Source organism: Corylus avellana, chromosome 5 (genome assembly GCF_965113065.1).
Source record: "Corylus avellana chromosome 5, dhCorAvel1.hap1.2, whole genome shotgun sequence".
Classification (NCBI taxonomy): domain Eukaryota; kingdom Viridiplantae; phylum Streptophyta; class Magnoliopsida; order Fagales; family Betulaceae; genus Corylus; species Corylus avellana.
In genome coordinates this window covers 12,517,016-12,577,963 of record NC_142494.1, presented here as the reverse complement: position 1 = coordinate 12,577,963, position 60,948 = coordinate 12,517,016, and the positions used below count along the sequence as shown (strand labels likewise).

Here is a 60,948-nt window from a genome sequence, read left to right as displayed (position 1 = left end):
CCTTTGGTTTGCCAGATGGTGGAACCAATTTGGTTTGATCCCTGATATATATATATATATATATATATATATATATATATATATATATATATATATATATATATATATATATAATACTAAGTTACTAACAAGATAAGAAATTAATGATATTATTCACCTTTTGTCAAGATAGTTTTGCTCTAGGTACTTGGGATCGCCGAATAGTTATGGAGCTTCAACTTAAAGTATTAGAAGAAGCACTATACTCCATAAAAAGGTCTTTTATTTTCCCACAAACATTCTCGAACTATATAGAATCCATAACTCCATAGATCTTCGTATAGTAATAATTTACAAAGTGAAGCTTGTAACGAGGATCTAATATAAATGCTATAGCCAACACTGCACTGAATTCTAACCAATATTTCTCAAACTTAGAGATCATTTGAGTTGCCATTAATCTCTTATGCTCATCTTCACTCACAAGGTCTTCCTTCAAGGATACATAATTCATGGCAACAACGGGAAAGTATAAGTTGGCAGTGGGATACTTAGTACCAGAAAAAACACATGTAGCTTCGTAAAAGCAAGCTAAGTAACTATTGATATCACTCACCTTTTTCCACTCAAGTGCAGTAGGACAATGCATCTTATAGTTTGAATCAATCATCTCCAAATAACTAAAAGCACTCCTATAATGAATAGCACTCTCAAGCATAAGATAGGTAGAATTTCATCTGGTTGACACATCTTGTTTTAACCCCTTATGACTGTCCAATGACATTTGATTTACCACATGAAGAAATTTTTGTTTTCTCCCTTGTGATCCCTTAACATACTTCATGCTATCTCGAATCTTCTCGATAGCATCATCAATTTCTTTTAATCTATCTTGCACAATTAAATTAAGAATATGGGCACAACAACGCATATGAAAGAACTCACATTCACAAAGAAGGGCTTTCTTAATGTTCAGTGTTTGCTTTAATAAGTCAACACAACGATCATTGGCAGAAGCATTGTCCAATGTTATAGTGAAAATTTTGTTCTCAATCCCCCACTCTTATAGCAAATCATATATCTTCTCTTTTAAATAAACACCATCATGTGGTGGGAGCATAAATGAAAAGTTTAACACCCTTTTAGTTAATACCCAATCTTTGTTAATAAAATGTGCAGGAAGGCACATATACCCATCAGTTGTCAAAGAAGTCAACATATCAGATGTTAAACAAATCCTCTTAGGACAAGCATGCAACATAGATTTAATCCTTTCTTTCTCCCTAATATGCATATTAACCAAATCTGCCTTAGCAGTATTTCTAGATATAGATGGTACATCACCACGCAAGTACTGATGTAATTGTCTTACACCATCATATTCAACAAATGAAAAAAGCAAATCATGCTTAATAATCAAAGCAACCAACAATTCTCTATATATTTTGGGATCAAATTTAGAGTCACTAACTAACATAGATCTTGCTTTCCCAGTTAAGAGCATCTGCCCAACATCACGAGTGTTTGCCCCCCCCCCCCCCCCCCCCCCGCGCAAACTTGAATATGTTTTCTCAAATTCCGAGTTCCATATGAACTTCGAGCCTTGTATTTATTACCACATGTCTTGTATTTTGCCCATACCTCCGGGTCATTTGGATCAGCATTAGGAATGACATCATAAAATTGCCAAACAGTTGAGGTCTTCCTCCGCTTCTTTCCCTTTTTGTTACTCCCAGTCCCCACAGAAACAAAATCATCTTGTAGTGAATGTAATTCAACCACATCGTCGTCAATGTCAAATGCATCTTCAACAAATTCTCCAATATTCATCTACACACATAATCATTAGTTAAAGTATATGACTATATGCTATATAACTATAAATTGAATATTTAAGAATAAATTAAAAGCCATATATAGCTAAGTGAAATAAAATAATCCAAAACAAACAAATTCTCTATATGCCCACTTATGCAAATTCTAAGTGAAATAAATTCCAAGTGAAATAAAATTCTCTGTATGCCCACTTATACAAACAAATTCTCATAGACGCTGTGTCTAGAAGTTTACTTGTTAAACATATGTACATATTCCAATAATTCCTCTTAAATCCTAATAAATTATAGTAACGCATCCCCTTGTTATCACAAGCACTAGGAATGCCCAAAACATAGATGTTTGTACTAGCTATGTGAGAATTTATATATAAACATGTCCTTCATGCAGATCATGAGAGTGCATCCTCTCCAAATATGATTCAAAAATATAGTAATTAAGTACAGAAAAAGAATATGTACAAAAAACAGGTGTCGAAAAATAACCCCACACAGAACTTAATTAAGGGATAAACACGATGACTACCTATTTGGGCATTTTCACAAACACCTTCCTGGTGCATTTAACTCCACCAACCAACATAACCCATGGATAAAGCCAGACCAAGGCTTGGGGGGGGAGCAAACTAAACGAACTAGTTCGCAATAGAATCAAGTAAGGCCTGAGCATCTTTCACGAAATTCATCAAAAACAAAGAAACAAAAGCTAAGTATTTCAATAATACAGCTTGGCAGTTACAAACATCTTACCTTAAAGACAACACTTGCATCCAATTACATAGATAGAGACTAGAGAGAGTAAGAGACATACCGCCAGACCAGAGACAGAGAGGCGAGGCTGATGGCGAGGAGGCGTGGATGACGGCGAAGGTAACTCAATGAGGACGGCGCGGAGGCGACGGTGAGGATGCCTTGGCCTTTGCTAACGCTTAACGGCGACTGTGAGGAGGGAGACCCAAGAGAGCCGAGACTCGAGAGGGAGAGTCGGGAGATGGAGGGAGAGTGAGAGACCGAGACTGTCACTTGAGAGAGCAAGCTGAGAGACTGAGAGAGTGACCGGTGAGTCGGTGATGAGTGAGAGAGGACCGAGAGGCAGAGCCTTTAGGTTAGGTTGAGTTACTTTACTGAATGACGAGTGACGGAGTGAGAGAGGAGAGGCAGAGTGACTCTGCCTTATCACAAAATTATATAAAAAAAAAAAAAAAAAAAAAAAAAACCAGGCCTGGCAGGTCGACCCGCCAGACACAAAATTACCGGGTCTTAATCAGGTAGACCCGATTACGACCCGAACCCGATAAGTCCAAACCCAATACCTGTTTTTTCTTGTCGTGTTCGTGTCGAGTTTGCGGGTCGTGTCAAAATTGCCTGCCCTACTCTCACTCTCCCTCTCGAGTCTTGGCTCTCTCTCTCTCTCTCTCTCTCTCTCTCTCTTTCTCTCTCTCGAGTCTCCCTCCTCACTGTCGCCGTTAGGCGTTAGCAAGGGCCAAGGCATCCTCACCGTCATCGACTCGCCGTCCTCATTGAGTCACCACGCCGTCAGCCACGCCTCCTCGCCGTCAGCCACGCCTCTCTGTCTCTAGTATGGCGGTATGTCTCTTACTATCTCTAGTCTCTATCTATATAATTGGATGTGAGTGTTGTCTTTAAGGTAAGATGTTTATAACTGCCAAGCTGTATTATTGAAATACTTAGCTTTTGTTTCTTTGTTTTTGATGAATTTCGTGGAAGATGCTCAGGCCTTACTTGATTCTATTGCGAACTAGTTCGTTTAGTTTGCCCCCCCCCCCCCCCCCCAAGCCTTGGTCTGGCTTTATCCATGGGTTCTGTTGGTTGGTGGAGTTAAATGTACCAGGAAAGTGTTTGTGAAAATGCCCAAATAGGTAGTCATCGTGTTTATCCCTTAATTAAGTTCTGTGTGGGGTTATTTTTCGACACCTGTTTTTTGTACATATTCTTTTTTTGTACTTAATTACTGTATTTTTGAATCATATTTGGAGAGGAAGCATTCTCATAATCTGCATGAAGGACATGTTTATATATAAATTCTCACCTAGCTAGTACAAACATCTGTATTTTGGGAATTCCTGGTGCTTGTGATAACAAGGAGATGAGTTACTATAATTTATTAGGATTTAGGAGGAATTATTGGAATATGTACATATGTTTAACGAGTAAACTTCTAGACACAGCGTCTGTGAGAATTTGTTTGTATAAGTGGGCATACAGATAATTTTATTTCACTTAGAATTTGCATAAGTGGGCATATAGAGAATTTGTTTGCCTTGGATTATTTTATTTCACTTAGAATTTTATTTCACTTAGCTATATATAGCTTTTAATTTATTCTTAAATATTCAATTTATAGTTATATAGCATATAGTCATATACTTTAACTAATGATTATGTGTGTAGATGAATATTGAAGAACTTGTTGAAGATGCATTCGGCATTGACGACGATGTGGTCGAATTACATTCACTACAAGATGACTCTGTTTCTGTGGGGAGTGGGAGTAACAAAAAGGAAAAGAAGCGGAGGAAGACCTCAACTGTTTGGCAATTTTATGATGTTATTCCTAATGCTGATCCAAATGACCCGGAGGTATGGGAAAAATGCAAGACATGTGGTAATAAATACAAGGCTCAAAATTCATATGCAACTGAAAATTTGAGAAAACACATTCAACTTTCCGGGGGCGAGGGCAAACACTCGTGATGTTGGGCAAATGCTCTTAACTGGGAAAGCAAGATCTCTGTTAGTAAGTGACTCTAAATTTGATCTCAAAATATATAGAGAATTGTTGGTTGCTTTGATTATTAAGCATAATTTGTCTTTTTCATTTGTTGAATATGATGATGTAAGACAATTACATCAGTACTTGCGTGGTGATGTACCATCTATATCTAGAAATACTGCTAAGGCAAATTTGGTTAAGATGCATATGAGGGAGAAAGAAATGATTAACTCTATGTTGCATGCTTGTCCTGGGAGGATTTGTTTAACATCTGATATGCGGACTTCTTTGACAACTGATGGGTATATGTGCCTTACTGCACATTTTATTAACAAAGATTGGGTATTAACTAAAATGATGTTAAACTTTTCATTTATGCCCCCACCACATGATGGTGTTTCTTTGAAAGAAAAGATATATGATTTGCTACAAAAGTTGGGGATTGAGAACAAGATTTTCACTATAACATTAGACAATGTTTTTGCCAATGATCGTTGTGTTGACTTATTAAAGCAAACACTGAACATTAAGAAAGCCATTCTTTGTGAATGTGAGTTCTTTCATATGCGTTGTTGTGCCCATATTCTTAATTTAATTCTGCAAGATGGATTAAAAGAAATCGATGATGCTATCGAGGAGATTCGAGATAGCATGAAGTATGTTAAGAGATCACAAGGGCGAAAACAAAAATTTCTTCATGCGATAAATCAAATGTCATTGGACAGTCATAAGGGGTTAAAACAAGATGTGCCAACCAGATGGAATTCTACCTATCTTATGCTTGAGAGTGTTATTCACTATAGGAGTGCTTTTAGTTATTTGGTGATGACTGATTCAAACTATAAGCCGCATTGTCCTACTGCACTTGAGTAGGAAAATGTCGGTGATATCAGTAGTTTCTTATCTTGCTTTTACGAAGCTACATGTGTTTTTTCTAGTACTAAGTATCCCACTGCCAACTTATACTTTTCCGTAGTTGCCATGATTTATGTATCGTTGAAGGAAGACCTTGTGAGTGAAAATGAGCATAAGAGATTAATGGCAACTCAAATGATCTCTAAATTTGAGAAATATTGGTTAGAATTAAGTGCAGTGTTGGCCATAGCAGTTATATTAGATCCTCGTTACAAGCTTCATCTTGTAAATTATTACTATACTAAGATCTATGGAGTTATGGATTCTATACAGTTCGAGAATGTTTGTAGGAAAATAAAGGACCTTTTTATGGAGTATAGTGCTTCTTCTAATACTTCAAGTTCATGCTCCATAACTGTTCGGCGGTCCCAAGTACCTAGAGCAAAACTATCTTGGCAAAAGGTGAATAATATCATTAATTTCTTATCTTGTTAGTAACTTAGTATTTTTTATATATATACTCTTAATTATTTATGTTTATATTCTCTCTGTTTCATGTCGGACTATTTAGCATTTGCTGGAGATGATATTAATTTTCAAAAGAATCAATTGGACATTTATTTGGAGGAACCTAGGTCTGTGGATTTGGATGATACATTTGATATCCTTTCATTTTGGAAAGGAAATCAATTTCGCTATCCTGAAGTAGCTGCTATGTCTCGTGATGTTTTGAGTATTTATGTTTCTACTGTTGTTTCGGAATCCACTTTTAGCATTGGTGGATGTGTGGCTGATCAATATAGGAGCTCACTCAAGCCTGATATTGTTGAGGCATTAGTTTGCACTAGAGATTGGTTATATAGAGATGAAGGTAATATCGTAATATTAGTTATTTGCATATTTAATTTCTTCGTTTACTTGTATTATTTTTTACTACATTATAATAAAAGAACACTAATTTTTCTTATTTTTTGATATAGAACTCGCACAAATGAAGTTGGACTTGGATGGCAAAGAAGATGATGTTTTGAAAATTTCCTGTGACATTCCAAATTCATCTGGAGCACAACATATTAATATTTCTTAAAATGATCATATTTGTATTTTGTAGTGTTTTATAATTCATATCTTTGGACTTTGATTACATGGGTGGATCATGGATGCCTTCATGGATCCTTCAAGACTTCAAGTGAAGTGGCATAATAGCCATTGGCCCATGGGAACCTAATTTGCATTTTGTAATGAATTATGAATCTAATGTTAATGTAGTTTTTAGTTTTGTTTCTTTTTTTTTTCTTTATTATTTTGTTTTTGTTAGCTTTTTTTTTTTTATTGTCTTTTTCTTTATTGCTATGATGGAAATGTTGACACATTTTACCCCTCAATCTCATTCATATTTTGATCATTTTGAAATAGAAATTTTAGTTTTGTCCCTACTTAGACTTTATGCTTTATGAGGTATCGATGACTATAAATGTATGAAGGGGACAATGTGATAGCAGAGCATGTCTTAAAGAGTGATTTGTTTAATTTTAAACATTAAGGACTGTTTTGATAAAAGGTTAAATCTTAGGGAATAGGGACCTCTTCAATATTTTTCCTATTTTTTCTGGCAAGAATTGGAGGCATTCTTGATCATCTGTTATGATTGTAATGGGTCATCAATGTATACTTGTGGTATCACATATTTTAATTTTAATTTTATCCCACCTAGTGCTTAAGGTGTGCAACAATCTTCTGCATCATTTTATACACGTTGCGGGCACTTTAGCTTTCTCATTAATATTCTTGTGGAAGCTTCTTCATTTGTATGAAAACTGATCTAGAAGAAGAAAAACAGTGCAGATATCATGCAATTTTGATTTTTGATTTTTGATTTTTGATTTTTTTTTTTTTTTTTTTTTTAATTTTATAGTTTAGGGTAATCGGATCGTGTCTACCCGATTAGACCCGGTTATTTTAAACGGGTAAAACGGGTCGTGTTGGGTTACCCCGACTATTTTTGTGTCATAATCGTGTCAGATCCGATAAACGGGTCGTGTTTGTGTATAGGCTAATCGTGTAATGGGCACCCGCGAGTCATAATCAGGTTGTGTCAGGTATCCATTTCGCCACCCCTATGATGGTAATTGAAGTCTTTTTTTCCTTGGTTATTCAACTCCAAAAAATGTCGCCGGCCCATGTTTCATTTCTTGCCTATATTTTTTATTTGTATAAAATTTCAATTTGTTTGTATAATTAATAGTATTTATGTAAATTATTTACCGTTGTTTGTTTTATATGACAAGAAGATTGATAGTTTCACGTGCATTTTTATAACACTTCAATTTTCTATATATATATATATAAACTCTGGAAAAATATAAAAAAAAAACCCCTCAAATTATCAGTTGTGTGTACTATAATCTTTAATATTCAAAAGGTACTAAAGTAACTCCCAAACTACCAAAAAGTATCAAAAAAGCTACTTATTTTTTTTTTTTTATATTCCTATAATACTCATATTCTTTCAACAGATAAAATAATAAAATAATTGTACAAAAAATCAAACAATTTTTAAAAAATACAAAAAAACCAATGGGCGAATAAATATAAAAAAAAAAATGGAATAAATAAATATTTAGGCCAACTACGGTGACTATTCATGATATTAAAGTAAAATCGAAGGTACGGTTTTTGAGATATTAAAAAAAAAAACAATTTAGTCCTTAGAGTCAAATTTTGTTAAAAATTTGTTTTTATTTGCCCATTGATTTTAGTTTAACACGACATAAAGCAATTTGTAATTTAGGTTAACTATAATGACTAATTAATTATTTCTTCCAATATATATATATATATATATATATATATATATATATATATATATTCGCCCATTGGGTTTTTTTTTTTTTTTTTTTGTATTTTTCACTGATTTTTTTTTGTATTTTTTTGATTTTTTTACAATTATTTTATTATTTTATTTGTTAAAAGAATAGAGGTATTATAGGAATTTTAAAAAATAATTGGTCTTTTTTATACATTTTGATAGTTTAAGAGACTACTTTAGTATTTTTTGAATATTAAAAAGCTATACTGCAAACAATTGGTAGTTTGTGGAACTTTTTCCCAAAAACTCCATATTACATGGGGTTGCCTTTTTTTCGGCCCAACAATTACAAATACCAAAATTAATAGTATTAAAATCCCGTCCATTATGGACCGACCAAGCTAGCTAGACCTTAATTATTAAAAGGTGATGATCAGGATCAGTTAACCACCCTGCAATTCCCTCTAATCTCCCCGTCAGTCCCGGTGAGCGGGGTAATTTTGCTCATCTTCAGCATCGCAGCAGCAAAGTCAAAAGCAAAAGCTGCAACGTTATTACTATAGGTCCTAACCAGAGCATCCTGGGAGCCTGCATTGAAAAGCTCTTGGTCCGAATGAAGAAGCCCGCGTTTACCCACAAGGTCCCTGTAGTAGCTGTTGTCGAACCGGTTGGAAGTCTGCGAGTCAAGCGGGGCCAAATTATCGTCACCGCCGGAAGCCGGACAGCTGGCCCTTCGGGTGGTGGCAAAGTTTGGGTCAATGTTGGTTTCGTTGTATATGTGGGTCCGGAATGTGGTGCATCGGGCTAGGCCTATCGTGTGCCCACCGGAGAGCGCGGTCATGTCGCGGGCATTTAGCCCTTTGGCCGCGAACTTGGAGATGAGGGTTCCAAGGTCCGCAAACGGAGACGGAAGTTGGTCGTTGGCTGCGCTCTGGCTAGCTGTCCTGGCGTCTCTCCGCCCCAATGGCACCGTCCACGAGGGTCCTCCCAGCTAAAAGTAAAATGCAAATTAAAATAAATATATTAATTAATTTGTTATTGAATATTATAATTAAACACCCTGATTTTATGGCCCGTTTGAATTTTCGATTTCAAGAAGTATGATTTTAAAATGTGTAATTTTTAAAAATACAGTTAAATTTGGCCTTTAAAATTATAGTTTAACTTTTCAAATTCTGTGTCCTTATTTACGATTTGAAAATACAGATTTTCTACAATTTCAAATCGCAATTTTTTAAAAATGTAATCTCAAATATTTAATTTTTTGTAATTTTTGTTTATAAAATCGCAATACTAAACACACACTTCTATTAAAAAAATAAATAGCTCACATTTATAAAAACGTTCATGAGTATTAAGTGTTACTGGGCTTTATAAATAATTTTAAGAAAATTTCAACAAATTAACTGATTCTTTTAAAATAATATAACACAGATGTGACTGAATAAGAAGGAGAATTAATTAAGTGGGTAGTAATTATACCAAGACGACTCCATCTCTTGCTGCAAGTGCTAAAATGTCGGCACAAGAAACAGTAGCATTGCAGGCAGCTTCGACACGAGTTTTAATGGTGTCGATAACTTCGAAACCCCGAGCTGAATTTCTATTGGGGAAAGCATTCTTTTCGCCTGTGAAGGAGGGCGTGTCATCCAGTAGAAGTGATGCATCGCAGCCCTGCAGAATGAGAATATATATTAATTTCCTCGTTAATATATGCATGTATGTATAATTTATAAATAAGAAAGGAAGCCATGAAATGAATGGGATTTGTCCGTACGTTAACAAAGCAGTCATGGAAGAACAAGCGAAGAATAGAGGCACCAAGACGTGGCTCCCTAATCACAGCTTGCCTCATGGCGTCTCGCACGATGATTTGAAGTCTAGGGCAACGGGCTCCATAGAAGTTGGGAGAAAGTTGTGCATTGGCGCCCAAGCCGCAGCCTAAAACAGAGAGGGCACAAAAGATTGTAACAAACAAGTGAGTGTCCATGGTGATGGAAGTGATCGATATTATTGATATAGCTTTGGTCGAGGTTTCCTCTATTTATACACAAACTCAGAAGTGCATGGAGATTGGAAAGATTGTTTGCATGTGAAAGAGTTTCAAACTTTGCTGCTCAAACGCGGCTTTGGTAGCTTGCTTGATTGGAATCATCACCTTCTAATTAAACGTGAAGGAAGAAAGTCTTCCACCGATCGATGGGTACAAGTCTTCACATTTTAATTAATATGCATGCAAAAATACACATCAAGGTGGAGCGAGGGAGAAGACTTTGTGAACCATCGATCCTCCAATCTATCTACCTTTCATTTTCCCCACTAATTAGGCCTTCCATTCTTGTCTATATATTTATATATTTTTTTTAATTTAATTAATCATTGCAAGACATAATAGTGAAAAGAGGGGTCCCGCTGAAATTTGGATTGCACATGCAGTATGGTTACTCATCACCATTTGAAATGAATAGCAAGTTAAAAAAAGCTTATTATATTCTTTTCCTCTTTAACCGTTGTTGATCTTTTCTTGGGTAAGTTTGCTAGCTAAGAGCTTGACGTTTTCATAGCTTTCTTTTTTTTCCCTATCAGCTGGACGCCTATTCTCGTGATGTATTCACGGGGAGAAAGACTTTCATTTCTTCGGGATTCTTTGGAAAAGGGGGAAAAAAACAAAAATTAAAGAAATGCTTTGTTAGAATAGTTTTCTTCATGGTGAATGTGCGTTCTTCAGATCTTCAATACGTTGTCGTCGTCGTGCTCTCCAAATCGCTACAACTGACGGCTCAAACCACACTCACCAGAGAGACATAAGTATTGGACAAGGTCAAACAACAAGCCGTCAAAAGGCTTTGACTAAATTCCGGTTACTCAAGTACCTTAGCTAAGGAAATTGGGCGTAACTGTTGGGCATAAATTCATACTGCGACCTACCAAATTCTGGGCCCAATGACCAAAAATAAGCTCACAAAGATATTAATTAATAAGTAAGGGCTATTAATTAATAAGAAGATATATTATAATTAGGATAATGTTGGAATGAAAAAGTCCTACTCAAAATCTAAAAAAAAATAGGAGCTTAAATCTAACTCAACCATAGACTCGCAACACAACTCAAAAAAGAAGAGTTAGTTCAAGTCTACTTCAACTACTCAAATCTATAAATAGACCCCTACCATAAGGTACAAAAACATCTTCTCATACCTTTTAAATATTCTCTTTCAGAGCTCAATTAGTATTAGAGACTCCGAAGAAATCACATCCATTGTGTTGAAAACCGTTTTAACACGATTGAATAATAATAATATTAAATAATTAAATACATTTATTTATTCTTTCTATGAAGTTAAAGTTGGGAAATATTAGTTGGTTTAATTTGTAGAAGCGGAAAGTCATAGACACAATGATAACTTGTAGGAGTTGTGATGATGAGGTTGGATAAGGCTAGAAGGAGGGTTCTTCTTTCCCTCTTTCTTGTGCTGAGTTGGATGGATGAGGTGTCGGTCCTAATTGATATGACTACAACAGTTGTCGTTGTTTTATCCACATATATGTATGTAAGTATAGATATAGTAGATACCAAGACTTTTTAAGTACCTCCATTTTACTCCGCGTGAACTTTAAAAATGATGAGTCTTCCACCAATGCATAAGAGACAAAGTGCTTTAATGCATTTAGTCTTTTGGGTAATGAATTTTGGCCAACTTCTGCTCCATAATGATATTAAATGATACCAGCACTTGAAACTCAACAAGTACCATTGGTCTAGTGGTAGAATAGTACCCTGCCGCCACGGTAGAGACCCAGGTTCGATTCCCGGATGGTGCATTCTTTCTGAGCTGTGAAGAACTTTGCGTTGGATGTGATGATTAGGGTCTATCACCCACTGGTCTGACTATTTAGACGAAATATAATGCATCTGAGCTCATTTTTTTTATCCTGTCAGATAATTTTTTAATTTTAATTTTTATCCCGTCAGAGTGAATTTGAGGTGTCGTTCTCAAAAATTGTTCAATTAGTTGGAGACCACGCCTTATAAAATAGAGGTCATTACTTTGAATTTCAAGTCCCCTCTTATACACATAAAAATTAAAAAAATAAAAAAAAAATCTGAGGTGTCGCGTAAGCGTTTACCAGCACATGGAACCTCCACCATCACTATGAATAACTAATAATTATGATGTGACTATTAGAATAATGGATAAAATTTAGAGAAAATTGATTTTATTCTTTTAAGTATTTATACACTATTTTGATTTATGAGAAATTTCACAAAATTTATCTAAACTTTCATGTGTTTTGAAAGTGCTTATGAAATTTAAAAACTTCTCAATTAAGGGTATAAAGCTTTTAATTTCTTTAAATTATCTAATTCTGTTATAATTTTTTCATCAAATCTTTGTCAAAGTTCCTAAAATACCTATTTTTTATTATAAGAAAATAAATAAAAAAATTGTAAAGATTCAAGTGTTTAATTTTTTTTTTTCATATATAAAAAAATCTTTGCAACGTCTTCGTAATTTGATTTTTAATTAAAACCACAGGAATATTTTGAGCATTTTGACAAAAATTAATGAAAATTTTTAACTGAATGTGGTAATTGAAAGAAATTGAAAGTTTTTAAACTTCAAGGGTAGTGTCAAAACGACTAAAAGCTAAGGAGAGTTTTCTAAAATTTCTCCTTCAATTTATTCTCTGAATACTCAATTTCAATAATTAAATTCTTAATTTTTTTTTTCTTCGAGCATACACATAACGTGTCAAAATGATAGTCACGACATTAATTAATTGGTCTAACGTGAGACATCATTGATTAATTAAACGATAGTTTCACAAATATTCAATTTGAAATCAAAGACAAACTTAAAATTTAAAATTAAAATGAGTAGAAAACTTATGAAAATGAACATTGGTCTCAAATAGGACCACCAATAACGTGCTACAATCAAGTTTGTTTAGTGTAGGTGGTGAGTAGGAAGGCATAATGCGGACAATATTAATATGTAATTGTAGGATATACAATAAGTCAAATGTTTAAAAGGGGGGGGGAATGAGTCAAAGAGTCAAAAACCATGAGCTATTTATTATTACGAGTGGTTTTTCGAGGTTTCTCAACCCCACCTCCCCCTTTTGCTTCGTTTACTTCAACTTTGGCTTTAAATGGGCGGTGCCGACTGCATTTTTGTTCTCAAATTCTTAATTAGTCATCATCTTTAATTTTTAAATAAATAAAAAAATCCACATATTTTTTATTTATTTTTTATGTTTTCAAGAAATAGCTCAATTAGTTGAGACCACACATAATGAAGTAGATGTCACTAGTTCGAATCCCTCTTCTTATACGAACATGTAAAAAAAAAAAAAAAAAAATACACATCTTAAGAATTAAGACAAGGGCTTGGAAGACTATTGACCATGTCTTTTTCAAAATTTGTTAATTTATCTTTATATTTTAGAAATACTTTTGGACTTTGGCACAACCTATATATATATATATTCTCAAATTTTTTTCCTCAAAAATTGGGTTTCAAGTGAAAAAAATGTTAAGCTTAGATACAAATTTTATAAAATGATGTGACACAATATGATTAGGTTTCTCAAAATTTGAATTTATCTTCTTCAAATTATGTTGTGTCATATCATTTTGTAAAAGTTTTCTTTTTAAAACTTTTTGTAAGCCTAGCATTCCATTTTCAAGTGATATATCACTATTTTATGAGATAGTGACATTTTCCAAAATAATAGATCTTATTCATGATGACATATTATTTGTGAACAAACTTTTTGATAAAAAACAAAACAAAAAAAAAAATTGGTAAGCATAACACTTCTCTATATATATTAGTTACTAGTTGTTTAGAGTTTAGATCGACACTTCACAAAGAACTACTAAAATTCTTATAGGCTTTGAGGAAAAGATATTTATGTTTGAGAAATGCTACATGAACTTTTAAGTGCTCACTTCCTGATGTAAGATTAAAAATCACTATTGAATCTAAAATCGGAGAACGATTCATCCAGAATCCAATAGTATTTCAATGCCACGTTAGGAAATGCACACTTGGAAGTGCATTTAACATTTAACTTGAGGGAAATGCTACACGAGCCGCACACTCCCATCCGCTTACTCTCTTTTTGCAAATGCTAAGGTAAGGGAAATGCAAAGCATCTATTGGTTACCCACTATCGTTTTTGGTCCATGGGTTATGAAGTAATCTACAAAATTTAGGGAAACAAGTCCGAGAAAGCTTGAAGGAGGGGTTTTTTTTTTTTTTTTTTTCTTCATACTAAGAGATGGTCAAAATTACAAGGCTTTATCTACTCTATTGTCCTGGATATGGTTCAAATGTCAAACAATATGAATAGATAAGACACGAGCACAGGGTAACCCCACCATCAGTCATCACCATCATCATTGTAACAATGTATGTGGGTAGCCTTTGCATTCCACAACTAGTCTAGCATTTGATGGAACATTCACAAGGTAGAAGCCTATAGATGAAGAAGGGTTTGCTGGAGAAAAAATTTGAAGAGTAGATTCTTTAACAGGTGCAGCCTCCAAGTTCAAAGCGGGTTGTCTCAATCATCGAATTTCTCAATACAAGCACTATACCTAACATTACAGCAAACCACCAACTTACTTTTATTTATAAATGGGCATGTAAATCTAAGTCAGTTTGGGAAGCACATGGAGATTGTTTATATTAATTAGGGTTTTTAGCTAGTTTCATAAACTTGCTTCACTAAAATCATGTGCTGTGGGTGTTGGAGACTTAACATGGAAACTAGAGCAGCTGCCGACCCTTGATGTTGGCCTGTGAGTTTTCATCAGTGGAACCAGTGATTGCACAACATCAGCCATCAGTGGTCTGTAATCTGCCTCTGGTTGCACACACATTGTAGCAATTGCTGCTACCTGAATAACCTCCTTCATTGAGTACTGACCCTCCAGAGCAGGATCCATAATCTCTACAACCTTGTCTCTGTCCGTCAGCCGGGGCAAAGCCTTTGCAAAAATCACATACAAAGGGATACTTGTAAATTGGGGACAATTTCAATAATGATATATTAAAACAAAGAATAATGGAGAGAAAAGAAAAGAAAAAATTCTAGGAAGAGATGGCTAATCATCTCAACTTCAAATTCTGCTTATGGAGTATAGAATTAACTGAAGAGGATAGCTAGAAACCCACCCAAGATACAAGTACACCTTCCCCAGGAGGTCTCTTCATATCAACTGGAACTCTGCCTGTGAGCAACTCCAAAAGGACAACCCCATAACTATACACATCTGATTTTGTTGTCAGATGCCCTGTTAAGGCATACCTGAATAATAAATGAAACCGATATTTAAAACTTGAAATAAATTACACTTTTTATATGATGTCAATATTTGAAGTACAAGAGAAATTGCATAGAAATAAGAACAGTATGAACATAAAATTTCCCATGTTTATTATCATTGCAGATAGGAGATTACTGGTTCTTACTCAGGGGCAACATATCCTTGGGTGCCCAACACTCTGGTTGAAACATGTCCACCAGCTTTTTCAGATCCAAGCTTGGCCAATCCAAAATCAGAAACTTTGGCATGAAAATTTTTGTCTAATAGGATGTTGCTGCTCTTAAAATCTCTATGAATTACTGGGGGACTGACTTGTTCATGTAGATATTCTAAACCCTTTGCAGCTTCAAGAGCTATTCTTAATCGAGTTTCCCAGTCCAATTTTAAGGAGAGCACCTTAGTACCTGCATATTTAATTAACGAGTGAAATCCAAGAGAAAAACCACAAGATTGCCACGCACTCTAGCATTAAAGCAGTAAACATCACAATGACCAGGAGAACCACAAGTATGCACAGCAGATGCAATGCCAAGTATATCATAATAATATCATTCCTCAAAAGTTCTGCATCTAAATACAAGTCTTAATAAGAAAACTTCTGTTATCTTCTCATGTACTTGGAGTAGAAGAAAACCTCCACTAATTGATCAAACACGTTTGTCATATACTATCTAAAAGAACAGAAAAGAACCTCACGAGTAGCAGTAACAATATCATAGCATATTGTGCATGACAAACAGACAGATTCAAAAAGCCACGCTTCCATGTTCTGGCTTAACAACTTGCATCCTGATCAAACGTGTAAACACACGACTACCGACAATGACATGTCATACAATTCAAGAGAACTAATTAGCAAGTCAAAAGAGTAGAAGTCTAGCCTGAGGAGTTCAGGAATTTAAAATGTCTAGACTCATACACAATATAAATAGGGCATTCCCCTTTCATTTCTTTGGTTCTTTTTTTTCTTAAATATCATTACTATGTCTTCTTGATTAATGCAAGCGACAAAGACAAGTAGAGCAAAATTCAAGAGACATGCCTCTTATAATGTTAAGTTCCTGAGATCTCAAGTGAAAAGTTGCTAATGAAATTCCAGCCATGTGATGTGAATTACAGAGGGTTGGCATTCTCTTCCCATTTTGGATTTGAATGTCTCAACCCATGAAAATGGACCAAGAGTCTATTTGGGATTGCGTTAATGAGCTTAAAAATTACTTTTAGTATCTAAAATGTTGTGCCAACCAAAAAAGCTGGTCTGTTTGATAAAAAACTCCAAAAGTATTTCTTTAACTTTTTTACTCTTTAGAAGAAACCAAAGGTACATTTGGGAAAAGCTTAAAAATGAAGTTTTTTTTTCTAAAAAACTCTTTTTGACTTTAAAAGTTCTATTTTCCAACGAAATCTCAAACATGCTCTAAGACTTCACCATCCAATATATAAATGTTGAAACTATCAAGATGTTAAAAGAAATTAGTACTTACTGCTGACGGGATACAAATGTTCCTGCAGACCACCATTTACCATGAATTCGTACACCAGCAATTTGTGATTATTATCTGAGCAATACCCAAGCAATGCCAACAAATAAGGAGAACGCAGCCGGCCTAGCAATTCCACCTATGGAAGAATAGAATCATAAAAAAAATAATAACCAATTCAATGCAAACCCCAGATTGAAAAGCCAAAAGAACTCATCGTGCTCCAATTGATTACTGAGAATTCAAATGAATAAAAACCAAAATTTAAATGGAAAAAGTAGCAAAACTTAAATCTTCGACATCCAGCCTCCTCTTCCCTTTGTTACTTCAGGAACCAAACAAAGCCAAAGAGAGCAAAATGTATAACAAGATCAAACCTCTACTTTAAATTCCTCTTCTCCTTGCTTTCCTGCCTGATCCATCAACTTGATAGCAACTTTCCTCCCATCACTGAGCACCCCTCGGTACACCAACCCGAACCCACCATGCCCAACCACATTTGACTTGCTAAAACCACTGGTTGCGGAATGTAGCTGTTTGAAAGCGAACACCTGAAGTCCATTCTCAGCCACAAGTTGCAGATTAACATTGTCCTCATGATCAGCCCCTTCAAGGAGAAACAAATCAACCACAAGTTATCAAGTAACCCACCATCAATTTGCTGATAAGAACTACAAAAAGAAAAGAGATTAGAAATTAAATGATTGAACTCGGACTAGTAATTATTTCAGACTAGAGAAATGTTGTTTAAGACCCTAACTTCTATTATATTTGTTGGTGAATGGACCCTATGGAGTGGCAGACCCCCCAAGCGAATGAAAGTACATTGGAGTGATATACTTTATACCTCCTCATCAATAAACTACTATCATCATCGCCCATAGGCGTAGACAATCTAATCAAACCACATATATTGCCACATCTTGTGTGATTGATCTTGTCTATTGATCTTTCTCTCTTTTTCATTTTCTTTGTTTGTGTGTTCATCACGGGGATTGCTGATTTTGGTGCTTTCCCACCAAGAAAAACTAATTGGCTTGGTTTAGGACCAAGAGTACAGTTTTTGGAAACTTGTTATGTGCCTAGTGGGAAGCTGCGGGGATAAGTTCCTCCAGAGAATTCAAGGCAACTCAAAATAATTAGCTCAAGTTATTTTTTAGGACTAGGACTGAATGTCTTAGAGATAATAAGTTATCTTTTTTTTTTTGATAACGTAGGAGAACTTTACTCAAATTAATTGCACGTTGCAAACGCATACTGTACAACAATCCTCACCGTTAATCAAACTCCTACGGGTAACTGACCCCACCCGCCAGAACCAGTTACCAGGTAATCCAGGAGCTTTCAACCTTGACGGGCTAAGCAGTTTATCCTCATGCCCAAGAGGTAGAGATAATAAGTTATCATTAATGATAACATTAGAATTAGTTTATTCCGGTTAGTCTTTTATTTTCACTATGCATTGTAAGTTCTTTTGAAAGACATTGAGTTAAATGGAGAGATATTGATGAATTAATTTTTATCAAACGCTTACGTTTGTTGGGAAGCTTAGGGTTCTTCAAACAACCTTAAAGTAATAAGGCCTAGGATTCTTCGAATTATCCTATAGATTTGTCACATGAGCACGTAACAAATAGTATCAATGCCATGTTTGTTAGAGTCACGTTTTGAACGTCTGGAGTATGAAATGGGCTCATTGATCTTGGGTTAAGAGCAGTTGATTATGGATTCTCACTATAATTTCTTGGCTGGATCAACTTATTGCAGAGCATAGTGGTAAGTTTGGAGAAAAAATTGAATTTCTAGCAGGCAAGATCAATACCATTTTGATGAATGATGACGACAACGGTGGTGAAAATGAGAAAGAGGAGGATAATGGAAATGGCAAGCCTATGGAAATGGTGATTGGAATAGAGGTGGTGGTAAGAGTGGTTCTCTTCCAGCAAACCAGATTCAAGTACTTTGGATGGATGAAACTGAGTTGACTGAGAATGTTAATGATGTAACAATTCTTGATCGCAGATTCTTACATGGGGATTTTGTTGCTGCTACTTCGGATCCAACTGGGCAAGTAGGTCTTGTGGTGGATGTGAATATCTCTGTTGATTTGGTAGCCCATAAAAGATCTATTGTGAAAGATGTTTCATCCTAAAACTTGAAATGCATAAGGGATTTCACTTGGGTGACTATGTGGTCCTTAGATACATAAATTCTGACCCGGAAGAAAGTGGAAAGAATTCTAGAAAAAACTCAGCGTTGTCAATTCCCTTATCCAGGAGTAAGAGAAAAAAAAAAAGCATCGGTATACTAATGTGGAAAAATTCAAGATGCAATTTTTCACCCTTGAGGACAACGGTTTTTTTTAGGGAGGAATATTATGTGCCTAGTGGGAAGCTATGGGGATAAGTCTCTACAAAGAATTTGAAGGCAACTCAATGTAGTTAGCTCAAGTTATTTTGTAGGAGTAGGATTGAATGTGTTAGAGATAACAAGGTATTATTATTGATGACGTTAGAAGTGGTTTATTTGGCCTTTTATTTCCACTATGCATACAAGTTCTTTTTAAGGATACCAAGTTAAATGGTGAAATATTGATGAGTTAGTTTTTATCAAGCATTTATGCCTAAGATTCCTCAAATTATCCTATAGATCTGTTACGTGGATACATAGCAAAACCTAAGAGAATAAAGCATATAATTCATGTATAGTTTCTTTTCCTCGCTCTCGATTATGAATTCTTGAAGCCATAACCAAATCCAATTTGATGATGTTGAAATCTACACAAACAATTCCATGCCGAGGAAAACTTGAAATCACTGATAAACTTCCTTAGAGGCCTCCCATGGTGAGCTGGCACGAGATACCTTTGATGCTTAAGTCAGTTGATAGCTTTGTCAAAATCCTTCTCAAGGAGGAGTTCTTGCATAAGTGTGTGTTCACTTGAATGAATGAGTGAAAAACTTACCTCTTTTGATCCAATTTCTGTTTGGTCAAAGATAGGATCTAGTTTGGTTCTTTTGTAGCCATGGAAGGCAGATCTAGGCCTCGGCTAGTCAACACCTGCAATGGGCCGCCCAAATCAAGCCTAAAGAGGTAAAATCCCAATGTATCAGTTTCTCCCCATTCTTGCAGTTGATCAGAGTCATTGGTCGATAGCCAAGAAATGAAAGTTGTTAGTTCTTGTGTTGGTTTAATTCAATTCCAAAATGCAGAGGCTACTGTTCACGGCTCAAACACTGATATAGAATGCTCAGAATCTAATCTCTACCGTTCATAATGTAGATTCATGTGTTATGAACGTCCCTGCAAAATTTCAGCTCAATCGGACCACAAACGCGCATCGATCGGAGCTGTTAATCAAGACTGGACAGGCCGGGTCCGGACATGCCTTCTCCGTGTCCGGACCGCAATTCCAGAAACCTTATTTTTACTCCGCAAGGCCGTGTACGGACAACCCATTAACCTGTCCGGACACCCCATACCTATTATGCCCAAAAACGTGTTTTTAGTGGGCCTAGGTCTAGGGTTTGATGTACTGATATATATACATCATTATTGAAGAGAGAGACACGAATTTTCACCTCTAGAGAGTTCGTGTGAGGCTGTGCTTGAGTGATTATTTTGTTGTGAGCCAAATTGATTCCTCTTAGAAGATTTTTGTTAGTTTTGATTGTGTGCTTAATTGACTTAATTGAAGTTTATCGGAAGAGTCTGATAAAGGAGAATCACATTGAAGAAGATTGTGAGCAAGGAGACAAGTTGGAGGCTTGTCGATCTTACAAAGTCAAAGTCTTGCAAAGGGTTGTAAGTGTTCCTAGTGTTTTTAATCTCTAGATAATCTTTTGATAGTGATTTCCTGGGTTTGGCTGCCTTGGAGAGGTTTTACTTTTAGAACGTTTTTTAAAAGGTTTCCTCTTCGTCACCAAAATCTTTGTGTGTGATTGTTTATATTTTGGTGATTGTTTGCTTTGATAAATATCCGTTAATTCTGCATAAAATTGTGATATTTATCTGTTTAGAGTTTTTCAAAAGTATTTTAATTGTAGCGGCTCCAAATTGGGATTAAAGGCGTCGTCTTAAATGCGAAGGACATTCAATGGATGTCAGGGCCAATGAGTTACACGCATGCACACATGCTTCCCTTCCAAGAAATGTGGGAAAATATAGGTGGCGGTTACTTTTAAAATTGGGAGCTGTTGGGCTAATACCCTGACACCTTTTTAAGGTCGTGCAAAGAGGCCTTTCTATTTCTTCTTTTTCACGCTTCTCGTTCTCTTTGTCTTCCTCTTTTCACTCTCTCTGGGTTTCTCTTTGCTTTACCTTTCCTTTCCTTTTTTTTTTTTTCTAGAATTTTGAAAGATGGCTCGCAAGACTTGTGCTCCTACCGCCACGAACCTTGTTCCTCCTCACTTGGTCGTGTTCGAGGGAGAGCATTGGCGTTCCCTCTTTAGGGAGGACGATTTGAGGGACTTCCATTCGAATAACTCTATGGCGTTGCATGCTCCCTGCAAGGACGAAGGAGTGGTTGTTTTTGTCGGCTCTAACAAAGTATGCTTCCACCTAGAAACCCTGAATGCTAGGTGGAGGTTCCCAATCCCTATAGCAATACGAGCCATCTTGGCCCATCTGCACTTGACTCTGCTAAGATTTTGTGGAACTAGAGGATTCTCCTAGCCTATGTAGTTTTGTGGCTGATGATCCTCAAGGGCCGCCCCAACATGACAGTCTGAGATTTTCTCTATTGTTATTGGCCGAACCCACAGGAGGTAGAGTCTAGGGCTTTCACTCGTGCAAGGCCAAGAGGAACTTGGTTGACTTGTCGAACCACATTAGCAAGAAGAGGCGGTTCGAAAATATTCTCTTCATTTCCGGTGACAGCTAAGAGTTATGAGAGTGGAACGAAAGCTTGTCAGTGAAATAGTAAAAATCAATTGCCAATGGGGTATTTCTGACGCGGACATGGCAACTAAGCCTGAATTGAACGATGAAGAGTTTCAGAGGGTGGAAAGACTAATGGAATGGTCAATGTCCTAGGCCATTCATAACAAGAGGAATAACCACAGGCTTTACAACGCAGTGGTGAATTTGATTCACGTCGAGGAGTACTTGGTGTACCTTGAGACTTCCAAAGGCCAAAAAGGCGATGGAGCCTCCAGCTAAGAAAGCGCTTCTCCGCGAGATCGTGGTTTTGAGGTCTATGGGGCCTTACAACAGCACTACTCAAAAGTTTCGAGATTTGGCTAGGCAACATCAGCTATTGCCGAGGGGAATGCTTGAGGGTGATTTGCGTTCGAAAAAGAATGCTCGATCCGACCAAAGGGTGACTTAGCTAGACAAGAGCCAACTAGTGGACTGTAGCTATTCCTTACGAATATTTGGGGAGAAGGCTGGCCAAAAGGTTCGTGATGTACTGAAGCTCGAGGTGCTTACTAGGGCTCAAAGGGGTGCCTCTTCCCCCACAACATGTGCAATGATTCCCGTCTTAAGGCTCCTTGCCCCCACACCCATTTCTTTTGTTCCTTTTGAAGGTGTGTTCTCTGCCCCTCTTGGTTTCGAGTTATTGCTGGCAAGGAACAAAGGGAGGGACCATCTGAGGCCTAGGTCTCTAAGCAAGCAAGCAAATCTCACCTAATCAAACAAATCTCACCTAGCGCAATAGCAAACTAGAAGAACAGGCTTTGAGGGATCTTGGTCCCTGTAGGAGTGCTCTAGAAGAGGAGCATTTGCGTGTGAGCACTTGAAGCGCTCGCCAGGAGGCCAAGCATAGATTTACCTAACTCCGGAAGAGGATGGAGTTCAATATCGGTTGGGCCTATGTGCCTAGTGATGTAGAGGCGCTCTAGACTCAGTTGAGGCAAGAGAGAGAAAAGGCCGAGTTTGCAACCAAACCAAGTGAGCATAATGCCAGGTTTGCTAAGTCCTTATAGGGGGATTTGACAAAGAGGGAGAAGGAGCTCAAGTTGGTCGTTACAAAGTCCGACAAGCAAAATAGACTACGAGTCGGCACGGGCAGATCTGAAAACCTCTAATTAACAATTGGAAAAGTTGAAAGTAGAGGTATGTGTCTCTCAGAACTCGGCTGAAGCTTGGAAGGGAGTACTCTGCAATGGCTGACACCAACTTAGGGGCCAAATGCATAGAGGCGGATGAGTTGGAAAAGGAGCTCAAGGCCGAGAGCCCTTGGTCTATTGAGCTAGAAAATGAGTTGAAAGACAATGGGGAGGCCAACGCCAAGCTCCAGGGGGAGCTCATCACTGAAGTAGAGAAGCATTCCTTCTGCAAAGAGGAGTCAGCTGTTCTGCGTCGTGATTTGGAAGGGACCCATGCCGAGCTGCGAGGCATGATGAACAATAATGAGGCCTATCTGGTCAATGCAGTGGTGGCCTTGGAGGACCTCATGATAGAGTGGGGTTAGTCTTCAGCCTTACGATTGCCGCTGGACCAAGTGAAGCTCATCATAGATTCTGCTTGGGCAGTGGGGTGAGTTTAGGGTGCTAAGGTTTTGAAAGAGGCTCGCACTAGCAAAGCAACCCAGCATCGAATTGTCGGGGTATGTGTCTCGGCTATTCAGCCATGATTCTGAGGTCATTTATCAGCTAGATGTGCTGGAGAGAGACTACTGGCACGACATTCTTCCTTTGGATGATGAAGCTTCTCCCAAGGAGGAAGAAGTCAGAGAGGTAGCTCTTTCTCCAAAAAAGATTGAAGTAGAAAAGAATCTATAGAATTCTTAGGATTAGTTTTAAATCAAACAAGTTTAAAATTACAAGAGAGTATAATCTCTAAGGTAAGAGAATTCCCTGAAAAAATAGAAGACAAAAAACAATTACAAAGTTTTGTAGGAATTCTTAATTATGGAAGAAATTTCATAAAAAATCTTTCTAAGAAAGAAACCCCTCTTTTTGAAAAATTGAAAAAGGATAAAGAATTCATTTGGACTAAGAAAGATTCAGACTTAATAAAACAAATAAAAAATGATTTAGAAGATTATCTTCATCATCATCAGAAACAAACAAAGTTGTTTCATAATTAAAATAAGTTAAGAGGTTTTCATATTCAAGATAAGTTGTTCTTATCTTTTCTATGATTTCATTTCGTTCTTGGACAGAAAGTTGAGGATCTTTATAAAGTTGTCTCCAATAATCCAAATGGCTTGGTGAAACTCCTTCCGAGGGAGTAGGTGCTGCCAAACCAGAGGACACCTCTTTACAGCATTCTTGTCAGCTTGCAAGGGTATTCTTTGTCCTGGGACCTTGCTGCCGATGTTAGAGACATGTGTCAACTTGCATTCCTGAAGGAGGGTGAGGTTACCCCCATTCCTGAAGTTTTTCTTCGACTTTTTTTTTCCTCTTAATTTTATCAGTATTCAACAACTGAAAATTGAAACAGTAATTTCCCACAATGTTCTCAGAAACCAAAATTTCAAATGATGATCTTTTTTTTTCTTCTACAGTTTCCTAAGCAACCAAAACAACACAGAGACAGACATTGGCCACTTGAATGCCAGAAAATGCAAGAAAGTTTTTCGACACTAATTTCTCCAAATGTTGGGGCACATGTTCTCAGCAACCATACGGAGGGTAAAGAAAAAGGAAAATGGGAAGCAGCAAAAGAACTCAAACATGCTCGAATTAAAAAAAAAAACAAAAAACAAAAAACCAACATTCTGTTTGGATACCGAGAAAATGTTAGAACATTTTCCAAAAGAAAAAAAGTAATTTGTTGTGCTCAGCTGGTAAATAACAGAGGAAGTTAAATAGGAAAAAAGGGTAGTGAATAGAAATGAGAATGTGGCTCACTTTGGAGGCGCTTGGAGACCTTGTTGCGAATGTAGCAGTAGTAGCTGAAGGCCACGAGCAAGGAGGACACGGCCACCGAAGCCACTACCACTATCAGCACCAGCACTATGCGCTCTTTCCTTCTGTACTCTTCATCTGCCTCCATTTCCCAATGTCTCTGTCACACCATAACAACAACACTAACCCTAACAAAAACGACTCATACAGAGAGAGAGAGAGAGAGAGTGAGTGAGAGGGGCGGAAGAGGCAGATTTTTGAAGCTTAGGATTTAGGAAATATTTCATATTTGTCTCTTTCTTTATTATTTTTTGGTTTTTTTATTATTTTTCATTTTTTCCTTTGTTTTCTGGCGCGGAGAATAATCATGGTGGGGACTGGGTAGTGGGATTTTCCAGTGGAGTACACTACCCCTGATGTAAGTATTTCTGTTGCGCTTTTGTAATTACTTGTTGGAGGGCACGTGCGCTTTTGTAAGTATTTCTGCCTTGGATTCGGCTTACTTAAGCAGATAATGTAGTTTAATCAATAGTTAAGATTAAATTTTTTTAAATGTCTCTTTATTTTCTTGCTCTTATTCAAAGTTTTTAAAAGTAAGTCAATTTTAAGATTCAATCTTTACTGTTGATTAAACTACAACATACATGCTGTTATTAATTGATTATCATATTTATTCGCTTTTGTCCCCAAGAGATAGCTTAATCGGCTGGATATTAGTCTCATGAAGCGGAGGTCACTAGTTCGAATCTCCCTCCCCTCTTATGTGAAGATGTAAAAAAAAAAAAAAAAAAAAAAAAAATCAGAGGCTTTTTCTCTTTTAATATCGTTTCTTACTATAAAAAATTTGGCTTGAATGAGCATTATTTGTCTCTTTTATCCACTTTTTATTAAGAACTTATTTAATTTAGATATCAAATTCATCTATATCTTTTTTTTTTTTTGGTATAAATCATGAGTTTAACTCTAATTATGACATTAGGATATTTTAATTTTAAGCTGCAGAATCAAAGTTTTTTACTAGCGTTTTAAAGAATCTTCATTAAAATTTTCTTCATTTTCTTTGTTTATGTTATGTATCTTTGTGATACTTGACATAATTAATTATTGTATAAGCACATATTTAATTTTTGAGAAAATTTCACAAAATCATCATGACCTTTCACTCATTTTGACACTACTCCTAAAGTTTAAACGCTTTCAAATAAGAATATCAAACTTTTAATTTCTTTTAATTACTTCATTCCATTAGGATTTTTCGTTAAATCCGGTCAAAAATTTGCAAAAATGTTTATTTATATATAAACATAAATAAACACCTAAAATAGGAGTATTTTTGGACTTTTTGACAAGATTTAACGGAAAATCTTAATGAAATTAGGTAATTAATAGAAATTGAAAGTTCGATACTTTTAATTGAAAGTTTTTGAACTTTGAAGAGGTAACTTCAAAATGTGTGAAAATTTAAGGGGTTTTATGAAGTTTCCCTTAATTTTTTTTTAGAGATGTAAACTAAGACCATTGTATTAAAAGAGTGAGTAGAATTGATGTACCAAAAAAAAAAAAAAAAAGAGTTTATCTAAATGGCACACACATGCATGTTACTACAAAAGAGAGAATAAGTTTTTGTTTTTAATTTTCTTTCATAGAAAGACAAATGCACTGTAGAGTAAAAATGTATTTGTTTATTTCCTTTTATGCCATTGCTTGATACCAAAAGTTGTTTTAAAAAATATTGCTTTTCAATGTACTTGATAGTGTGATGCCCCAGGATTTCAAAACCCAAACAGAAATGCAGCCATTTGAAAAACAACTATTAACCACTCTCATAATGCAAACATTATTCATTTCATTTTAAGAAAACCTTTTCATTCAAAAAATATCTCAAAAAGCCAACTTTAGCTTCTGGCTGAACATTTGATGGGGGACCATCGAACGTTCGACCTTAACCCCTAGCATGAACATTTGACCAAGGACTACACTGAACATTACGTGTTTTTAAAAAATTCAAAAAATAATAATAATCTTGTATGTGTATAGGTGAGCTCACCTCTCAGTTATCCCATAAATGATTCAAACTGTTGATCTTTAATACTAAATTTAATCAATTGAATCTGGTGCCATCTGTGCATAAGATTTGATCTTGACTTTTTATTCTGATATGATATTTATTTTTTCATTCAATTGAGAATGTTGGATTAGTGAACTCATGGTGTCATGTGAAACCCCAAATAAATCTCACGCATGGGCGTGGTTTACAACTGTCGTCCATTTTCAAAATTCAACGACTGAAGTTTACTCAAAAAATAATAGACGGTTGAGACGGCATCTTGCATTACCGAGACACAACAAATGCTTGTCAGTCTCGTTTCCCGTGCATGTGTAAAGAAAGAGAAGGCATGAAATGCTCCTCCGCTTGCATGAGTTGGGGAATCTTGTGCCATGTATACACAAGATTTGATTTTAACAGTTTATTCTGATCTTTATTTTTTCATTTAATTGAGAACGTTGAATTAGTGAGCTCATGGTGTCATATGAAACACCAGATATGGGCATGATTTGCAACTGTCATCCACTTCAAAATCTAGCGGCTACGAATTAAGGAAAATTAATTGGACAGTTATGATCAATCTAAATAAGCGTGATTATTTATTATTATGTGTTTTATAAAAATTCAAAAAATAACAATAATTTTGTATGCACAATTACAAGTGAGCTCCCCTCTTAGTTATCCCACAATTGATTCAAACCGTTGATCTTTAATACAAGATTTAATCAATTGAATTACAACCGTTTATTTAACTCAACAAAGGTGCGTGCATAGTACCCTATAAAAATTCTAAAACATACGTTTTTAAGTTTATAGCATTATTGGCATTTATTTCGCAATAACTAATAGTTAAAAACTTAAACACTACTTAAAAACTTAAATACTACTTAATACAATTTTTTAAACTAGTACCATAGAATGTGATTTTTTTTTTTTTTTGAGTAAATCGTTTGAATTAATTAATCAATCAGAAGTTACAGACTGCTCTCATCGGATAATTTCCGATACAATCAGGGATTTCTCCCAACCACTCTCATTCTATTCCCATCTATGTCGCCAATTTAGCCATGTTATGGGTTGCACAATTGGCATTTCTTCTCACAAATTTACGTCCCCAGAAATAAATCTTCAAGCAAAGCTTGCACGTCTGCTATAATGTGTCCAAATCTGCTCCAGTTTTCCTCCCTTGAATTTATCGCATCTACCACACTCTTGGCATCTCCTTCCATACTGATGTTTTGCACTCCTAGTTTCATGTAAAAATCTTAAGGCGTGGACTGTTGCCAAGGCCTTCGCAGTTGTGGGATCAGCTCCTCCATGGCTAATGCTGCATTTGGCTGCCGTCACTCGTCCCGCACTATCCCGAACAACTACTCCCATGCCCAACTTTCCGCATTTGATATTGATGGCTGCATCCCAATTGGCCTTCAGTCTACCAACAGGGGGCACGATCCATTTCTCCACTTCCATGCTCCTTATAGTGTCCCGGTCATTATACTCCATGTCTGCCGCGTCTTTACACTCAATCATATTCTGTTTTACCTTCTGGACCTGGACCAGCCGGGTGGGGTGCAAGAATGTTCCCTCATGAAGCAATTCATTGCTCCTTAGCCAAAGTTGACATGAGATGCCCGCGAACAGCTTGCATTCCTCAACATTTTCATGTTGTATAACCTCCTAGATTAAATGAATGAAAGCAGGTCCCTTGAACAAACTCTTTTGAAATTTTTTGTAACTGACTCCCCATGCATCCATAGCGGAAGGACATTCCCATAAAATATGGAAAGGTGTCTCCACATCTAAACCGCACATCGGACATAAAGGGTCTTCCACAATTTTCCTCCGCATCAAATTCTCTCTAGTCGGTAGAGTATCGTGGCAAGCTCGCCAAAAGAAATTTTTTTCCACATTAGGGACATGCAATCTCCAAAGCCGGTGCCACACGTTGCTTTTATGCAGTCCCGAAGAGCATTCAGCTCGGTGTCAACACTCCACTTACTTAGCCAAATGGTACGCGCTCTTGACCTAGAAGAGCCCGTTTGCCGTACCCTGCCAAATCAACCGGTTCTCTTGGTTAGTGCTACTCAATGGGATGGATTGGATAGTTGTTGCTTCCTCCTCACTAAATAAATTTCCCATAATCTGCGCATTCCACACACCCAAATCCTTGTTGATTAGAATACTAACCTTGGCCTCGGCGTAGTTATGACTTGGAGGTGACTGAATTGTGAACCAATTAGAGATAGGCACCCACCGATCCCCCCAAATTCGGGCCTTCTCGCCATTGCCTATTCTCTAAAACAACCCCTCTTTTAGCAACTCCTTCGAGCTGAGAATACTTCTCCAAGCGTATGAAGGTTTGGATCTAAGAGTGGCGTCCAAAACCTCCCCATTGGGAAAGTATTTTGCCTTCAAAATCCTTGCTATTAAGCTGTCCGGGCTTTTCCATAACCGCCAATACTGTTTTGCCAGAAGAGCCTTATTAAAAAATGAGAAATCCCTAAAGCTCATACCACCTTTATTTTTAGTGAGCCCCAAACGATTCCAACTCATTCAATGGATGCAAGAATCATTACTTTTATGGCCCCACCAAAACTTTTGCATTAGAGAGTTTATGTTCATACACAGAGCTTGCGGGAGAAGGAACACACTCATACTGTAGGTTGGGATGGCTTGCACCACCGCCTTCAACAGGATCTCCTTCCCTGCCTGCGACAGAAACTTCAATTTCCAATCTTTTAGTCGTTTCTCCACCCTGTCAACTATGGCTTTAAATTTCGTAGTCCGTGACCTCCCCACCAATGCCGGGAGCCCAAGATAGGAATCATACCGTTGCGCCTCCAGAATGGCAGCAATCCAAAGAACAGCCTCCCTTTCTTCACTTGGAGTATTATGGCTAAAAAAGATTGCCGTCTTGTTACTGTTAAGTTTTTGGCTCGATGCACTTTCATAGAGCTGTAAAATGTATGACATTCGGTACCAATGGCTGCTATCAGCTTTGCAAAATAACAAACTATCGTCAGCAAAAAAAAAATGTGGTTTAGGCGAGGCCCCTTCTTTGACGTAGGAACCCCCCTCATCGTACCAATCAGGTCCGCTCGTGTCAGTAAGGAGTTAAGGGCTTCTGCACAAATCAGGAATAGATATGGCGAAATGGGATCTCCTTGTCTAATACCCCGGGTGGGGGTAATGTGCCCCATCGGTGTTCCATTCACTAACACTGAGAAGTGAGCCGTACAAACACACATCATGATCAGATCGATCCATCTATTTTCAAAACCCATCCGCCTCATCATAGCCTCTAGAAATTCCCACTCCACCCTGTCATACGCCTTGCTCATGTCGAGTTTGACTGCCATGAAACCCGATTTTTCATACATGCGCGAGTTCATGGTATGTAAGGTTTCATACGCAGCTAGTATATCGTCCGTAATAAGACGCCCCGGGATGAAGGAGCTTTGGTACGGTGATATTATAGCAGATAACACTTCTTTTAACCTATTAGCCAATACCTTAGAGAGCAGTTTGTATAAAACATTATACAAGCTAATAGGACGGTAGTCAGTGACACAAATTGGATTCTTAGATTTTGGGATAAGAGCTATATAAGTGGAATTCAAATCTTTATTCATGATGCCCGAATTTAAAGAAAACAATACAGCTTGACAAACCTCCTTTCCAACTATGTCCCAATTTTTTTGGAAGAAACACGCGTTAAAACCATTCGGTCCGGGCGCTTTTAAAGGGGCCATTTGATGAAGGGTTGATTCCACCTTTGCTGCAGTGAATGGTCTCCATAATCGCGCATTCATTTCAGCCTGTATCAATTTCCTCCAAACACTCCTCCACCCGATTTGGCTGTCCGGATGAAAACAAATTTTCAAAATACTCCACAAAAGAGTTTCCAATGGCCTCTTGAGACTCCCTCATATTTCCATGCATGTCGTAAATCATCCGAATTTTGTTAGACTTCTTCCTCTGATTTGCACATGCATGAAAAAATTTGGTATTTTTGTCTCCATTCTGAAGCCACTCCACCTTCGCCTGTTGTTTCCATTGAACTTCTTCTTGTTCCATGAGAGAGTTTACAAGCTGCTTAATTCTACCAATTTCGTCCATTTCATGGGGCCCCTCATGGGCTTGAAGAGTAGCCACATGTTGACATAATTTTTTAATTTCAGCTTCTGGTCCCTTCTTTTTTTCTTGCCATTTTTTTAGCTCCACTTGACAGCTGCCTAAATTCTTTCGTAAACAACCCCACTGATCAGCCCATTCAGCCCTTTCCTTCCAAGCCCCTTTAATCACTTCTTTATAGGTTCCATCTAGAACCCAAAAAGCTTCATGTTTGAATTTTTTTTCCATTTCTGCCCCTCTTTGATCCTTCTTGTAAAGTGACTACTATAGGTAAGTGATCTGAACATATAGCCCCCTCCACTAAAATATCAGCTTTGGGAAAATATTCACACCACCCCTTATTTGCTACAACTCTATCCAAAAGTTCTTGGATAAGATCATCTCCACCTCTCCCGTTGCTCCAAGTAAACTTTGGCCCCCTATAACCAAGGTCCATAAGATTACAAGAAGTTAACATTGAGTGGAAATCTTCCATAAGTTCACGTTGCCGCCCCCGCCCTCCACATTTTTCAGATTGGTGCAATATCTCATTAAAGTCACCCATGCAAACCCAAGGTGTCGGGTCTAGCGAAGCAAGGTGTCATAGGAGCCTCCATACCTCATTTCTTTTGTTCACCTCCAAGTGTCCATAAAAACTCGTCAGTTTCCATAAACCCCCCTGCGGTGTCAAACAAATTTTGGTGTTGATATGATGGCTACTATAATTCTGAATTTTCACACCAAAGTCGTCTTCCCAAAGCATCGCCAATCCCTTACTTTTTCCAACACTGTCAACAACCTCCGCCAATCCCGATCCATAATTTTGTTCCCCATAGTCCTCTGCTCCCTTTTTCACTACGTTACCATTCCCGAGTTTCACATTCTGATTTCTGCCTTTTTTCCCTGAGCCCACACCCGTACTACTAGTGCTCTCACCTTTACTTTTCCCAATTTTTTCCAGTGTCAGAGTTAGCTCTGGTTGTATATTTGCTGCACGAGCTCTTCTTTTCCACTTGAATCCTGGTTGCCCATGGCTTTGGTTTTCTGACCCCACCACAGTAGAGATAGTCGCACTAGCCAAAATCTGATCCACCTCATCGATGGTGGGACCAGTGCAAGAGGTTTCAAAATTCTAATGTTCCACGTGGCTGGCTAGGCCTTCTTTCTCATGTTTAAAAATTAACTTCGTATTATTATTCCCCCCAATATTTTTTTCTCTCCCCTTTGATCTCCTTTCCTTCTTCTCTTTCCCCACCATAACTGCTTTCCTTAACTACTTCCCTTTCCATAAATTCTGCTTTAAAAATTGTTTCCATTGCATATTGGTCGTCAACGGCTTCTTTCCCCGAATACTCCCTTCCGTGACTCTCGGGATCAGCTCTTCCACATCCATGATCTCCTTCCTTTTCTAAATTTGCCCGGTCATTCCCCATATGGAAAGAGGGCGCCGCCTGGTTTGCTGGCCGTTTGGGCCCCGCCGCTGCTACCGACGTACTAGCAGAATCCCCACTGCCTTCGTATGAGCTGTTTTGCTTCGCCTCGTCAGCCATACGAGCCTGCCCAGACCCATAAAACCTGCTGTTGGAGTGCTGGCCGGAATCATACCTTCCCTGTTGCCTCTCAATCCCCAATCTCAGACGTTTTCCAGGTGGAGGTACCCGCATCCATAATCAGTTTCTTCTCCCTGCTTCTTAGAGACATCCCGCTTGGTGCATCCATTCTTTCCATGTAAGATCACCCCACAATGAAAACAGAAACGTGGTAAACGTTCATATTGGAATGGAATCCACACTGATTTGCCTTCTACATTCAGCCTTCTCCCTCTTGCCAGAGGTTTTGTTACATCTACCCGGATTCTCACCCTTAGAAACTTCCCCCATCCTATACCATCCTCATTGGTCCCCACTTCCTCTACACACCCTACTATTGATCCTATTTGGTTCCTAATGTCACTCCCCATACATGCCAATGGGAGATTGAACATTCTGACCCAAAACGGCACTTTTTCGAACTCAATCGTTGCTGGGGGGTGTGACCCCATCAAAATCTGCCACTGAGAAAACATTGTCTTCAAATACCCATGGTCTTCCTTTCAAGACTCTAGACTTATCCTCATGATGTTCAAAGTCTAGCAAGAAAATGTTTTCCCCCAATACGTTAAACGTGAGTAATCCCGTAGGTTTCCACCAACGAATCATGTAAGATCTGATTATCTCCTTGCTCATAAACCTCTCAGCAAGCAGCTTTCCCACTAGACATGTTTGCCCCCTATGTTTTACCCCTTCCATCGACTCCTTCCGAATCACCACCTCCACATCCTCTTCCTCTGTAAGGGAAAAATTCCCCCACAAACGAGTAAGGTCTTTAGCCATTGCACCGTCGTCTCTGATCCCTTCCACAGCCGCTTGGACTAGGAACTAGGTTGTCTTCTCCTCTAGGGTGAACTTGTCCTAGAGAGAAAAAGTTACATAATTCATATAGCATATACTTAGTATTAATAAGTTAATAACTAAATTTGTAGCATATACTTAATAAATTAATAGCATATAACATATAGTGTTATTAAGTTAATATGTTAAATCGTTAATACTTAACACCATTAACAAATAACAATGTTAGACTCATAGACTGCTAGTTGATTTCACAAATTAAAAAAAGAAAAGAAAAAGCAATATAGAATTTAATAGAGCATCAATAAATTAGTCGCTTGGTGTATACCGTATATATAATAATAATATACTGACTCCCTAAGTTACTAACTAGTAGTTTAGTAGTCTAATAGTTTTTTTTTTTTTTTTAATAAGTAGTCTATTAGTATTAGTTAATAGTTAATGATAAGCACCGAGTGTTACACATTCAAGTCTCTTAACTTACATATGTGAATTCCTTAGCATTGTTATCTTTATGATTTTGTGTCGTTTTTGTGTTTTAAGTCTGCTAATTAAGTTATCACTAAGACAGTAACAAATAACATAGTCCATAGAAATAGTTACATACTGAATTTCTAATTAATATATCATATATTATATATGTAACAATTTCTATACTTGTATGATTGTATCATTATGGGTCAATATTAATTGTTAAATTATCTGATCCTATGATCACCACACGTGATTTAAATTTAAATTATTAAGTTTTTACTTGTAAATTGTGATTATAATTTATAAAACGCATATATGAATGACATCACATTGTCGAGCGAGCGGGTCGGGCGAAGAACTTGCGAGCTCTAAACGAGCCGGGCGATTCGATCCTTAAACGAGTTGACCTCACGAGCTCTATACGAGACGGGCTATTCGCGACTTAAACGAGTTGAACTCATGAGGTCCCGTTGAGCTCAATCGAGCGAATTGGGTATGTATCACTAATTAATTGAACGAGTTTCAACAATAACGAGCGAGCTTGTACAGTGTCGACCTTGAGTTCGGGTCGAGCTTAACCGAGTGGGTATCAAGCGAGCTGTTGAGTTTATTGGCTCCTTTACAGCCCTACCCTCAGTCAGTTACCAGTTAATTGAACTGAAGGAATTACCAACAACCCTACCAAAATGGTTTAGTCCAATTTTGAGAGCGTTACAGATAGGCAGAGTAGTTAAGCCATAACTTGTTGGATTGTGTAAATTCACCCAATACCCTGCTCATTGTGCAGCTCATATGCTGATGCAAAAGATGAAATCTTTAAAATAGTTAATCAGTGTGGATCACGTTTAAGCATTTTTTATGAATATTTTCAACTTTTTTTTTTTAATTTTTTTTTTATAAATATTTTTAACTTTATCTTCTCTCTGCATTTTTCCAGCAATCAAAGTAATGATAAGAAAGAGTAATTTTAAAGCACCAAAGAGTTCAAAAGAAAAAAAAAATGATAGAAAGTTATAGTCACAAGCGACACTCTTAAGATGAAAGAAAAAGAAGAAAAACAGAAGCACGAAAACACAAATTCTGAATTTTCCTTTTATGTTCAACTATTTTCTCAACCGCTTAAAAGGAGTAATGAAAATTTTAAATCCCCAGTTGGTGCGCTACTTAATTCAATTCTCATTTGTAGAAACAAAGCCCATGAATTCTCTTGCCTTTCATTTTCTTCCCTTTGTCAACCATTCAAAGGAGAATAAAACTAAATATTTTATTTCTTACAAAAAAAAAAAAAAAAAAGTCTTTCTCCAAACCCTACCCTGTTTTCACTTTAGTTGAATCACACCGGTTGAAACAAAACGCACAAAAAAGAAAAGAAAAGAAAAGAAAAGAAAAACTATTTTCTTTCATTTTTCACCATTTTCATAACCCCAAATAAAAAGTAAAGTGATTTTAAGATTGTTTGTTCTTTATGAAAAGAAAAGAAAAAGAAAATTGTCAATATCCTGCAATATGTGAACAAAGTAGTTCAATTATGATTCGAGAAACCAAAATTTCTCTTTTCTTTCACTTTCCACCATTTCTCACGCACCCAAAAAATAGCAAAAGTTCCTTTAAAGAAACAAAACAAAATAAACAAATTCTTTCTCAAAATCATTATATAAAACGATTTAATATATAAATTATTCTATAAGCACATATCTCTTAATACAATCAGTTTAACTAATACCAAAGTATTAGGTAATTGAGTAGGTACATGTGTAAAAAAAGAGAGTATAGATAGGTTCTCACACTAAAAGAGAGCATAGTTTTTGGTTTATACTTTCTAGCACATGAATACAAACAAATACACTCTAAAGTAAAAATGTAGTTGTTTGTTTTCCTTTTGTGCCATTACTTTAATAACAAAAGTTGTTTTAAAAAAGACAAAAGAGTCATTGAGCTATGATTTGTTGGATTGTGGAAGCTCATTCATCTTCACTTGATGGTTCTTGAAGAGCAGTGATATTGAACCTATAGTGTGATACTCCACATGCATCAATGTTCATTGCCCTTTAATAACTCCCTAAGCCCTCATTAGGGTCTTCTTAACCTTAGTTTAGGTAGTGGTTTTACGCATGTAATACCCCAATTATTAATCAAGGTAATAATAATAGAAAATGCATTTACCTACATTAAGTCATATTCTATAAAAACACTCATAATTCAAAAGGGGCTAAATCATTTTATAAATCTTTAAACTCTCATTGAACGTTCGAAGTTACCCTGGAACATTCGACGAAACCCTAGACTCGAATGTTCGAATATTTGTTGAAACATTCGAGTAAAACCCTAGAACCGTTAGTACAAGAGTACACTGAACGTTCGATGATGCATAAAAAGCAAATTTAACTTATTAGCCACATCAACCAATCTTATCCACTCCACCGACTCTATAAATACACCCCTCATGACCCCTCAAACCCCATTCACCTACATGCACCTCTTCCACCCAAAAATCTAGAAAGAGAAAGAGATTCTAGAGAGAGAAGAAGGTGATTTAATGTTGTTCTAAATCATTAAAGTAAACCTTGAACCTTACTCGTTTTCATGCCGTTTATATTCTGACCATGTGATTTACAATTATTTTTACAAGTTTTAAATATGACATGAGGCATTTATTATTTACCTCTCTCAAAAGTAAACAATTTTCCAAAAAATTATGAACTTACTCTTGTTTTCCAAGATTTATCATGTAGTTATGATTTAACATGTTTTTATTAAATTGTTAGAAGCTTCAGTTGATGTTTGGTAGGTGTTAGAGGGGAGATTAGAGTTTTACATGCATTATGGTACCTATCGAACGTTCCATGGTATCTGCTTGAACGTTTGATTGTTATACACCTTTGACAGTGCCCAAAATGGATAATTATATTTTTAATGATGGTTCAACATGTCTAGCTCCTGATTAGGGTTTTACATGGTTCTCGAGTTAATGTGCATAATGATAGAATATGTTTTGCAGTAGAGGGAGTTCGAGATGTCCGAGAGTTTGGATGAGCGGAAGAGGTTAGTAAATACTTACAACTACTTTAATAAAACATGTAATCTGTCATATGACTAAGCATACATTTAGGGGTGGGCATAGGTCGGGGCGGGGCGGTTTGGCCTTTTCCCTACTCGCCCCGCTCCCTTGCGGGTTCGAAAAATTCAACCCGCAACTCGCGTAAAATGAACTCTATCCGAGCGGGTTTGGGTTTTGCGGGGGTGGGTTGAGCGGGTCGGGTATTGCGAGTAAGAATCCAAAGCATCAAAATTTTCTCTTCCACGCTCCCAAGGATTTTCTTGGCAAGCAAACAGATCGTAGAGACTAGAGAGAGGGAGAGAGAATAGGTTTACCTGCAGTGGGAGTAGGATCGGAGAGCTTTGTCGTCGTTTTCTTCGTTCTCATTTTGCTTTCTTTGATTTCATTGTAGTTTTGTAGGGAAGAAGAAAATTAGAAGGGAAGAAGGAGAAGAAAATCAGATGGGAAGAAGGAGAAGAATTAGAGGGGAAGAAGGAGAAGAAGATCAGAAGGAGAGGGTGGAGGCTGCTGTGCTGTGTGAGATGAGTGAAAAGAGGAAGATTTTTTGGGTTTTTAGGGTTAGGTTACTAATGGGCGGGTAAAATCGGGGCGGGGCAGGTACTTGTAGGAAAAAAATCACTATACCCGCAACCTGCCCCGCCCCCCCACGGGTTGGTGAAATTCCTAAACTCCCAAAAATACACATAAAAACTGCGCGGGGCGGGGCGGGTATGCAGGTTGGGCGGGTTTTTGTCCACCCCTACATACATTACTTTTCAACATAAAATAGGTTCTTGAGTTAATGTGTATAATGATAGAATATGTTTTGCAGTAGAGGGTGTTTGAGATGTTCGAGAGTTTGGATGAGCAGAAGAGGTTAGTAAATACTTACAACTGCTTTATTAAAACATGTGATATGTCAGATGACTAAGCATACATAACTTTTCAATAATATGTTTAGAGCATATTACTTTTATACTGATAAATAAATTTTTAACTATGATAAATGAATAATATTTGCATTATATGATAGGTACACCGGTATGTGTAGTATAATGGTCATGAGCTTATTATATAGGCTTGACTATATGGTCAAAATATGTTTATTGTTTATATTTGGCCTTGGATCCAATGGTTATTTTTGGACCGGCGCAACTATGTTTGAGTGGTGATACTATATGAGGATGTCATTAGCAGAGTGGGCCACCAGAGGTCGGACTCGGTTGGGCTGCTACTGAGTGGACGATATGCATATGATATCCGAAGGCACTGGTATTGTATTACAAATTCCTCAGGACAACGCCAACCCTACTAATGAGGGCATAAGAGCTTTGATAGACCATATGGAGAATAGTTATGATTTACTATATACATATTATGCCCTAGTATTTCATTAAAATAAACTACATTTTTATGGCATAATAACGGAGATAATACACATTATATTTGTAAAAACTTAAGTATATTATCCCAAGTTGTAAACTATCACTCATAAGCTCATTGCATAATCAACTGGTAATATTTGGTTACCAAGTCATGGACTTATGCAGTTATTTTCATTCCATTTGTCAAACACTTTGGTGTTTTGTGGTTTCGCTAGTTGCCAGAGTATAGAGTAAGAAAGTTCGTTAGGATGAAGATTTTTGAAATTGTGTCCAATACTCCAATTGGTTGGATAACGTTTAGATAAATATGATTTATTCTCTGATTATTATTATAGAACAATGGATATATATACACTTATTCTTACTTGTCATGTATGTATGATTGTGCATTATCTGATTATATGCATGTGAGATCCCTAAGATGCAATATATTTGAGTTATGGTATAGATAAAGGTATTAACACACAGAAGATGATACTCAAAGGTCTTTGCAGTTTATTAAATGAATTGTTCATTGTCATAAATGGAACTGAAAACTCCATTTAGGCTATAACATATTGAACCTTAACGACCTATCTTAGTTAGGAGAGGCGGGTTGGCTTCGGGTTGATGTGTTGGGTATTGGCAGAATTGTGCCATACCCCGAATGGATTACGTGAATCATCATTTGTTTATAAATGCTATCATATCAAAAGATGTACGCGTACGATGGCTTATCGCATTTACTTTAAATCATAAGGAGTTCGTGAACTCAAATGTGAAGTGTAGGTTACTTTGATGTATCAAAGAGTGAGACCTATCATCAGTCGAAATAAACTCAATACGTTGGATAATCGCATGTAGCATTGTTGGAACACTCGCTTCAAGAAGGAATCAAAATCATTTGTCAACGAACAAAGCAATAAGGAATATTGCCCTTGTTTTAGATTTAATCGAAAAAATTATCTTGAAGCTTGGGCCTTGGTGTTTCATAGGGTATATTGAAACTTATACATGTACAAGGTAAGATGCATTCTGACAAAGTACATGAGGATAATTATAAATTTAAATTAGTGACTCAAGAAAAAGAGGTAGTGAAGAAAGTGACAGTACATAAACGTTGGTTCGACTATAGAATGATTCCATAGAGGGGTAACATGCAATAAATAAGTATGTTATGAGAATTAATTGATTAAATAAAAAATACTTATTAAAGTGCAGTCACAATTATTTAGTGGAATTAATTGTGATTAAATAGAGTTGTGTGACATGGTCTAGGAAGACATGGTCACAAGCCTATTAAGCTAATGCTATTTTTTCTTTAGGTCCCTCTTTGAGCTAATGTAAATTGACTTGCATTTATATTGTTCATCAGTTATATTTTTATTTACTTGTGATGTTTGATTTAATAAAATATAGGCAAAAAAGATTTATTAATCTAAGTGACTAATTGAAGAAAATTGAATTTAGGAAATTAAATCTAGTTTTGGGCTCATAATTTAATTCCTATAGGCTTAAGAATTAAAAGAGCATTGGGCTCAAGGATTTAATTCTTAAGAAGCTTGGGCTTGAGCTATGAGCTCAATAAAATTAATTCTGAAGGGTTAAGTAAAGTTAAAGGAGCATTGTGCTTAAGGATAAAACCAAAGCCCAAGTACTAAAGAATGTGGGAGTAGGCTAGCGCATGGGGAGAATTATGGCTGTGTATGTGGTGGGGCAAGGGAGGCTATTTTGACCCCCCTTGCCTGACTTTCTAATCCCAGTCCTATACGGTTTATTATCCTAACTCTCCAAGAATCCCAGTATTATAAGTAGAGGTCTAATAGAAAAGAAAATAGAAGAATTGAAAAACACAACACTCTTCCCAGTATTATAAGTTTTGTTTCTAGTTTTTTCTCTAGTCTTTGAGGAAAAAGTTCGTGAGCCTACACTTATAGTCATGTTCATTCATCAAAGACAAGATCTAATGGAAAAATTGTGTCCTAAATTATTTGAAGATTTTGAAGTTCTAAAAGAATTTCAAGATTATCAAAGATGTTCTTCAAGAATATTACGAAGATCATTAAGAAGTTCTTCAAGTTCACGAAGAAAACGAAGAATGTGAGGAAGATGAAGAGCAAGATGGGATGAACATTGATTCATACTTCGAATTTGCAAATATGCTTGAACGTGGATTGCTCAGCCCCACATCTATTGAAGAATGGATGCATAGTCCTACATCCCAATGCCTAGGAGAGGCAGAAGCTACATGTAAGTAGGCTCTGACTTATGTTTGTTTAAATCTTGCCATGTTTCTCTTGAAGGCTCAAGGTCTTGGGAATTATCTTTATTTCTGCTGCATAAAATAAATTTTTAAATTTTACGTAATCGATCACAATAGAAGACCCCAAGCGAACGACTCGCATTATCAGGTCTAGTTAGTTATTCATTAATGACCATAAGAATATTGTTGGAGGCTTTGGTTCTATAACTAATGATACTTACGGATAGTTATTATTATAATAATCTCAGGTCATGTATTTCTGCTTTGCACATATTTTACTCTATTATGTTTGATAGGTGATACCACCGGTCAATTACTAGTTAATTGATCTAGAGGTACGACCAGTAGATCGATTCAATTTTGGGGCCTTACAATGCACCCCACCCACCCACACCCTCACTGCTAGAGGAGGCAGTGTGACAACCCTACCCCCTCCCTTTATATTAGTTGGTGGGTCTTTCCCGCCCTCCCTCCACTTTTTTTTGGAAAACTTCATTTAATCTCACTGAACTTTTATCTCTTTTGTAATCACTCTCCTTAAAGTTCAAAAACTTTTAATTTAGTGTACCAAACTTTAATAAATTTGCAATGTTACCCCTCGCATTAGGGTTTGAGGTTAAATCATATGGCAAAATAGTGAAATGACCATGATACCCTTGCAAAATTACCTAAATTAATTTTTTTAAAGGGATATTTTGAGAATTTTCTTGGCTACAGAAAATCTTATCAGAAGGGTAAACTTTTTAAAGTTTGATATACTAAATTGAGAGTTTTTAAACTTTAGAGGGATGATTACAAAAGAGATGAAAGTTCACGAGGTTAAATATAGTTTTCTCCTTTAAAATTTTTTTTTTTCTCTGTTTGTTTGTTTGTTTGTTTGTTTGTTTTTTTTTTTTTTTTTTTTTTTAAGCTGAAACACTTTTGCACGCATGGAGCTATTTTATTGGATTTGGCATGATCTTACGCCTATATGTCACAAGTTTTGTTAAAAATCCTAACTGCATGAGATTGATAAATTGATAACAGAGCATACCTTAAAGAGTAATTTGATAAATTTGAAACCATAAAATTTTATTTGATAAAAGATTAACCCTAAAAAACCTTAACAATATTTTTCCCATAAACCAAAACTATTCTTTCAATTACTTTAAATCAAAAGCACATCTCCTAGTTCTCAAGGTTAGCTTACTCGGCTAGAGACCACGCCTTATAAAAATGAAGGCAAAATCGGATCTCATCTCCCTTTCCCCCCTCTTATACGAACATGTAAAAAAAATAATAATAATAAGCGACTTAGGCACTTCAAACCACAATTTGGCTCACGTGCTTAAGCGGCCACGAGCAACTTCTGAGGTATTGAAAACAAAAAGAAAATAATAGTAAAGTAGGTGATCAATTGGTAAAGAGTAGTTAAAAATCTTAATGCTATTTATTCGTTAAAAGAGAGAGAGAAAAAAAAAAAAAAAAATCCGGGTACCATTGGATCAACTAAATCGATTTTCCCCTTTACATTTATATCAAAATATGCAATTTCATTAATATATAGGTAATCTGTAACATAATATTAAGGGTAAATAAAAAAATAAATCTGAGTAAACTGTCATTACAAATCATTCACTCAAATTTTAAATCTAAAAATTGAATTTTTGTGTTTCCGTCCAATTTAGTAATGTTTGTTAATGCCACATCAAAAATTTTACCATGTCAGATTAAAATAATATATATTTTTAAAAATTTTATTCAAAAAATAAATTCTTAAAAGAAAAAAGAAACAATTTTTAGTAAAATAAAAAAAAAAATTATTATTTTAATATGATGTGACAAAAATGCTGACATGGCATTGTCAAGCATTACTAAATTAAAAGGAAAACACACTAGACCCAATTAAAAATCGGGAAAAAAATTATGAATTTAAAAAGCGAAATTAAAAACAAATATAATGGGAAATTTGTTTTTATATTTACCCTAATTTTAATGATAAACAAAGTTTCCACAATTTTATAACTGAAAACTAATTGAATTCTTCTTCAATAATAGTAGAGATAATCGCATTTTCACTAAATCACCCATAATTCATATTGAAAAAGTTTATTGAAACGTTGTATAATTAAAAATAAAAATCCGTTAATTGAGCTCTCATAATATTCCAATGACCTACCGGCCAAAAGAAAAAGCTTTCAATGATCATCGTTGATATCACAATCAATGTGCAAGTGTAGTGGAAAAATCATAATTCAAGTCCGATCATGTCAACTCGAAATTCAATCCTACGATTAATTTGAATCCAAATATACTTTGGAACATATATATAAAGTTACATTCATCTGTCATATTAGAAAGAGAAATACTAAATCAATCCTAACCAAATTGGATCTACGTAAGACCAAACTTGCCCAATTGAAACACATCTGATTAGCAGTGAGCACCCGTACCCCAATCAAATTTTGCATCAACCACCTCATAAAGTTAGTTTATTGTATAAAGATTCCTTTGTTGAGCTAATTTTAAGAGTACTAATGATGATGATAATAATAAGTTAAAATAAGAAAATAGTAAAATTCAAATGATACTGCCCAATACCATAGCTAGAGTGCTCAAATAACACCAGCATATTTTAGCAAAGGTAAAACTAAATTGATAATCAGTTGATAATCCAATCCAGAATTGAACTATTCTAAGTAACATAATTTTATATCACAATCTTGCTCTTTGAATCCTAGCCAGAATTCAACTATTCTTACATAATTTTATACCAAAATCTTGCTCGAGAGAGAGACAGAAACCTCACTTCGTAAAAGGGAAAAACTTCAATCTATATTGAACTGTCACCGCCACCGCATCACTTAAGGTGGACTTTATTGTAGTGATCTGCAGCTTTGGATAATGACTGCATTGAAATGGGGAATCCTGGACCCATCTACATGTAACCAACCAATGGAGGATAACTTCAAAAACCATGTAAAAAACAACGAGTATGCATGACGGTAGCTATTAACAATATCAGATACAAGAAGCATTTATCTTGTACTACAGTATTAAGCTAATCCCCTAATTAAATATTATTATTATTATTAAGTTTAATAAGTCTGCCAACTCTCTAGTTTAAAGGTCAAAACATCTACAACTTTCCCACTTTCTACCAACTTCTCCCCAAGAAACAGTTCGCGCATAATTTATAGAGTATAATAAAACAACCAGTTCAAAAGAAAAACTTAGTGATGTTATATAAACCCTTATACATTTAGTAATTTAAACTTAAATTACCAGTTGACACAAGCATTAAAATAAAAACAGGAAAAATGATAACTTTATTGGAGATAATAGTTAATTACACCAATTATCATGATACATTCTCCTGTAAATACAATACATGATGAAACACATGCACAAACGTGTGTATGTGTTTATATGCCCAACTACAAACCTCTCTTTTTGAATTAGGTGTAATAGGGAGGAGAAAACGACCCTAATGGAAAAATCATGAAAGAGAACACTAAACATTTTCTCAAATTTCTTAAATCTTAAGATTTTTTTATTTTCATTGCTTTATGACTTCAAATCTCCCCCCTCTTCAAAAAAAAAAAAGAACAAAAGAAAAGGAAAAAGGAAGCTAACCTTAGTAGAAGTGGAATGAAAGGTTTCAATATAAGCCTCATGAAAAGGAAAGCCATTATCAACACCAAATTAATCAAGAACAAGGATTATGAGCTTACCGTGCTGCATATATGGAACGAGTTCACATATCCGGCATACTTGGAAGCTGTCAAAAAAAAGGGGTCAATATTTATCAAAGACATGATATACAAAATCCAGGCCATCTGACCCAGAATCTATGCACCAAATTCACTCTCCGCTTAAAGGAAAAGATCTCCAAACAACTACACGACCTTCTGTTACTAAAAATAAAATTATTCTTTGGTTTTTTGGTCCAACACTTCAATCTCCCTACTCTATAACCTTGGAAAATGGCACCATTAACTTTTCGAATAACTTCTTTTCTTTTCCTAATAACCTTGAAAATTGCAAATTTTTTCTACCAACTGATGCTATAAGCAAATACATTTGGATAACTGATGCTATAAGCAAATACAGCCAGAAGCACTTTTATATCTTTAAAACAAAGCAATGCTGGCCAACAAAAAACAAAATTCTCTTTGGCAAATGGAAATTTGTCATACCACAAGAAGTACCATAAATTTTCAGTATTTCTTGCAATGTGATTTAAAAATGCAAAGGTCATGCAGCTGATTGCATAGAACTACTTTTTGTTTTGTTTTGTTTTGTTTGTTTTTGTTTTTGTTTTTTTTTGTTTTTTTAAATTAGTATTGCATAGAACTTCTAACTAAATTAGATTTGTTTAGGGTCATCTCGGCAACTTGAAATCACTGAATCAATTTGCTTACACAGCTCCTATAGGGCTGTACATGAGCTGCCACGCTAAATGCTAGGCTCTTTCAGTTTGACTCAATCTGGAGGAAAGCCTAAACTGCTTCATTTGAGTTGGGAGAGAGCTTATAACAACCTCAAAATCCAGCTTGTATCAGCTATCAAAATGATGGAGGCACACTCTTGCTTCCTCATGGATTCCAAATGGTTCCATTGATGTAACATTCTAAGACTAAGCTTCTGAACATGTTAGATTTATTAAAGCTCTCATTATTGGCTTCAAGGCGGTCTTAGGGTTAAAAGTTAACCGGGCCAAGTCTGTTTTGGTCCCAGTTGGAGATTCGGTAGAGACGGATGAGTTGGCTGGTGTTTGGGGTTGTGGTACTAGTTCTTTGCCCTTGAAGTACCTGGGTCTTCCGCTAGGGGCGTCTTTCAAGCAGTTGGCTATTTGGGATGACATGTTGGAGAAAATTGCTAGAAGGTTGGCCCCTTGGAAGCGTTCATATTTGTCCAAGGGGGCGAGGCTCACTCTCATCAAGAGCACCCTATTCAATCTTCCCACCTATCTTTTGTCTCTCTTTCCCATTTCTATTTCCGTGGCGAAGCGCATTGAGAAGATTCAACGGGATTTTTTTGAGGGGGGGTTCAAGGATAAGACAAAGTTCTATTTAGCCAGTTGGCACGAGGTTTGTTCTCCGATTGCTGAGGGAGGTCTAGGGATTCGGAGCTTGCATTTTTTTAATCAAGCTCTCTTGGGGAAATGGTTATGGAGATTTGCAAATGAGGAAGAAACTTGGTTGAGAAGTATTTTGGTGGCAAAGTATGGGGTGGATTGGGGTGGTTGGCGTTCTAAAGTTCCTCGTGGTACGCATGGGGTGGTTATGGAAACACATATGTGGGGGGTGGAGGTCATTTCGGTGTCACTTCATATTAGAACCTGGTTTGGGGGGAAAGGTCAAATTTTGGGAGGATTGTTGGTGTGGCGAGTCGCCTCTCAAGGATGCCTTTCCGGGTCTTTTTAATATTGCTTGCAATAAGGATGCTTCCATTGCGGATATCCGGTAGTGTGTAAATGGGATGGTTCATTGGAATGTTGCTTTCACCCGTAGCATTCATGATTGGGAGGAGATGGTCTTTCTTCTCGCTCTTGTACTCGTCTTTGATTCAGGGGGAAGGGGAGGACCAGATGTGATGGATCCCTTCAAGAAAAGGGAAGTTTGAGGTACACTCATTCTATAGGATGCTTGCCTTTAAGGAGCCTAACCACTTCCCGTGGAAAAGCATTTGGCGCATCAAGGCTCCTTTGAGAGTGGCATTTGGCGCACCAAGGCTCCTTTGAGAGTGGCATTTTTCGCATGGTCGGCCGCCCTTGAGAAACCTCTCACGTTGGATAATGTTCGGAAGAGAGGTATCGTTGTGATTAATCGATGTTGTATGTGTGAGGCGGATGGGGAGTCCATGGATCATCTCTTTCTTCACTAAGGGGTCGCGCGTAAGTTGTGGGATGTTATCTTCTCTCGCTTTAACATGTGTTAGGTTATGCCTAGAAGCGTCAAGGAGATATTCGCTAGTTGGTGGGCGGGCGGTAGAACGTGTAGTGCTGTGGTATGGAAGATGACTTCCCTTTGTCTTCTATGGTGTCTTTGGAAGGAAATGAATGCGAGATGCTTCGAGGATATATCGAGGAATCTTGAGGACCTCATTCACTTCTTTTTGTACACTTTATTCACATGGACTACAGGCTGGTTTGCTCATTTAGTGATCAATTTTCCTGATTTTCTCTTTATGTTCTCTTTTTCTTTCTCCCCTACTTAATCGCTCTCTTGTATACTATCTGTGTACTTGGGTTGCGCCCCTCTACGCTCTTTAATGCATTATTACTTATAAAAAAAAAAAAAAAACATTCTAGGACTAATGAAGGGCAATAGCATGCAGAAAGAATGTCAGGTCAAACCTGACACAAGCTGATGCCAAATGCGGAGGAATGAACTATTGGAAACTTGTTTAGTTGTTTGATTCAGTTATGAATACCCAGTTTATTTGTGACCACTAAATTGTTCATTCCTAGGAACACAATTGGCCACCCTTGGCGGAAAACTGCAATGCAATCCGTGAGTTGCCCAGTTTTGGGCAAAAAACTTAGTCAAATTCACAAATTTGACTGAGTCAAACCGCAATTTGACCAAAAGTGCTATTTTCGCCAAACTTTTACAAGACAAGAATGCAAGTGCTTGGAAAGTACTGCATTTTAGAAGCTTGGAGGATGGCTCCTCTATGCTTAATATGGTGCATTTGGAGAGAGCAGAAAATGAAAAGTTCCAAAGATTATGAGAGGTCGGTGCTAGTGTCAACAACTGTTATGTTAAAATCTCTTTATGCTTGGATGACGGTGTCTAATAGTCCTCACTTTTCTAGTTTTATGGAATTTCCAGACTTGTATTCTTTTTTTTCTCCCTAATTGGGGTCTCTCATATACTTTTTGTGTACTTGGGTTACTTGCGCTTTTAAATGAGATTTGATTTACTTATCAAATAAAAGATTGCAAGTGCAAAGGCTCAAACCCAAACTGATTTGTTGAAGCTTTAGGCACAAATATAAAAAGACAAGTTCTATTACACTAAGCTACTCCATCTCCTTTTTGATAAGGAAAGACCATAGATATATTTATTTTCATCTAATGCAAAAATCATGTAATATACCATCTATACATAAACATAGAATACCAACATATGGTGTACCCATCATGCTTTGAAACCTGCAGTAATTTCAAATGGTTCGCTCGCTCTTGCTCTATGAATATGTATTCTATGTTCATACCATTGATTTAAATTGTCATTGAATTTCTACATGATTACATAATTGCCACTTTGAGTGGACTAGGGAGCACATGAGCAAGCCTAGACAAGCTTCGGTTTAATTGTTACTTGACCTAGACATGAGTACCAAGTTTCCCTCATTTATTTATAAAGCAAATCAGTACAATTAGACATGAGCCTGAATAGCTTGAGAAAGCCAGATGGTCCATCTGCCCTAATGTGTGTGACCGAATAAGCTACCATGTGCAATTAGCGTCACCTAAATTGACATTTAGCCCATTAGAAACAAATTAGCAGACACATTCAACAATAAGACACTTACCCTTCTTTAAGTTTGGAGGCTTTGCAACCAAAAGAGCATTCATAAATGCACCAATATTTTCTCGTAGAGACTCCTCAGTAAAACTGGCCTGTAGGCACATTGTAACCAGATGAGAAGGATAAAGTCCCTTAAAATAGCATCCTATTGAAACGAAACCTTATGCCATGGATCAAGAAAATACGGCACCTTTCCAAGTCCCACATGCACGATAGATGTTTTGTCCATTTTGAAGTGAATGCGACCTAGTCTTGCTGCTTTTATTGCCCCAGAAACATCACTAGTGACAGTACCACTCTATACAACATAATAGTAGAAACAAAGAAAGATTCAGTACAAGTCATTTACAGATCTGTGCATTGACTGAGAAAACCAAAAATAATAAACTTACTTTACGGTCTGGCAATAGATGACGTTCTTTAAGAAAGCTTGCTATCTGTGAAACCGTAAAAGAACTCTTTTGAATAAAAGATCCATTTATTTGAAAAATAACAAGTTACAAAACCAAGAATTTTTTCATAACCTTATTTAGACGCAGTACCAATTTAGGAGTTGCGAAACACTTGTCAACATTAAACTTATGACTGCCTGCAAATTACATGGTCAGATATATGAATCAAAATCAGAAATTGATAGCAGATTAAAACATATAGGTTGTAAACACAATACCGCAATACCAAACAAGGGGGTCAAGTGAATAACAGTATTTAATTTTGCTTCAGCACACATGGCACTTCAGGTGGATATCCCTTAATAAGGGGAAAAAAGTGCATAGTTATGCAAGCATAATAACTAGAGCAGGAGAGAGAGAGAGAGCAATAAGCATAAAAGGAATGACAGCTTGGAGAATGAAAGCAACATAAGTAACGAGTTTGAAAGTAAAGCCAGGAACAACTTAAACAAGTGATGATGTAAAATTTTACATTACAATAGTGAACCTTATTGACATAGCAGCAACAAGATTAGTTCATTACTTGCAATTTCTTCAATAAGTTCAACACCGCCAACAATATCAGCGCCTGCAGCTCTAGCTTCATCTGCATCTGCCCCTTCAGCAAAGAAGGCCACCCTGACAACCTGCAAAAAATGAAAATGGTTATGCAACAAACAAAATACAATACAGCACATAATATAGCAACCATGTTCATTTAGCACAGGTTCAGATAATACCTTTGCCACACCATGAGGCAGAACCAGGCTACCGTGTACTATCTGCACTTCAATTGAGATAGTGGTAAGTTGAATCTTTGAGGAATATATTGGGAAATGAACACAGTAATGCCAAGAAAAATGTAAGCACCAAAAATCAAGAAGACCAACAGTGATGTGTCTTTCAGGATCCTTTTTGACATGAACTTGGCATGATGAATTAAATATAAAAGATCACAGAATCCAAAAATATTGGTAAAAACTACAGCCTCTTTAGACAAGCCTAACATGCCCTGTATATGCCCACTATAGAAAATAGGTTGATATAATATGAGCCACTCCAAAATTAACAATTGAGTACCAGCAATCCAGAGACAAAGGTTTAGACCACACAATAATATCTAATGGCCAAAACATGGAATCAACTCAACAATATCTAGCAGTTATATTAAAGCTGCTCAAACCCATATACAATACCAACCATCAACAATTCAGTCCCACAAAAAGTTTCAATTCAAGCCGTTCAACCCACCACACAAATAAGATAACGCTCGAAATAAGTGAGCAGATGACCTAGCGCACGTACCTGATCCGTTCGCTCTTTCTTAATACCCAATCTTACATGTGCTTCAATAGTTTCGTCGAAATTTCTCTTGGAATTAGCCTGAAAAATGACTAGAAATATCACAAAGATTTTAGCAATGACCTTTACTACAAGCTTAAGTTTTCCTAATTTCTCTCCAAAGACTTCAGGTTCCTTGAATGTCCTACCATATTTTCTCAGAAACAAAACAAAACAAAAAGTTTAGAAGCTTGAGCGTCTACACTGACCTTGACTTGGCGAATGCCCTCCATCAGATCAAGCGGAGCCGGCTTCTCTATCCTCTCTTTCTTCTTGATCAGCATTGGAAAAGGGACCGCCACGTTCTGTTCCTCCGAAACCCTAAACACCCTCCTCATCCGAGCATCAGCCTCGATTCTCTTCCTCTCTCTCTCCATCTCTTCGCTCTCCTCTTTTGCCCCCTTCGCCTCTTCGCCTTCTCCGGAGGTCCTGTCCTCCGGAAGAGGAGCCACACGAGAGGGGTACGACACTGGGGATATCGCGGCCACGTCCTTGACGTACCGGATGTCCTCGCGGGTCCAAACCGGTCGCGTTTCTTGCTGCGCGCTGCGAGGTTCGCGGCGAGGCGGTGGCGATGGCAATGGCGATTGAGGAGGGTCTTGTTGTTGGTCTGGAGTGGAGGGATCTTTGGGTTTCACAGAGTAGGATACCGTTTGGATGGGTACGGGTTGAGAGGGTCTTGCTAGCTCTTCCAAGTCTGGGTTAGGGTTAGGCTTAGTATTCGGTGACGAGGAGAGGGATCGATGGGGGAATGGTGGAAATGGGGGTTTGGGGAGGCAATGGCGGCGAGCTTGGGAGAGAAGGAGCTTCAAGGCTGCCATGGAGTCAGATCAGTAAGAGAGAGAGAGAAAGGATCGGGGTTTTTGCGAGGGTTTATTCACTGGTGAGAAATTATCCGCTGTTCCTGAAGGACCACGTCAAGAAGCACATGTGCTCGTCCCAAGTCCCAACTTGGGGGTGGGCACGGCGCGGGTATTGTTAATTTCGGTACGGATCCGGTTTCTATGCGGTAGTGAAAACTACCGCATAGATGCTGTAGGCCAAAACGATATCGTTTAGCTTTAGAAAAATAAGTGCTAGCACCTGAATTTTACGCCGTTTCAAAACTGCCGTCACAGTAAAGTTGCAGGCAAAGAAAAAGAAACTAACAGTGGGTCTAGCAGTCTCAAGGATCTGGTCACCGCGGACGTGCTTCAGTCAAGGGACAAGAAGGTGACTGCCCCAAGGAGACCAAGGCCAGGTTCGAGGACAGGTTCAAGGCTGAGAAGAACAAGTGGTTCTTAAGAGTCAATTGCAAATTAGATGTAATCTCTCTCCTCTCTCGAACACAGAGTGGGCTGTGGGTGAGGTTTGTTGATTTTTGAGAAGGTTTGGAGACTGTAAGTGGGGTTTTCAATCTTGCTCTTTCTATGGAATTATGTAGTTGTTGATGTCAAAAAAAAAAAAATGTAGTTGTTGATGGGTTTCTTGGAATAAGAGAAATGGGCAAGTACCCAAATTATTTTTTCTTCTTTGTTGATATTTCATTGTGCCTACAGATATTTGTTGATTTGCTAGAGATTATGTCCTTTTCCTTTTTGCATCACCATTTCATTATCTAATGATTCAGATTCGTCCTGTTTTGGTAAGATTTGAGAGGTATTGAAAGTGGAAACAGAGTGTACTCGATGCCATTTTTTTGTTTCTGTTCACCTTGAATATGCAGATTCAAAAAAGAAAAACACAAGACCTGGGAGCAATCTAGGAGACTTCGGACGAGATGTAGCATGTGTCGTTTCAAATTCAACATGTTGGTTTCTTTTTCTTTGCCTGCAACTTTACTGTGACGGCCGTTTTGAAACGGCGTAAAATTCACGTGCTGCCTTATTTTACCAAACCTAAACGATAGCGTTTTGGCCTACAGCATCTATGCGGTAGTTTTCACTACCGCATAGAAGCCAGATCCTTTTAGTACCCTTTCTCGCATATTACGAGTATTAAAATTTAGGATAGAATCTTCTTACTTATGTAAAATAGTGTTAAGTGTTTATAAATATTTAAAATGTATATTAAATTCTTAACCTCATTAATAATAGTTTATCAACTTAAACTAAATTTAATGTGTCTTTTAAATATTTATTGAGACTTGACACTATTTTACCTCGGTTGGAGAATATTTCCTCCAAACTGATTTGAAGAAAACTTATATCCTAAAAATTATACCCGCAATTTGGATATAATGACTAATGAGTAATATTCGTTGGGTTTTGCGGGGTGGGGCAAGTGATGCGGGTTTGGGCGGGTTTGCATCACTCAGATGCGCAAATTGAGTCACTGGATGAGAGAGCGGGAGAGAGGCGTAGACTTGAAAAAGAAAGAGAAGGGCTCATAGGAAAGAGGGAGAGAAAGTGGCATGAAGAGGCATATGGATGAGTTAGTGTGTGGGTATTAGGTTTTTAGGTTTAGGGTAAGTATGTGGGTCGGGTATTCAGATTTTTTTTAAAAAATCAACCCGCAATCCGACCCAACCCATGCGGATAATTGAAAAACTAACCCGGATCCACATTTTTATTAAAGAAAATGGGCATGGCGGGGCGAGTATCGTGGGTTTTGCGTGTATTTGCCCACTTCTAGTCCAAGCCATTGTAGTACTAGCAGTAGATACTAGACTCCTCAATTTCAAAAAGTGTCCCAACTAGTACTTGTGATTATTGAAAATACCCATTTGGTAATTCCGTCCATATTCCGTCCAAATATTTAACGCATCTCCATGTCAGCACGTGTAAAATGGCGACACCTGTCCTTAATGTCACATATTGAGGCCAAATGTCGACCATAAGACGTGGCCTTAAATCCTGAGAAGTTTGTGAACTCAAATATGAAGTGTTGATTACTTAGATGTATCTAAGAATGAGACCTATCATCGGTCAACAGAAACTCAATATGTTAGGTAATCATATTTAACATTGTGAGAACACCAACTTCAAGAGGAAATCCAAATCTTTTGTTAGTAGACAAAGCGACAAGAAATTTGCCCTTGAGATAGATTTTATGGATATTATTCTCAGAGTCTTCAGCCAACTCATTTTGGTTGGCATACGAAAATATATACATGTGTTTTTCACATGTAAGAGAATAACTTAAAATCAATGACTCAAGGATAAAGAGGTAGAGAATTAAGTGGCATTATCCTTAGCCTTAATTCTGCTACGAAATATTTCATGGAGGAATCATAAGTTAAAAGTCAAAGGGATTAGTTGTTTAATCAAAAATATTTATTGGAGTTCAGTTACAATCATTTAGTAGAATTAATTGTGATTAAAATATTGTAGCGTAATAAATGTCTGGATGACATGATTACAAATATATTTAAGCCAATAATATTTTTTTCTTTAAGTCTCTCACCAAGCTGATGTAATTTAACCATAAAACTTTCTTATTTATTGGACTAAGTGTTTTATTTATTTAAAACATGGGCTAAAGAGATTTGGTGCAATTGGGCTTGGAATTGAACCTAGAGGCCAAATGAGCATAAGTGAAAAAACTTAAGGCTAGGAATTATTTACTGGGCCTATGTTGGGGACAAAGAAAAAGACCTGGGGTAAAACCCAAGCCCAATTCCCAAGGCAAGAAATTGTATGGCCTATGAAGAATTCTCCATGGACCACACGGCCAAGCATGGAGGCTAGGGTTTAAACCCTAGCCGTCCATGCTACTCCTAGTATGACTAGGAGTCTTCTTTTGCAAGTTGTCCCACATTGCTTAAAACTAATTATCTGCCTCCTTGATATGCCTATAAATAGAGAGGAGCCTAGGGCTCTCAAATCATTCAATCAAGTTATCTTGATACATAGTTTTCAGAAACTCTCTAAAAACTATATTAGTTTTTTGTGTTAACTCACGAAGAACAAAACTTTAAGATTTGAAGAATCAAGTAAGAGCCCACACTCTCTTGGTTATTATCACTCAATGGTGAGAAGATCTAGAGGTCTCTATATCCTTGAGATCTATAGTGTTCTTGAAGAAAGAAGAACTTGTTCTTTGTGTTCTTGAAGAAAGAAGAAATTGTTCTTTGTGTTCTTGAACTATAAAGAACATGTTCTTGGAGAAGCAAAATGATTTTTGCCCAAAGCCAAAAGTGGCCGTTGATATTCAAGTAAGTGTTCTTCAGAAATAGCAATTGTTCTTCATAAAAGATCTTGGCATGGGAATTTGATTCCTTCCGCTACGCAAATACTTTGATTTGCAATCCTATTCCCAACACTTCATGGAGTGCATCTCCTTACCAATCCTTTGGTAGACTCTTTCACCTTGTAGCAAACGACATCATTGAGTATAATGGAATAAACAACAACCAACAAAGAAAAAAGGACAGCTTGAAGCTTTATCACGTCCTCTCTTGTAAAATCAACTCCCAAGACACGGTGCTCGGAGAGAACTTTTGAGATTGCTTAGAGAAAATTTTCCCAAAAAGTCTGAAGTGAATAGTGACAAAAAATCCTTTTATAGGGAAGACATTTTACTCTTCACGTCTTAACGTGACTCATTTCTCGTTAAGACATGATGAGCAAAACTTATCAGATTTGAGATCTAAAAATATTCACGGCTTAACAAGAAAGGAGTGCCATCATGACAAGAAGAACAAAAGATCTCATCCTCGTCACGAGTCCGTCCTATCGGAGCATCTGACGAGATACTAGTAAGGATATTCTTGATGTGCGTCACGTGTCCCGTCCTGACAATCCATCTGACAACAAAACAAGGATTCCAACTTTAGTCCCGTTATGAGCCTGTCTTGACGATGCAGCTGATGAGAAAACAGTAATTTCAGCTTCAGTCCCATTACATGTCCGTCCTGACGAAGCAGTTGACGGAAAAATAGTAAGTTTAGCTTTAGTCCCGTTACATGTCCGTCCTGATGAAGCAGCTAACGGGAAAACAATGAGGTCCATCTCCTATCTCGTTACAAGCCCGTCATGATGTGGTTCGTGATGGGAAACCAGAGAGCACTTCTACAAGCATTGTCATGAGCCCGTCATGACGTGCTTCCTGACAGGAAAACAGAGGAGCGTTTACCAACACCAAAAACACTTTACTCCTTTTTCCATGGTTTTAAAACACCAAACTAATTATAAGATTTTTCATTGAATTAGGTCAAACCTAAACCTAACAATGTAAAACTTATAAATTAAATTATTATTAAATTAGAGAATTTTTTTCTTAAATACTCTGTGGGGTTTTATCTTTCTTTTAGCATGCGAGCTTATTTTATCTTTTGGGTAGAAGACGAAGACGCTTCTCTTTGTAGAATCAAAGACGCTGCTCTTTGATTAGTTACCTTAGTCTTCCGCTACGTGAGTTAGTATTAGAATAGACTTTATCCTGATGGTAGCCAATCAGTGCAACAGTGACAAACTTCTCCAACAACGTCGCTTGTAGGGGAGGGGCTCTTTTGAGAGCCGAAATCATGGGGTATCCGAGCCGACATTATATGGATTTGATGGCCAACGTATACTACAACAACAACTTCTATAACGATGCCGTTCATGAAAGAGATTGTTTCGAGATCCAACTACCAACAATACATCAAGCGATCATAGGATCATTTGAGAGCCAAAGTCCAAGAGCTCCAGCAGACGATACATATGATGCAACAGGAGATGCATCAGATGTGGGAGACGTTGGAATGCATGCAGATGGGTTCCCATTGGAATCACAAGGACAATGATGCCAAAGATGACTATGGGATCCAAGTGAAACCCGTTCAGTTTTCATATGTTGATATGTTCTTTGATGATGACGTAATTTGCATTCAACCTGTCCGTAACCATATTTATAAATCTCCAAATAGGCACTCCACTTATGAAGATAATATTAATTATGGTGAAAGAGATGTGGAAGCCGTTAATTTGGTTAAAAGAGGAGAGTTTTTGTCAAAGAAAAATATGTGCATCCATAATCATTGGTTCCAATGACTACATCAATGGAAGAACAGCTATCGCTTTCTCCACCACAGGTGCAATTTATCACGATTACCACAAAAATTGACGATTCTGTTGAAGAAAATGGTGAAGTTGAAAATAACATCCATGAAGAAATCGTTGGAAGAATTTTTCTGGAAGTAGAAGAAAAGGAAAAATCGTGTTTTGGTGCTATCTATGTAGATTTCTCCAAATACCTTTCTTCGGAGGAGCGAGTTTTTATGAAGTTAGACAATATTTACCTATATTTTCGGTAAAAACTAAAATAAGGAAAATATCAAAAATAATATTGAAGTAGTGCCGCTTGATCATAATTTTACCCGTTCTTAGATAATAGAAGTACAAAAGAAAAGATTGTTACAATTCCCGCTGATTGTTAATTTTATATTAGGATTTTATTTATCAATTTTATTAAATTGTATTAAACTAAAACTGTTAGTTAGTTTTACAGTTAGTTTAGTTGATTAAGTTGGTTAGACAGTTGGGTTTGTTATTCATTCCACACGTGTTAAATGTGTAATACATGTAAGAAAGTTAGTTAGATTAGTTTGTTCAATATTGATAAGCACCGAATGTTGCACATTCAATCCCCTTAACTCCCATATGTTAATTCCTTTGCATTGTTATTTGTTTGATTTTGTTTTGTTTTAGTGTTTTCAGGTTCTTAGGGAGAAAACAAGAAAAACCATTAATTTTGGGCTGAAAACGCACTTTGGGAAGCCATTGGCAGCACTGGGATCGAGCCCACAGAAGAAGGGCTAGAGCGCACATGCACTCGAGCACCCCCAAATCTAGGCTCGAGCGCATATCACCTTAGCTCGAGCGCACAATCCATGGGCTCCAGCGCACTCAGTCGTCCAAAATCCGGCAACACTCCAAATCCTCTTTGGAATGGGTTTTTCAGTCTCCTAATCCAACTAGGAGCTTGTCTACGATTCTTCTAGGGATTCCTAGGGCTATTTTACTCCTATAAATAGACATCTAAGCCTTTTAGAGAGTTGTGTTTAGATTTAGATACAAAAATCTTCTTGGAGGCTTGGAGAGTTGAAGAGAAGAGGAACTTGGCAGGAGGCCATACCAGTACTAGGATGAGTGGCTAATTTGGTAATAGGGAGTTGATGTAGCCATTTCCAAGTAATAATGGTTTAATTGTATTTTATCATGCATATATAATTGTGAGAATTGATCTTAATGTTTATATTCAATCATTAAGTAATTCTTCTCTTGTCTTAGAGCATCTCCAGCAGTGTAGCTAAAAGGGAGATATTAGCTACATTTAGCTATTTTTGTTCTTTTTTTTTTTTTTACTCTAACAGAATGGCTTCATATTAGCTATTATACCTTAACTGCTACAGTGAATAGCTTCATATTGCTATTCATTGTAGCACACTAGATTGTTGAATATAATATTATTTTCACATTATTTTCTCTCTCTTCTCTCCCTCCCTCAACGTTTCTCTATCTTCTCTCTTCTCTGTTCATGAATTTATGATACAGATTCAAGTCTTTTGAATCACTAAAAATTCCCCCCAAAAAATTGAATAGCATGCATATAATTGACAAACTAAAAATGGAAAAATAAAAATAAATAAAAATAACACATAGGTATGCTGTGTGAATCAATTCTATTGCAATTTACAAGATGATAGCAAAAGTGGTCGCGTATCAAAAAAAAAAAAGATTAAAAAATAATATTTAATAAAATAATGAATGAAATAAAGAATCTGTTGGAGTTGGTATTAAAAAATGAGTAGCTAAAATAGAGAATTATGTTTTTTGACTATGTAGAATACCTCTTACTGCTGGAGATGCTCTTAGAAAGTCTTTTATATTGATTGAACTCAATCCTTCATATTTTCTGTGATTATGTGAATGATTGTTATACAATGGTTTTAATTGACACATGATCAATAGGATTAGATAGACTATGTGTGACATCTTATAAATTTTACAGATTAAAATAGAATTATAAAGCATTTTGTTTTATATATATATATATATAGTTGTTGTATTTAATTCATGTGATTATACATAAATGTGAATATTTATATACACATATATAGAATAGACATTAGAACAAAACTTTAGGTGAATTTTTTATCCAATTAAATGTCATGTAGATCTCCTAGAATATATGAAGAGACTTTATCTCTCTTCTTAACTCAACGTGGTGATATGAGTAAATATATATATAAAAGTGGACTCTTTTAGTTAGGAGATTATTAGTGGGGTTATTTGCCAATTAAATACTTGGAAGTCTTCTAGATTCTAGGCAGATTTATTGCTTAATAAAATCTTAAAAAAAAAAAAAAACACACAACCGTAGCCTCCAAGCCAAAAATATTAACGTGTCTCTTCCCCTTTCTTTCTTGGACACCTGTATAGCAATATAGCATGCACAACCCAATCAATTTTTGACAGGCCACCTAGCAGCCACTTGTCATTCCAGAATAAATGAATATTCATTATTTTCCTCTTGGCTTATTGTATAAATAGCCAGAAACCTTCATTCTTATTCATCACATACTCAAAAACTTACCTAAAAAATTTCCTTACCTCAGCAACAGTTTCTCTAGGTAAGAAAATTCTACTCTTTTTCTATGTTAATTATTCTGTTACCTTGAGAATGTTTATATTTCTTGTTTCATATGGGTTGAATATATAGATACTCATGTCAATTTTCTATATTATTATTGGGTTTTATATTTCATATTGGTTGTTGGATCTTGGGAACTCTAGTGGAAATTATAGAGTTTTGACGTTTGATTTTTATTTTTATTTTTTTTATTTCTTGGGTTTTTTTTTTTAGGATTTCTATATGGGTATTTGTTTTAGGAATTCTGTGAAATACTAATTAAATGAGTGATAATTATTAGGTGTTAGCTTCTATAAATTTTATGGGTTGAGTATTATAATCAATCAAGCAATTTTGTTATTTCAATATAGGAGTTTTTTTAAGGGCTGTGCGTATATATATTTATGCTAAATGACTTGGACATAATTTTATATATGTAGGCCAGTATATTTATGTGCAGTAATTTTTGTGATTGGATTTTATGCATCACTTAAAGATTGTATAAATGTAAGACTTGTAAGATAGTTGAATAGTACCATATATATATATATATATATATATATATGTGTGTGTGTGTGTAGTCACGTAATTTTTATTTTTTATTATTTATTTATTTATTTATTTTTGTATATATGCAGTATTATTGGGTTTGGTAATTGGATATCACATAAGGATTATATATCTATAGATATCTACGCTATATTTTTGGATAAGATTCTGTATGTTCACTTGAAAGATCTTTATAGATATATATATGAATATTTAAAATAGTTTAGACTAGATTATATGCATTACGAATAGACAAAATAGATATAGTAATTTTTGTATAAGATTCCTATCATGTGCATTGATTTTAGGTAGGATATGTATATGTATATATTTATACCTTGGAACTATAGAATCAATTTAATTTTAATTTAGGAGATTGCTTGTGAAATTACTCATTTGTTTTACGTAAGGTTCTCTAAGGGCCATGCCTGAAAGACAACCAGAGGCGAGAAAAGTCTCTGCCGACGAACGGACGAGGAGTGATAAGTTGGGTTACTAACGGCATTGTAGTGGGAAGGAAGACAAGCAAAAGGGCTATCTGCATGGCGAACAATCCAGTACGCACAGTGGGAGAACAGATAGGCATTGATATCACCGAAGAAGACATTGGAGTGGTTCGGAACAGGGGTGTGAAATGTTTGGTGGGGCGAGTGTGGACTGATAGGATGATCAACAAAGAAGCCTTTCGGAAGGCCATATCACGATTATGGCGTACCACGAAGCAGATCTCCTTCAAAGAAATTCAAAACAATCTATGGATTTTTGAATTCTCTAATGAGGAGGAAAAGAAGAGAGTCATGGAGGGTCGCCCTTGGGCCTACGAACGTCAGATTATGATCTTAAACGAACTAGAAGGGCATGTCCCACCCTCACAGTTGGATTTCACTCATACGCCGGTCTGGATCCAAATCCATGATATGCCACTGCATTGCATGTCTCGAGCTGTGGGTGCCAAGATTGGAGAGACTTTGGGGGTCCTTGAAGAAGTGGATGCGGAAGCCGATGGAGTAGGCTGGGGAAGATTTCTGAGGATACGTGTTCGTATTGACATTACAAAACCACTTGAACGGGGTAGAGAATTGATCATCGGAGTGAAATCAGTGTGGGTAAACTTCAAATACGAAAACCTCCCACTTTTCTGTTTCCATTGCAATCGTATTGTGCATGAAGCAACGGGCTGTCCCGTCAAAAAACCCAAGCGCCTACACGGTGAAGAAGGAGCAGGGGATTGGGGGGTATCCTTGCGAGCTGACGATCCACGACGGAAGCTGGAAGGCCGACCCAAAAAAACTGGAGGCGAGGGACTTTTTTCATCATGGCGACGGGAACAGTCACCGGACGGCGAGAAGCGGCGCCCAAGCTCCCCTGAGATGGAAAGCAGCGCCTCAGAAGGTAACCCTAGCAATTCAAGACATCTTGATAAGGAAAGTAAAAAAGTTCTAGCCAAATCAGGAACGGGGGAAAACTTTCGCCTGGAATCAAGGAATCAAACCGCTCCAAGGAAATTGCAGACGTAACGGCAGATTCGTTTCCTAATAGAACCCACCCACCAAGTGTGGAGGGACTTTTTGAAGTCAGAACGGAGGAAAGAGACATTAGTGCGTTCCCATCCAAGTCAGCAAAAAAATTTAAGCTGATGCACCATGGGCCGAATGAGAATAGCCCACGCTCGTCTCTGAGGAGAGTGAAAAATATCGCAAGAAAGGGGAGTGGGCTCACATGCATACCACAGGGGGCCGAAGGGAAGATGAGGACTGAGGAGCGGAAAATGGATCTTTCCATGAAGAGAAACCTTTCTCAAAAAGAAGGGGAGTACGGCTATAAGAGGAAAAGGGACAACAATCACACTATGGAGCAGACATGGGCCCGAAAGGAGATTGACACAAGATTGGGGAAGGAAAGGTTGGGAAATGGCCAGATAGAGGGGCCATCTCTATGCACAGTGGACAGTGAAACGGCGGTGGCTGCGGCGCAGCCCCGCCGACAACCATGATTCTACTTAGTTGGAATTGCCGGGGGCTTGGGAACCCCCGCGCAATTCGTGACCTTTGCCTCT

The 60,948-nt window shown here is 36.9% G+C and overlaps 4 protein-coding genes and 1 non-coding gene across 5 annotated transcripts; 1 reads left to right on the top strand and 4 right to left on the bottom strand.

Moving 5' to 3' along the window:
- Positions 1–8,498: 8,498 nt before the first annotated feature.
- On the bottom strand, positions 8,499–10,408 carry LOC132181343 (peroxidase P7). Its single transcript, XM_059594523.2, has 3 exons — positions 9,990–10,408; positions 9,695–9,886; positions 8,499–9,203 (listed from the first exon to the last, which is right to left on the bottom strand). The coding sequence occupies exons 1-3, from the start codon at positions 10,200–10,202 to the stop codon at positions 8,652–8,654; spliced, it is 957 nt and encodes a 318-aa protein (XP_059450506.2). The 5' UTR covers positions 10,203–10,408; the 3' UTR covers positions 8,499–8,651.
- Positions 10,409–12,042: 1,634 nt separating this feature from the next.
- On the top strand, positions 12,043–12,133 carry LOC132183520 (small nucleolar RNA snoR114). The gene has a single exon (XR_009440478.2). It is a non-coding gene; the product is annotated as a small nucleolar RNA snoR114 (small nucleolar RNA).
- A 2,452-nt stretch (positions 12,134–14,585) lies between these two features.
- Positions 14,586–25,060, bottom strand: LOC132182724 (Protein kinase superfamily protein). Its single transcript, XM_059596048.2, has 6 exons — positions 24,832–25,060; positions 17,410–17,639; positions 17,036–17,171; positions 15,697–15,955; positions 15,400–15,532; positions 14,586–15,212 (listed from the first exon to the last, which is right to left on the bottom strand). The coding sequence occupies exons 1-6, from the start codon at positions 24,974–24,976 to the stop codon at positions 14,934–14,936; spliced, it is 1,182 nt and encodes a 393-aa protein (XP_059452031.1). The 5' UTR covers positions 24,977–25,060; the 3' UTR covers positions 14,586–14,933.
- A 5,628-nt stretch (positions 25,061–30,688) lies between these two features.
- LOC148585794 (uncharacterized) lies at positions 30,689–31,237 on the bottom strand. Its single transcript, XM_088516761.1, has one exon. It carries the CDS (start codon positions 31,235–31,237, stop codon positions 30,689–30,691), a length of 549 nt encoding a protein of 182 aa, XP_088372887.1.
- Positions 31,238–43,180: 11,943 nt separating this feature from the next.
- On the bottom strand, positions 43,181–50,730 carry LOC132182936 (Ribosomal protein L1p/L10e family). Its single transcript, XM_059596302.2, has 10 exons — positions 50,018–50,730; positions 49,773–49,850; positions 49,208–49,249; positions 49,012–49,114; positions 48,561–48,625; positions 48,429–48,473; positions 48,227–48,334; positions 48,041–48,128; positions 44,230–44,276; positions 43,181–43,433 (listed from the first exon to the last, which is right to left on the bottom strand). The coding sequence occupies exons 1-10, from the start codon at positions 50,627–50,629 to the stop codon at positions 43,356–43,358; spliced, it is 1,266 nt and encodes a 421-aa protein (XP_059452285.2). The 5' UTR covers positions 50,630–50,730; the 3' UTR covers positions 43,181–43,355.
- Positions 50,731–60,948: the final 10,218 nt, after the last annotated feature.

Excerpts from the sequence above, each read along its gene's own strand:
- LOC132181343 (XM_059594523.2), bottom strand. The coding sequence starts at position 10,202 with ATGGACACTCACTTGTTTGTTACAATCTTTTGTGCCCTCTCTGTTTTA. Across the intron at positions 9,887-9,989 it reads TCCATGACTGCTTTGTTAAC|GGCTGCGATGCATCACTTCT; the intron begins GTACGGACAAAT and ends CTCATTCTGCAG. Across the intron at positions 9,204-9,694 it reads CAAGAGATGGAGTCGTCTTG|CTGGGAGGACCCTCGTGGAC; the intron begins GTATAATTACTA and ends TTTTACTTTTAG.
- LOC132182724 (XM_059596048.2), bottom strand. The coding sequence starts at position 24,976 with ATGGAGGCAGATGAAGAGTACAGAAGGAAAGAGCGCATAGTGCTGGTG. Across the intron at positions 15,533-15,696 it reads CAAGGATATGTTGCCCCTGA|GTATGCCTTAACAGGGCATC; the intron begins GTAAGAACCAGT and ends TTTATTATTCAG. Across the intron at positions 15,213-15,399 it reads AAGGTGTACTTGTATCTTGG|GCTTTGCCCCGGCTGACGGA; the intron begins GTGGGTTTCTAG and ends ATTTTTGCAAAG.
- LOC148585794 (XM_088516761.1), bottom strand. The coding sequence starts at position 31,237 with ATGGAAAAAAAATTCAAACATGAAGCTTTTTGGGTTCTAGATGGAACC.
- LOC132182936 (XM_059596302.2), bottom strand. The coding sequence starts at position 50,629 with ATGGCAGCCTTGAAGCTCCTTCTCTCCCAAGCTCGCCGCCATTGCCTC. Across the intron at positions 49,851-50,017 it reads AGGGCATTCGCCAAGTCAAG|GCTAATTCCAAGAGAAATTT; the intron begins GTCAGTGTAGAC and ends GTCATTTTTCAG. Across the intron at positions 48,474-48,560 it reads TGGTACTGCGTCTAAATAAG|ATAGCAAGCTTTCTTAAAGA; the intron begins GTTATGAAAAAA and ends ACGGTTTCACAG.